This window comes from Nomascus leucogenys, chromosome 20 (genome assembly GCF_006542625.1).
Source record: "Nomascus leucogenys isolate Asia chromosome 20, Asia_NLE_v1, whole genome shotgun sequence".
Taxonomy (NCBI): Eukaryota; Metazoa; Chordata; class Mammalia; order Primates; family Hylobatidae; genus Nomascus; species Nomascus leucogenys.
The window spans coordinates 23,637,967-23,698,914 of NC_044400.1; the positions used below are offsets into that span (position 1 = coordinate 23,637,967).

The 60,948-nt window shown below is 41.0% G+C and overlaps 1 protein-coding gene across 1 annotated transcript; it reads left to right on the top strand.

The window, feature by feature from the left end:
* Positions 1–21,321: 21,321 nt before the first annotated feature.
* LOC100606372 (5-hydroxytryptamine receptor 5B-like) lies at positions 21,322–56,917 on the top strand. Its single transcript, XM_030801335.1, has 2 exons — positions 21,322–22,095; positions 56,648–56,917. The coding sequence occupies exons 1-2, from the start codon at positions 21,322–21,324 to the stop codon at positions 56,915–56,917; spliced, it is 1,044 nt and encodes a 347-aa protein (XP_030657195.1).
* The last annotated feature ends 4,031 nt before the right edge of the window (positions 56,918–60,948 follow it).

The following is a 60,948-nucleotide window of genomic DNA, read 5'->3' on the forward strand; positions in this document are numbered from 1 at the left end:
TATTTTTTCTGGGGTGTATGTGTGTGCACATGTGCATCTCTGTCTGTCTCACATGCAGTGAGACCTAATTCTAACTGATATGCTGGTAGGATGGGGGGACCTTGCCACAAGGTATAGTTGTGGTGGGATGGCTGTGTCTTGCTCCCGTTCAGGATCCAAAATGGAAAGCTCCTCCTTCCTGTTCCCCTGGATGCCAAGCAATGGGCCTGAGACCCTGGCTCTGCCATGTGGATGCTCCCCCTCAGGACTTTGGATGTGCAGTGATTGCTACAAAAAGGGCAGTGAAGATGCCTGGACCACAGCCACACAGTCTCCAGCACAGCAATGGTATTCTGTGGAATGAGTACTAATTTTCTGGCCACACTTTCTGTTAAAAACTGGTTGTCAAGCTGCCCACTTGTCTTGGTCAAGGGGTGCTGGAGTGGCCTGGGAAGGCAGTGTTGTTTGCTTTTCTTAGGATGGAACAGACTTAGGCATATTTTTCGTCAAAGCAAAAGAAGGATTCAAAGGTGAGAGAGGTTGAAGATAAAAAGGGGAAAATGAAGGTAGTTGATGAAGCAAAGTCACACAGAAAGCTGGCAGGCGAGTAGTAGAATCAGAGTACAGGCTGAGCATCCCAAGTCTGAAAATCCAAAATCGGAAGTGCTCCAAAACCTGAAACTTTTTGAGCACCAACACAATGATCAAAGTAAATGCTCAGTGAAGCATTTTGGATTTCATATTTTCAGATTTGGGTTTGCCGAACCAGTGTAATACAAATATTCCAAAATCAAAAAAAAAAAAGAAAAAGAAAAAATCTAAAGTCTGAAAAACTCCTGGCCCCAAGCATTTTGAATACAGGATACTCAACCTGTATGACACTTTCCTATTGGACCCTCTTTCCTACCCCAAATAATACTTAATAAGTTTTTGTTTCAAAAGAGCTACTCTGAGCATCTTTGGCTATAAGGAGCAGAGTCACGTTCTAGCTCCCCGGCACCTGCTTCACAGGAGCCCATGTGAGAAGACCAGGTTCTGGTCAGGACAGGCATAACTGAGAGATGTTGGGGTCTGTGATCTGCTGAATAATGACCTCTCAATGTTCTTCACATCCTAATCCTCAGAAACTGTGAATATATTACTTTATATGACAACAGGGATTTTAAAGATGTGATTAAGTAAATAGTTTGGAGATGGAGAGATTATCCTGGATTATCAGATGGGCCCAACGTAAACACAAGGGCCCACATGAGAGGGAGGCAAGAGGGTCAGAGAAGATGCTGTGACAGCAGAAGCAGAGGACAGAGAGTCACAGAGAGATCTGAAGATACTACACAGCTGGCTTTGAAGACGCAGGAAAGGGCCATAAGCCAAGGAATGTAATGGGCAGGAAAGAAACAGACTCTCCCCTAGAGCCTCCAAAAGGAACTTAGCTGTGTTAACACCTTGATTTTAGCTCAGGGAGACACAGTTGAGACTTCTAATTATTATAAGATTATACATTTCTGTTGCTTCACACCACAAAGTTTGTGATAATTTCTTACAGCAGCAGTGGGAAACTAATATAGCATCTTCCCTTTTTTTCTAGTTAAAGGACTCACTCATACATGTACACATTTCTCAGGAGTCCTGTCAACCACTGGGAAGAAAGAGGCTGGACTTCTGCATTGAATCCAGGAACAGGGTTTCACAGCAATGGAAACCTGGGGTTAAATATCAATGGAACCTTACACGACTTGAAGAATCTTTAATACAAGCTAGATTTTGACCCCAAATTAGACATTTGGCAGCCTCTCATTACAGTCTATCTTGCAAACCTCAATGTGGCAAGGAATCAAATTCACCCACACTCCCTACTTTAAAGGATTGTCCTCTGATCATTCCAGTTGGATTAAGCCCTTTCTCATCTGTCATGGACAAATCAATGTACCTGCCTTTGTTTTTTTTCCTTAATTCTTTCAAGTGCCTTTGGGTAATAAATGGTTGAGTACTCAGGTTTTTAGTCCAACTTTTTTTTCTTCAACTCTAGGTAATTGCTTTATTTGCCAGAGTAGGTTACCATAGCAATATTTTCTGAGCAATAGGTGAACTGAATTGTACTATTGAAGAAGCCCAGGAGAAAAATACTAATAACAACCTGAGAAAGTCTAATCACTTTATGGAGCCTCAGGGCTGTGAAGAGGGAGATAAGACGGACTCCCCGGGTGATTAGGAAGTGCTGCTGCCAGCTCACACAGGACGCAATGTGAGAAGCCGCCCATGGTCCCCAAATTCCCCCATCTCCTGATATCCAAGTCCCCCATCCAAGCTGCTCAAATGACAAAAGACAAATGTAAACTGGGGAAACATATTTGAAATGCATATCAAAAAGGGGTATTTCACAAAGCTCTCCAACAGGAGGCCTAGGAAGATGGTAACAGCGATACCAGAATAATGTTTGCATCTTCCAGAGTGCCCATGTGAAAACAGAGCAACCAAACTGAAAAGCCATGGACAACAAAAGTCGGTGACAAAGTGTCACCTTGAATCCCAAAATACAAGTGAGTGGGACAATGCACCAAACTGCCACAGGCCCTGCTTGTCATTCGCAATGTCTGGAGGAAGTCAAGGAGAGTCATGGCCTGGAACAGGAGAACCCAAAATAACCAACAGAGGCCAATGTGAGAATCTCAGTGGAAACTGGGAGGTCCTTCTCTCTTTGCAGTGAGCACAAGTCAGGCACCTGCCGGGTGATCTAAAGGTGCTGAAGGAGTCTAGCCCCTATGAATGTTTTCTTGTTTTACTTTTTTCCCTATTTACTTACTGATACAGAGTCTCACTCTGTTGCCCAGGCTGGAGTGACTTTTGGGGCAATCCTCTCACCTTAGCCTCCCAAGTAGCTGGGACCACAGACACGCACCACCAAGTCCAGCTAATTTCTTTTTATTTTTTGCGGACCCAGAGTCTTGCTTTGTTCCCTAGGCTGGGTTTGAACTCCTGGCTTCAAGCAGTCCTCCTGCTTTGGCCTCCCAAAGTGCTGGGATTATCTTTTCTTTTTTATAACTTTTTATGGGTAGCTTTCTGGGGGGATATAATTCACATACTATGTAATTTACCATTTAAACTGTGTAATTTAATGGTTTTACACATATTCAGAGTTGGGCAACCATCACTACAATTTTTCAACCTTGTCACTGCCTCAAAAAGAAAATCTATATGGTAGTCCCCCTTACCTGATGTTTCGGTTTTCATGGTGTCAGTTACCCAGAGTCAACTATGGTCTGAAAATAGGTGAGTACAGTACGATAAAATATTTTGAGAGAGAGAGACCACATTCATATAACTTTTATCATAGCATATTGTTATTATTGTCCTATTTTACTATTGCTGAGTCTCTTTCTGTGCCCAATTTATAAAATAAACTTGATCATATGTGCGTACATATAGGAAAAACATCATCCACATTGGGTTCAGTACTCTCCATGGTTTCAGTCATCTACTGAGGACCTTGGAATGCATCTTTCAATGATAAGGGGGCACTACTGTACCCATTTGTAGTCACTCCCCATTTTCCCCTGTGTCTAGCTACTGATAACCACTTATCTAATTTCTGTCTTTATAAATTTGCCTATTCTGGACATTTCATATAAATGGAATAATACAGTATGTAGTCTTTGGTGCCTGGCTCCTTTCACTTACCATAATGCCTTCAAGGTTCACTCATGATGTAGCATGTATCAGTAATTCATTCCTTTATATAGCTGAATAATATTCCATCGTATGGATATGCCACATTTAGTTTAACCATTCATCTGTTGATGGGCATTTGGGTTGCTTCCACATTTTGGTTATTATGAACATAGCTGTTATGAACATTCATGTATAAGTTTTTCAATTCTTTTGAGAATATAGCTAAGAGTGGAATTGCTGGGTCGTATGGTAATTCTATGATTAGCTTATTGAGAAAGTGCCAAATAATTTTTCACAGCAGCTGCACCATTATATATTACATTTTATGAGAGCTGCAGTTTTTTTGCATCCTTGCTAATACTTGTTATTTATATTTTTCATTTTTCTTATAGCCATCCTGGTGGGTATAAAATAATATCTCATTATGGTTTTGATTTGCATTTTCCTAATGACTAATATCACTTAGCATCTTTTTAGGTGTTTGTTGGCCATTTGTATATCTTCTTTAGAGAAAAATCTATTCAGATCCTTTGCCCTTTTAAAAATTGGGAAATTTAAATTGCTGAGTTGAAAAAATTATTCGCATATGTTGGATACTAGACTCTTATCAAATATATAATTTGCAAATATTTTCTCCCATTCTGTGGGTTGTCTTTTTACTTTCTTAGTAGTGCACAACTTGTCAACTTGTCCTTTGATGCACAAGTTTCAAATTTTGACAAGCCCAATTTATCCATTGTTTTCTTTTGTTGCTTGTGCCTTCGGTGTCATAGTTAACAAACCAGTGCACAAGCTACTGAAGATTTTCCTCTATGTTGTCTCCTAAGAGTTTTATATTTTTAGCTCTTAACTTTCAGTCTTTGATGGATTTTGAGTTAATGTTTGCATTAGGTATGAGATAAGGATTCAACATCTTTCTTTTACATGCGGATGTTCCAGAACCATTTGTTGAAGAGAGTGTTCCTTTTCCCATAGAATGGTCTTGGCACTGTTCAAAAACCAATTGACCATTGATATATGAATTTATTTATGAACTCTCAGTTCTGTTCCATTGGTGTATATGCGTATCCTGGTGCCAGAACCACACTTTTTTGATTACTGTAGCTTTGCAGTCAGTTTTGAACCAGTGAATTATGAGTCATTCAACTTTATTCTTTTCTCAAAATTGTTTTGGCTATTCCAGGTTCTTGAGATTCCATATAAATTTTAGGACTGGATTTTCTATTTCTGAAAAAAAAAGGCTGTTGTGATTTTGATATGGATTGCATTAAATCTATAGATTGCTTTGAGAAGTAATGATACCTTAATAATATAATGTTGTCTTTCAGTGTATGAATACGGCATGTCTTTTCATTTATTTAGATCTTTTAAAGTTTCTTTCAGTGATGTTTTTTAGTTTTCATTTATAAGCTTTGCATCTTTTTGGTTAAATTTATTCCTATGTATTTTATACTTTTTAATGGTATTGTAAGTAGAATTGTTTCTTAATTTGATTTTGAATTGTTCATTGTATGTGTACAGAAATACAACTCGTTTTTAAGTGTTGATCTTGTATCCTGCAACTTTGTTGAATTAATTAGCTCTAACAATTTTTTGTGGATTCTTTAGGGTTTTCTGTATATAATATCATGTCATCTGCAAATATAGTTTTACTTCTTTCTTCCCAATTTGGATGCCTTTTATTTCTATTTCTTGCTTAATTGCTGTGGCTAGAACTATGCTTAACCGAACTGGCAAAAGTGGGCATCCTGATCTTGTTCCTAGTCTTAGAGAGAAAGCTCTCAGTCTTTCACCATTGCATATTATGTCAGCTGTGGCTTTCCATATATGCTGATGGTCCTGTATCATGTTGAGGAAGGTCCCCCCGCAACGTTTTTTTTTCCTTTTTTCTTTTTTTTTTTTTTTTTTTTTGAGACAGTCTCACTCTGTCACCCAGGCTGGGGTGCAGTGGTGTGATCTTGGCTCACTGCAACCTCCACCTCCCAGGTTCAAGCGATTCTCGTGCCTCAGCCTCCCAAGTAGCTGGGATTACAGGCATGGGCCACCACACCCGGCTAATTTTTGTATTTTTAGTAGAGACAGGGTTTTGCCATGTTGGCCAGGCTGGTCTCAAACTCCTGGGCTCAAGCAATCCGCCCACCTCAGCCTCCCAAAGTGCTGAGATTATGAGCCATCACCATACCCAACTGGAAGTTCCTTTTTAATCCTAGTTTCTTGGATATTTTGTCTTAAACTGATGTTGAAATTGTCAAATGCTTTTTCTACATGCAAGTACAACTTTTTTTATTTTATTTATTTTATTTTTTTTGGAGACAAGAGTCTCGCTCTGTCGCCCAGGCTGGAGTACAGTGGTGTGATCTCAGCTCACTGCAACCTCTGCCTCCCGGGTTCAAGCAATTCTCCTGCTTCAGCCTCCCGAGTAGCTGGGACCACAGGCGCACACTGCCATTCCTGGCTAATTCTTTGTATTTTTAGTAGAGATGGGGTTTCACTGTGTTGCCCAGGCTAGTCTCGAACTCCTGAGCTCAGGCAATCCACCTGCCTTGGCCTCCCAAAGTGCTAGGATTACAGGCATGAGCCACCGCACCTGGCCGCAAGTACAACTTTTTAAAGAATTAGAAATAATACCCAGAGGTTGTCTTGTCCCTTCTCCTATTTCATGCTCAAGTCATGCAGGAAAGGGAATCAAGTTTTATTTTCTAATGTGATTAACCGTAATTAGCCCTTCTTGAAGTCATTAATGAAAATAATGGTTAATATTTGCCCAAGAAAATGTTTAAAGAACAACAGAGAATTTCCAGAATTTGTCTTGGAAATTTGTCATGACAGAGTGAGGGTTGGGGCTGGTTGTGTGACTTCCATCACCTGTATCATTTCACGTAGGATACACTAGGAGTTTCATATCTTGCCAACAGAATATAAATGTTACTCAAAAAAGACAATAAGGACTAGCATCTCTTTTGACTAGATGAGTTCAACTGTCAAATGGCTCAGGAAACAGCGAAATCTCCAATGGACCGTACAGGCAAACACAAGAAACTTGAAAGCGAAAAACAGAAAACAAGAAAATCCTCTATGACAAGATCATCTGGGAGCTGAAAAGCAATTTGGATGTAGTGCTTCATAACACAAAACGTAAGCTCCTTTAAAGCAGTGCAAGTCCTGTTAAGTCTTTGTGATATTTTTGCATTTCTTCACACATGATTTAAAATTCACCTATTTCCAAAAAGATGTACAATGAAAAAAGAAGACAATAAACAATAAAAATAGAGATAATTTATAAAATTATAACAAAGGAAGGGAAAGATATATGCAATTAATAATTAAATAGGAACCACAGTGAGATACAAGGAACACTGACTGAGATGGCTGTAATTTAAAAAGAAAAGAAAAAATGGAAAATAACAAATGTTGCAAGAATGTAAAGAAATTGTAACCCTTATGCATTGCTGGGGGAGTGTAACATGGCACAGCCACAGTGGAAAACAGTTCACCAGCTCATCAATAAGTTAAACATAGAATTATCCTATGACCCAACAATTCCACTCCAAAGGAAATGAAAACAGGGACTCCACCAGATACTTGTATGTCTATGTCTTTGCAGCCTTATTTACAATAACCAAAAGATGTAAACAGCCCAAGTGTCCATCAACAGATGAATCAAGAAATAAAATTAGGTTTATATATTTCAACGGAAGATGAAAAGGGATGAAATTCTGACACATGCTACAAGATGGATGAACCTTGAAAACACTTTGCTAAGTGAAAATAGCCAGACACAAAAAGACAAATACTATACAATTTTACTTAAACGAAGTATTTAGAATAGGCAAAACTCATAGAAAAATGAAGTTAATTAGAGGTTACCAGGGGTTGGGAGAATGGAAAATGAGGAGATGGCTTCATGGTTAGACAGTTTTTGTTTGAGGTGACAAAAAAAAAAGTTTGGGAATAGTGGTGGTGGTTGCATATGTTGTGAATGTAATTAATGCTACTGAATTGTACACTTTAAAATGTTTAAAATGATAAATTTTATGTTTATAAAACATAATATGTATATATATGTGTGTGTATATATATACACACATATATATGTAAAACCACAATAAAAAATTAAGTACAGCTCTAAGCATCCTGATGCCCAAGGCAAAGCCGGGAAATGAGGCTTCCATGCTAACAAGTTCAAGGCTGCTGGCTCTTGTCCATATGGGCTAGATACCCTCCAACTGAGGACAGTTCTGATACCAACCGCATCCTAGTCGCACACCAGATCTGCAACCCTATTCACACCCTTTGATCACAAGTTATAGCGACTGTGAATGGCTCAGGGCAAACCATTTGCCTTCATGACAAAGAAACTCAGAGTGAGGGTGTGTGGCCTCCTTGTTGAGGTCAGTTCATTTTCCCCCAAATATGTGAAGTGGGATAATTTGGGGAGCACGAGTGAAAGGGACAGATATGCTCTGGGCCTTACCGGGCGACATCACTTTGGGTACACTGGAGGGATGGGGTCTGGAAGACCCTGGAGCCTCAGATTCCAACTCCCCACTCCTACTCCCATCTTCCCTGTTTAAAAATTCCATCAGGCAGAATTGAGCTCTCTTTGGCAATTCCAATTAATCTGGCCAATTGCCTTGAAATGTTTGTTCTTGTCCTTCCCCATTGCCCTTGCCTGGGTCCTTGTTCCTTTCACTCCCGGCTTGGATCCGTGGAAATTGTCACCCAAAAGGTTTCCTCCCTTCAATGTAATCCCAGCACTAACTCATCATATAGACTGCTGGTAAAATAATACTCCTACACACACAAATGCAATAGGAAAAGTCTGGTGGTGCCATCGAGCAGCCTCTCTCAAACTCCCATCATAATGTGCCAACAGCCAGGAGGGGGAGGTGTCACTGCAATGGAGCTGTCGACAGTTGCTAAAACAGCCACACACCTTGTAGGACTTGAGTCACTGTTCTATTAGGTTGGTGCAAAATTAATTGCGGTTTTGCAAAACCACAATTAATTTGGCATCAACCTCGAGTGTTGTAATACTCTACAACAAAATGAAAATGTAGTAATTTTCTTAAAAATAAGTAAAATTAGGAGTGATTGTTTCAACTACTGGTATCAACTATGATCATGAAATCTCTGCCACCCAGCCTAAACTATTATTCAGCAGCACCTCCACCTAAATAACATTCAAGTCCCTCTTCTGCACCACTATGTCTCATTGCTCCTCACTGCTTGGGGGAGCTCAGGCATCTCAACCTGGCTGTCAAAGTTCTTCCAAATCTAACTAACCACCATCTAGCTTATCCAAACCACATGTCTGTTTTGCCCACATAAAACTCGCCATGTCACAAACTAAGGATGTTCATTCTCAAATTGCTTAAGCGATTCCCTTACCTAAAGTCCTCAGTGTTGTTCCTCCTCCTTTCCCATTCCTACTACCCATGAACAACAGCTCTCACTCCACCTCCTCCAGGAAGCCTCCCCTGACTACTCTCTCACATTGATTTATTTCCCCATAAATATGTTGTTTGAATGGAAAGCTAAATGAGGACCTTTCACTGGTCACCATCTTTTATCATGATGGACCTGTTGAGTGTAGATTTCTTTTGTCCATTGAATTGTGTCTTCTTTATCCTACCTCATCATGATTCTTGTAGGTCAGGTTCCCTAGGACACAGACACTGAGATGGGAATTGGTATGCAGGGAATGTAGGAAGATTTGGGCCAAGGGGGAAGCTGAGGCATGACAGTTTGGACAAAAGTCACAGCTAACCCCACTGGGAAGCTCTAAAGCTGATCAGACCCTTCTGAGCTTCAAGTTGGGGCTGGGGGCTGGGCCTTTATACGCTGTGTTGATCATGTCTGAGGGCTGCTCCTGGAACAGGCAGCAGCCTTGTGTGAGGTGATTCCAGAAGAGGCTGAGTGGTGTGGTGAAGGCTGTTTGCGGAAGCTTTCCCAGCAGCCGAGAAGAGGAGTGATACGGTTTGCCTGTGTCCCCACCCAAATCTCAACTTGAATTGTGTCTCCCAGAATTCCCAAATCTCAACCTGAATTGTATTTCCCAGAAAGAGACCCAGAGGGAGGTAATTGAATTATAGGGGCCAGTCTTTCCCGTGCTATTTTCATGATAGTGAATAAGTCTCATGAGATCTTATGGGTTTATCAGGGGTTTGCACTTTTGCTTCTTCATTTTCTCTTGCTGCCGCCATGTAAGAAGTGCTTTTCACCTCCTGCCATGACTCTGAGGCCTCCCCAGCCATGTGGAACTGTAACTCCAATTAAACCTCTTTTTCTTCCCAGTCTCAGGTATGTCTTTATCAGCAGCTTGAAAATGGACTAAAACAGGGAGGGAGGGACAACTCAGTCCTTCAGTCCTGAAAGGGGGATCTTGGTGTCAACTATGATGGCCTTAAAGAAAAGAGAATGAAAAGAAAGGAGGAGAATGGAGGAAGAAGAGGAAGGAAAGGAAAACGTCCATCACACTTGCTTGTCAGGTCTTATTTGGAACAGAGTGTGCCAGGCAGTCAGTCCCTATAGGAGAGAGGTGAGCTGCAAGAAGGCCATGGGGACAATGTGCAGAGCAATGATGCCTCCTGCCCATAGTGACTGCACCAGCGACCTGGTGGTGACCAGGCAGGCATTTGCACCTACTGGGCTCCAGAGCTCCCCTTCTTTCTTCACTCAGTGACAGCAAACAAAGACTTGGGTCACATCATTTCTGGGTAAGTATGTGGAGATGCTGAAAGGACAGTGGGAGCAAAAAGAACAAGAATCTTAAAAGTCTTCTGTTGTCTCTATGACCCTTAGAAACCAAAAGAAAATTTTACGGTAGGAAAATAATCCATTGCACAAACTGTATTTTTAAAGGTGAGAGCTGGACAGGCGCGGTGCCTCATGCCTATAATCCCACCACTTTGAGAGGCCGAGGTGAGTGGATCACCTGAGGTCAGGCATTCAAGACCACCCTAGCCAACATGGCAAAACCCCATCTCTACTAAAAACACAAAAATCAGCCGGGCATGGTGGCGCATGCCTGTAATCCCAGCTACTCAGGAGGCTGAGGCAGGAGAATCACTTGAACCCAGGAGGCGGAGGTTACAGTGAGCCGAGATCGCACCATTGCACTCCAGCCTGGGAGACAAGAGTGGAAACTCTGTCTCAAAAGAAAAAAAAAAAAAAGTGAAAGGTAAGTTTGCTCAGAGGAAGGAGATCCAGAGACTGGATTTCTGTAAAGTCCAGAAAAAAAGTTCAGATTTTGCAAGATAAAAAAGCATGTGCCTGGAATGTGCTGGAATCAGAAATTATAAACATCAAAGAAACTCTGAGGAGGAGGCGTGGTAATGACTCTCTCCTACCACCCATAGGAAATCAAATTCCAGCAAAGACAAAGATCAATACAGGAGAAGAAAGGCTGGGCGGAGAAAGCAAGGGAGCATTGACAGAACCTGGGCAACTGGAAAGTATTACTCCCTCCTTCCAAATTCTGAAGTTCATTTACAGCTGCCAGTCAGCACACCAGGGAAATAGGAACCACCAGAGCCTTTCTCTGCAGCTGGAGAATTTGAATTCATTTCAGAAACTTCCTGGAAAGGAATGAAAGGCAAGGGCTTCCAGAAATCAGAATACCTTCTGCCCCAGGGTCTTGGGCAGAATTGGCATTTTCATCACAGAACGTGAAGTAAGATAGTGAGTGAGGAGTTTTTCTTAGAATCTATACTTAAACTCATGCATTTTTCAAAATATTTCATGCTTTTCTCTAAAACCTTATAGCTATCATTCACTGACAAGCAACGCATGAGGTAAGATATTTCTTTATGGCCCTCTATAGTCATCCTATTAATCTAGACATTAAACTTATAAGTATCATCTTGTCTTGATTTATTTTTCTAATCTATACTTTTCTCAATGATGTGTTTCCTAATTGACATTTCGAAATTACAAGCCTTGGGGTTCTTTTTATCATTTTGGTTTTTAAGCACTTTCTTATTTTGCTTCTCCGAAGTTAGTTAGAAATTGCAACTACTGGTTATGCCAGGGCTGGTGGTTCAGTTACAGGATCTGGGGCTAAATCCCCTGGTCCTGGCTACCCTGAACTTCATGCAGCTCTGAGTAGGGGAGTAAATTAGCCTGCAGGGGGAACGTGGGTAATTCTCGACCTCATTACAGCCCTCCTTTCCAATTTCGCCTTCCTACAAGCAGCTTAAAATGCCAAAGAGATCAGCTGAGACACATACTCTCCTCCACGTGCTCACACTCCCTCCCCACCTGATCCTGCTTCTATCCCCTCACCCCTCCTGATGAGGGAGGGAGGAGAGCACAACAGGTGGAAAGATGAGCCAGTAAGAATTTCAAACCCAGCGGAGTCCCCGCCCATGGGATGTGACCTGTTTGTACAGGATTCTTGCAGTTATTGGGTGGTCTTATTATCATTGTTGACTCTGGGAAACTTTTCATTTTTGACCCAGAGTCTTCTTTAGAGGTCTTTTCATGAGAAAAAGGGCATTTTTAAGAGCTGAAGTTTGAATGCATGGAAATTTTTAAAAACTACCTTTGGTCATGTGAAAAGAAAGCAGCTGGCAGGGTGGTAGGGGAAGCAGCCCATCTGCTAATTAAAACTCCAAGAGTAGTAGGAGGAATGATTACTCTAAGGCACTATCTCTCCCCCACGTTCCTGCAAACAAATTAGCTTTAACACCCACACACAGTAGGAAAACAAATGCCAATTATGCCTAGATGTTTCCTTGAACCTGTTTTCTCTTCCTTATCTCCAACTGATCCTTAACACTGCTTTGATAGTGGGTTGGAGATAAGCCCATTGCTTATCTGGAGAAATGATTTCTACCCACTTTTATTCTAAAGCAAATCCGCAGCAGTGACGAGGCTGGGACAAACATCAAGCTCAGATCCGTTTCCGCACATAGAGCAAAACTCTTCATTTTGGTTGAGTACCAACAATAGTAGTTTATAACATAGGAAAGGAGTGTGCTTTTAATTATTAAGTTTCAGTGTAAAACATAATCAAAGGTTAGAACAGTTTTATGAAGGCAGATGACGTTATGGCATATATTAATATATAGAGGATGCACATCCATTTATTTCCAACTGCAGATATAATGGGGTACCTGACTGAGACTAGATCAAATGATTCTGGTTTTATTCTTAGTTGTTTCCAAGTTTTGGCAAGTATGCAATTATGATGTGCTATAAACAACCATCTGCAGGATTTTTTGTATATATAACTTTATTTTCTCCATATGATTTTCTAAAATCTTGATGGAGACAAGGAGTGCGTGAGGAAGAAAGATGGCTAAAGTTGCAGGGACTTTTTCAGTTTCTCTGGAGGCAGAGGTCTGAATTTCACCTGTGATGTCAAGCAATTTCTTTGTCTAAGCCTTTTGGTAACGCCAAAGTAAAGCAGCAATCCCTTCCGGAACAGAGAGGTTTAGGAGCAACAAGGAGGGAAACAGGGCTGCTTGGCCCCATAAAAGAGCATTTTTCCCTATATGTGGCATGCTTCTCTGTTCATCACGTTCCCTTTAGGGGAAAAAATTTCTCTAAATGTGGACTTAGACTATCCCTAAAAAAATTTTGCTTGTTTCCCAGAGGTGTGTGGGAGTGTGTGTAGGTGTGCATGCGTGTGTGTGCATGTGTACACAGACTTTATTGTTCAGGAACTCACCCATCTGTGTGGTTAGGAGCAGAATGAGGCTATGAAGGGAGCAGGAAGGATGCGGTGGCATGTCTTCTTCACGTGCTCTCTTTTTTTAAAGTTCACACCAGGTATCCTGGCAGATTTAATAACTCTGACCTCAGGAAAGTTCCCTCTTTTGGGGGTTTTGCATTGTTTAGGTAAGGAGAAGGACTAAGGCAAGGCCTTAGAAGGATCCTTTGTTTCTGATGGGAGTAGACGTTATGGGTGCCAGATACCCTGGAGATGGGCTGGAATGTGAGGTCTGAGGAGTTGAGTCTCAAACTTAAGGGTGGAGAGAAATCCTCAAGGACCTTTGTGTTGACATGTTTAACCCTTCCAATATGGTCATTTGGAGCAGCCATATCCAGTGTCTGGTGGTTTTCTCTGATTCCTTGTGAAAAACATTGATTATCACATAGGGCACTAAGGCAAGGGCTGTGCCAGTGCTGCAGACCTTTCTCTGGGAAACCACAGGAGGGAAACATGGCAGGACTAACACTCCCTGGTTGAACGGGACATTTAAGAGAGGAAATGTCAGCTAGAGACATCTGAATTATCTAGATCAATGGTTCTCAACAGGGTTGATTCTGCTCCCAGGAGATAACTGGTGGGGTCGGGGGTGGCTACTGGCATCCAGGGAGTAAAGAACAAAGATGCTGCTAAACATCCTACAACATACTGGATAGCACCCACCGCATCCCCAACAAAGAATTATTCAGCCCAAAATCTCAATAGTGCTTAGGTTGAGAATCCCTGACCCAGGAGGAGGTAGTAAAAACATTTAGATGTTCATATGTAAATACAATAAAAGCTGAATCTCAAAAGTGTTAATAATGTTGATCTGAAAAGTTTACCTGGCAAAAGACAACACAAGGGATATTTATTGAGAGTCTAATATGTGCCAAGTTTTGTTCCAGTTTCTAGCAACCAACAAGACAACTTCTCATTTCCATGGAATTGATGTTCTAGTTGGGAGGGAAGACCTCTAAGATATCATATATATTTCAGATCATAATTATAATAATAGCCCCCTTGTGAATTGATTCATTTAATCCTCCCAACGACCCTATGAGATTTGTGCTATTATAATCTCCATTTTGGAAGACACTGAGGCAGAGGTAAGCAGCTTGTCCAAGGTCCACAACAGATAGACCCCGTCTGGCTTCTTCAGAGCATTTAAAGTTCCTCTTATGGTCAACAGACTTTAGAGCTTAACTAGCTACATGATGTGGGGGGTGTGACTTAATTTCTCTGGATTCTTCCTTCATGTGTGGCATGGAGGTGATAAAAGTATCTCATAAGACTGTGTAAAAACTGAGTATTTTGATTTACAGAGAGTGCTTAGAACACTGTTTGGCATACAGTGAGAGCTAATAGGTTATATAGGGAAACGGAAAGTAGATAGAGAATGACTGAGAACCCAACTTTACACCCATGGTTCCCAAAGCATGGTCCCTGGATCAGCAGGACCAGCATCCCCTGGGTACTTGTTAGAAATGAAAATTCTTGGCCCCTAGCCTATATAACGGGAAAACCCCAGAATCATACAGAAAAGCCATCCCCCAAACTGGGAGGAAGCATAGAGACCAAAAAGTGACTCAAACAAATACAGCTTGGTGAGTAGATGAGTTTATTAAGACTTGCATACAAGGCATTCCGGGGCAGCAGCAGGGCAGCTCTAGAGATATGTGCTCTCTCCCATCTCTAAGCTGTTTTAAGCTAATTTTCTGGCTCTTTGCCTAGTGTGTGTGTGTGTGTGTGTGTGTGTGTGTGTGTGTGTGTGTGTGTGTGATGGGACTGTTTTCCTTAGTAGGGTCTCAGATATTCCCTGGGGTGTTTGAGTTATCAGGGACACCTGCTCCTCGGTGGGGCACCACGGCCTTGGCTTATCACCTCTAGCGTTCTGGCAGCAGACACATACCCATAAGTAATCTGATGGGGGACTCATCACATTACAGCCCAGACATGACTCTGGGTTGGCCTCAGCAATCTGCTTTAACAAGCTTCCCAGGTGACTTTGATGTCGGCTGAAGTTTGAGAACCCATGAATTAGGCCATTCTGAGGAAGTGATGTTTGGGCTGTGATACAGCAGTTTGTCTTGACCCTGCCCTAATGCCTTCCCTGACTACAAACCTTTAAAAAGAACCAAAATTCCTCCCTTCTCTTGTGCTGTTTATTTAATTCCACTTGGCTTTATGCTTAGATAGCTTCTTCTCAGCTTGTAAGACCAGATGTCTTCCTTGATATCCTTAAACACCCTCAACTGTTCTCCATCCTCAGTAAGCTGGTTCTTGGTTCTCTTCATATCTTTCCTCATTCATTCATTCATGTGAGTGTATTAAGCCTAAGCCAGGCCTTGGGTGAGGTGGAAGTGGGGTGCATGGCAGGGAAAGCTGAGAGACGCTTGGTGCCCAGCCATATCCTCAGGGAGCCTGCCATCTAGTAGAGAGGCAGAAGTGCATCCCTGTGTCAGCTCTGGCTTCTGGGGTCAGTTACAGCAGGGGCACCAGCTAGGACTGGGACTGGGGCAGATGTAGGGATCAAGACCACCTTCTCAAAAGGGGTAACACTTGGTCTGAGACTTAATGAGCAAATAGAAATAAAAAAAGCCCTGATAAAACAATATTAAAAATCATCTGGAAGAACACACAAGGGAAATAATATCGAAGAATGAATGTTTTTTAATAACAGCAAAAAAGGTAACCATGGGAGATACATGGAATTACTAAAGGCAAAGAATCAGCTGAGCGAAAATGATAGAAATGTTCTACGTATACTTTCTTTAAAATCAGAAATTGACAAGCCTGAAGTGAATGAACAGCCATCTAGTCAACATTGGGTACTTCCTGATTATTCTTGTGGTTTTGTTTTATTGTTGTTGTTCTTTTGCCTCCAGGCATTTGCTCACCCTCCTCTCACCAAGTATTCCTCCATCCTCTTCTCCCCACACTTGCTGGTGAAAATCTTCCTCATATTTAAGGTTCAGATCAAAAGCTGCCTCCTTCGGAGGGCTTCTCTGATCCTCCTCATTGGAGGTGATTTCTATCCCCAGCAAGGCCAGAAACCCTTGTTGGTGCTGCTAATCAACTGTTAGCACATTTTGCTGCATTGTGGTTATTTGGTAAATAGATTTTATTCTGTGATAGTTGAAAGAGCCTCTGAGATCAGGAAAGCATCACACCTATCTTTGTATGACCAAGGTGTCTTGCCCTCAGTAATCAGTCCCTTCCCTGGATAAGATTATACACAACATGCAGGTGAGGGCGCCGAGCCACCACCTCCTGCTACATTCAACAACCACCTCAGGGGGATCAAAGAATTACACTTTTAATCTAGTCATAAACTTTAATAACACAAATGGAGGACAGGAAAGCGATTTATGATTACTAAGTTGAAGATATTAATGGAGACAAGAATTAATGTGTTTTATTATGTAAAAAATTTATTCAACAAAATGTAATAAACACGAAGAGTAATAGAGAAAAATTATGACAAAAAACTGATCAAAATATGCTCTCTAAATGCATTACAGTTGATAAATATCATAAAATCAATACCCGTATTCCTTTATAGAGTAGTTTAAAGTGAATGAACAGCTTTTATGCAAGAATACATAGATAATAAACACCATATGGAAATACATAGCATTTTTAGCAATTAAAAATGCAAATCAAGCTGGACACAGTGGCTCATGCCTGCAGTCCTAGCACTTCAGGAGGCTGAGGTAGATGGATCACCTGAGGTCAGGAGTTTAAGAGACCAGCCTGGACAATGTGGCAAAACACCGTCTCTACTAAAAATAAAAAAATCGGCCAGACATGTTGGTGTGTGCCTGTAATCCCAGCTACTTGGGAGGCTGAGGCAGGAGAATCGCTTGAACCCAGGGGGCAAAGATTGCAGTGAGCCAAGATCTCGCCATTGCACTCCAGCTTGGGCAATAAGAGTGAAACTCTGTCTCAAAAAAAAAAAAAAAAAAGCAAATCAAAACAATTAAAATACATCATTATACACCCATTGAACATTGTTTTTAATGATAAAAAAAATTTGCTTAGCAAGGCTGTTCGTTTCTTTGTTTCTCCAAAGCCAGGGCTAAGAAAACTGACACCATTAAATTTTTCTGAAGTACAATTTGAAAATGCATAAAAAGAACAGTTACACCATTCCTATATTTTAACTCCATAATTAAATCTGGGAGACAATGTATCAAGAAAATAAACCCAGGCAGAGCACCTGTAATCCCAGCACTTTGGGAGGACTAGGTAAGCAGATCACTTGAGGTCAGGAGTTTGAGAGCAGCCTGGACAACATGGTAAAACCCCATCTCCACTAAAAATACAAATATTAGCCCAGCATGGTGGTGCATGGCTGTAATCCCAGCTATTTGGGTGACTGAGGCAGGAGAATCACTTGAACCCAGGAGGTGGAGGTTGCAGTGTGCCAAGAAGATGCCACTGCACTCCAGCCTGGGTGACAGAGGGAGATTCCATCTCAGAAAAAAAAAAAAAAGAAAGAAAAGAAAAAAAAAAAAAAAGAAAAGAAACCCAAAAGAGAAAAAAAGTGCTAATTGTAATTTTTAAAAATCAGTAAACGGAATGCCTGTCATGTACTGTGCAGGGTTGAGATTTTACCCTACTTGCAAGCTAACAAGCTACCCTGTTACAATTTCATAGATGCTGGCAGAAGACATTAGACTCCTGAGTCAGAGACAACAAACTTTAATACTCTAGGCAAAAGCCATAGCCGGAGCTTCATCTTTGTTTGTGATAGCTCTCCATGTTTCCCAGTTCTCGTGTGGGTGATAGAAAGGGCTCATGCTGAATTCCTGCCCAGTAGTGAGCAGAGTCACAGAGAGAAACGCTGAGCTTGGGATTCACCACTTTGATATTAAGTGGAAGCAAGCGTGCCCCTTGCCCAGAGGAGAGGTTGCTTCATCTTTTAAGGTTGCTTGCTACAAACACAACACTCAGGAATGGCCTAGGAAATGAGCAGTCAGGGCCTTGCATTCTTGGCACACACGAGGAGAAGGTTCAGGGGATGCTCAGGGCCTATGAACCACGTCTCCTAACAATGCCTCATTTATTTATTTAACTCACTCCAATGTATTGAGCCACCTACTATGTGCCCGGCACAGAATAAGATGCTAAGGATATTGCAGTGAACAAATTCTCTGCCCAAGAAGAGCTTATACTTTAGTGGGGGAAGGCATTTAGTTAATGGAAAGGGAATTAAATAATAACATGATGTCACTTCTGTGGAGAGCTATGAAAAGAGAGTGGCAGGATAGAGGGGTGGGAAATGGGGGTCAGAGAGCTGAGTCCCAGCTATCAGTCTCAAACCAAGTGTCTTGGTCTGCTCAGACTGCTGTAACAAACACCTTAGACTTGGTGCCTTAGACAACAGAAATTTATCTCTTACAGTTTAAGGGGCTGAGAAGTCCAAGATCAAGTTACCAGCAGATTCATTTCCTGAGTACCCTCTTCCTGGCTTGTGGGCAGAATCCTTTTCACTGTGTCTTCACATGATAAGGAGAGACAGAGTGAGGTCTCTGGTGCCTCTTATAAGGACACTAATTCTATCAAATCAGGGTATTCCCTCTTTGTAGGCCCTCTGTCCAAATACAGGCACATTGATGGTTAGGGCTTAAATATGTGAATCTGGGGCAACACAATTATGTCCATAGCAGAAAGTCAACAAATCTCTCTTCATTTCTTCTTCTGCAAATGAGAATGATGCCTAACATGACTGTGGGTAAGATCAACTGAAGTAAAGTGGGGAAAGTGTTTTGTTGTTACAAATATTTTAGAGAATAAACCTATCTAAAAACAATCTACCTCAAAGATCAGAAGATAACTGAATCTAAGGTTTAGACTGGAAGTTAGAGCAGGAACAGTCATCATTTATTGAACACTTACTCCTGTGCTACTGGCTCTAACTCTAGTTTTATAATGATCTCGTGACAAGTATAATTATCCCCACTTTTAAGATAAGGAAAGTGTGTCTCAGAAAGCTTAAGTTGCTCAGAGTCTCCCAACTGATAAATGGTAACCTATAAAAAGTGGAACTATGAAGACAATATATAATAACATGAAAAGTGCTAACAGAAATCCGCAAAATAAAAAATTGATTTTACCTATAAAAAATGTATGTGGAGGTGGGTGCGGTGGCTCACACCTGTAATTCCAGCACTTTGGGAGGCCAAGGTGGGCGGATCACGAGGTCAGGAGATCGAGACCATCCTGGTTAACACAGTGAAACCTCGTCTCTACTAAAAATAAAAAAAAATTAGCCGGGCATGGTGGCGGGTACCTGTAGTCCCAGCTACTCGCCAGGCTGAGGCAGGAGAATGGCGTGACCCCGGGAGGTGGAGTTTGCAGTGAGCTGAGATCGCGCCACTGCACTCCAGCCTGGGTGACAGAGCAAGGAGACTGTCTCAAAAAAAAAAAAAAAAAAAAAAAACCATGTATGTGGATAGGGACAAAAGATGAGAGTAAAAGCATGTGATGCATCTGGCTAATGCAATATGAATGTTTTTACATTTCTAATATTCTTTGCTCTTATTATAATGTTTGTTCAAAAGGCTAGTTTTCTTTTTCTTCTAACAAATTCTCTTCATCGATCAATTTTCTCAAAATCTTCTCAATTCCAGCTTTCTCCATGATCAAGTCCAAACCTGCTTCTTGGGGTTTGCACCTTGTGTGTTTCATAGCCCCTTCCTCCCCCATTCCCAGGTCATTCAGGAACCAGTCAGGTCAGCCTGCTTGAGGTCTAACCCTTCTCACCTTGACAAGAGACGGGGTGGTTTGGGCTCTGTGTTCTTTGTGTTTCTATTCTACTCCCAGGAACACAGATTTAGATTGAGTTAATTATGATTGAAGTATTTTTTAAGTGTGAGAGGCTGGGGGAATTTCACTTTTCTAATTGGTTCCTACTATTTGCCCAAGGCTCAACAAAAATAACTCCAGTTTGAACCTGGATATGAAGACATACAGTCAGGAATGTTAGAAACTGAAAGGACAGGGCTGGGTGGAGAGTGCGCGTATGTTGGGGGTGGGGACATGATGGGGGAGGTTAGAGCTGGCGAAGATGATGGTATAAAGGATTCCTCTTCCAGATCTCTGCCAGATTGCTCAGAAGCCGCGTTCTTTCCTCATAGAGCCAGGGAGTGAACTTCTCAAGGCGCCACCAAGCCCTCGCCGGGCAGACGTGCTGGAAACGAAGCGGCGACAGGATGCGGCTGGGCTTAGGAGCTTTCTGTTTTATATACCCCAATACCTGGGTTTCCTATTTCGGGTATAAGTAGAATCGAGATTACAGGAAACCAGAAGCCCCCTGGCCGGGGCAGGGCGGGACCCTTGTTTCCCAGTGTCAAACCGTGCCACCAGCAGGTCCGAGGGGTCCGCAGAGGTGGCGGCAAGGGACTTTCTCCCCATTGTAAACCTTTCCCGGAGACTACCTCAGTTAGGGTTCTCTCTGCTTGGCAGAGTCAGGGAGACCAGCGGGGACAGTGTTGAAGGCCCGGCTCCTATTGGTAGATTCTCCAGCTACCCCCTGCTTCCGCCCACCCCCGCCCACTCCAGGTGCAGCTCGTCTCCCGACGCCGCTGGGTGGGGGAGGGGGCAACTCTCCAAGCACAACCCGCGCTTGGTCACTCGGCCGCGCTGATTCCCAGCCCTCTGACGGCCAGTGGCACCCGGGATCGCTAAGAGAGGTGGTAGGAGGGACTGGCGAGCCGAGCGGGGCTAGACTGAGAGGTCCTGCTCTCTTTTACTCTTTCTACTGGGAAACAGGGTCTACGGGGGCTGCAGGCATACGTGCCAAAGGTGGGCTGCTGCCCGCAGAAGGGATCAGGGTAGGACGACCTGGACCCCTCTTCTACCCTCCCCCGGCAGGCAGTACCCCCTCCACGCCCCCCACCTGCCTAGTCCACGCCGAGCTCACTGAAGACTCGTGGGCCCCCTGCCCTGGAGCTGCGATCCCGAGCGCCATGGAAGCCGCTAACCTTTCAGTGGCCACCGCCAGCGTTGCCCTTGCCCTGGGACCCGAGACCAGCAGCAGTAGCCCAAGCCCGAGAGGGATACTCAGTTGGACCCCGAGTGGTGCCGTCCTGTCGGGTCGGGGGCCGCCCTTCTCTGTCTTCACTGTCCTGGTGGCGACGCTGCTAGTGCTGCTGGTCGCCGCCACTTTCCTGTGGAACCTGCTGGTTCTGGTCACCATCCTGCGGGTCCGTGCCTTCCATCGCGTGCCGCATAACTTGGTGGCCTCGACGGCCGTCTCGGACGTACTAGTGGCAGCGCTGGTGATGCCACTGAGCCTGGTGAGTGAGCTGTCGACCGGGCGACGTTGGCTGCTGGGCCGCAGACTGTGCCACGTGTGGATCTCCGACGTTCTGTGCTGCACCGCCAGCATCTGGAACGTGGCGGCCATCGCCCTGGACGGCTACTGGACCATCACGCACCACCTGCAGTACACGCTGCGCACCCGCCGCCGCGCCTCGTTGCTCATGATCGCGCTCACCTGGGTGCTGTCGGCGCTCATCGCCCTCGCGCCGCTGCTCTTTGGCTGGGGCGAGGTGTACGACGCTCGGCTCCAGCGCTGCCAGGTGAGCCAGGAACCCTCCTATGCAGTCTTCTCCACCTGCGGCGCCTTCTGCCTGCCGCTTGGCGTGGTGCTATTTGTCTACTGGAAGATCTACAAGGCGGCCGAGTTTCGTTTCGGCCGCCGCCGGAGAGCTGTGCTGCCGTTGCTGGCCACCATGCAGGTGAGGGGTGGGCTGAGGAATGTTGCTTTGGGGAAGGGGTTGCTAGAGAAGGAGGCAACTTCGCGAATGGGAGAGTGGGCGGAAGCTTGTAAGATTGGAGCGCGCGCCCAAAGATCACCTGGGGCGCACGAGGAAAAGTTTGCCATCGGTTCTTCTGAAGTGTGCACAGAGGGGCTTGTCACCGGCGCATCTGGCACGCAAGCTAGGGGTTCGCTTGGGGGAAAGGGTTTCACCATCTGCACATTAGGGAGGCCGATCTGACACCGACCCACGACGCACGATATGGCCGGAGGGGCTTGTAGGTTCAGCCTGTCTCAGCAGCGATGAGGGCACATCTTGTTACCTGCACTATCTGTTGTTTTCCCCCTCAAGTGCCCCTGTCCATGTGAGTCCTGGAGCCGCCGACTTCTTTGTCCCAACTAGACCTAGAAGGGATGCAGTGGACTGGGAATTCGTCTTTCAGAAATTCCTGTGGCCAATCACGCCTTATTTTCTGTCTCCACCGTACCCCAGTCTATCCTCTGCAGTTCAGAGACTATTCCCCAACTCCATTAGCCAGCACCCTGCCAAGGAGAAAAGTGAGGATTTTAAAATATAATAATTGGTGTCACTTTGCTTTCCTTATCTCAACCCCAGAGCTATCCTCTAGTGATTTAGGAAAGAGAACCATGGATTCAAATCCCAGCTTGGGACATTAGGACAGTTGCTTAATATCTGTGGGTCTCATTTCTTCATCTTTAAACACGTTCATTCGTAATTGATAGGGCTCTTGGTGAGGATTACGTGAGATGAAGAATGTAAAGCCCGTGGCATAGTGGCTGGCACACACTGGGTGGAAGACTGGCTGGAGAAAGAAGGGGTTCAACAGGATATTGCCTGGCAGTCCATAACAAGCAGGAAGATAATGCTGGAAATGTTATGAGATGAGCAAAATTGCAGTCGACAGATCTTCTCTTACTGTATTTATTATTCTGTCTGAAGCTTTCTGCCTTTTGGCCAGGATCTAATAGGTGCTAGCATTCTTCTCACTCTGGAAGCCTCAACTTTCTCTTTTGAGGGTATCAGGTATTTCAGGTAACATGCTCCCCGTCCTATAGATTAACAGGATTTATTCCCCTTTGCAAATACAATACATAGGTGAGGGAAGAGGTGCATATGAGAGGAAAAAGAGACAAGGAAAGTTTTTTGTTACTAGTTTTGTTTTAATTTTGGAAAATTAACTCAGATACTTAGGCTACAGGACAAATACATGTGATTTTTAAAGTAGGCCTTTTTTCTTCTTCATTAAATGGCAGAGGAATTTTGCAGCATAAAATAGGAATGTCAAGACTATAATTGGAAAGTGTTGGTGAGGGAGAGCTTTATTCAGAATTAATGATGTTCTTTGAAAGGTCCCTTGGAAATGCCTGGGGTGATTATAGCTTTTCTGTCTGATTGCCGAGGTAGGGCTGACTTTTAATAGCTACATCAATCCAATGTGCACTTAGAGAAATCACGGTGAAATGGATGCTGGAAAATCTTGCCAAGCCTGATTTTAGTGTTCATTTTTGACAGCTCCCATTCAGGCAGGTGACATAGGGAAGAGGTGCCTGGATGAGAGGCTGGCCAATCTGGAGTGTCCATTGGTGGATGGAGCTCTGAGAGGAAGAGGAACTGTTAAAAATTTAGCCACTCTCGGCAGGAGGACCTGGGGCAAGCCCTTCCCCACTTTGGGCCTCAACTTCTCTAACATACAGTATTCTTGAAAGTCATGTCTAAGGGCCTTGAATCACAGGATGCTGAGATTCTAGATGGGGTAGTGTGCAGGAGCATGCTGCTTCTATGGGTCGCGCAAGCCCTCACTCAAACTTCTGGATAATGTTCCTTAGTCCACGTTTGCAAGCCTTCTGGCAACAAGACACCTAAACAAAAGTGTAAAACACTGCACCAGGAATACTTTCTCTCTACTTTCCCCCACCTGCATCATTCTACACTCCAGGGGAAATGAGCTGGATTGAGTTTAGGCTCTGCAAAGTGTCTGTACTGTTTTCTGTAGGGAACAGGAGCCTATATGAAGCCTGAAGGCCTCTGTTGATGAGGCTGTGTAAGACCTTCATCTTTTTCAGAATTCTGTGTCTAGGTCCCAATACTAACATATTATAAGAAAGGGGTCTTATCAGAATGTAGTTTTTGGGCAATGATTAATCCTTTGGGGCAAAGTGCAGTTTTTGAAAGTTGAGAGGGGAAAAAAAATGTTTATTGAGTGAATTGTCTCTTCCAGACACATTTCTGATGCTTTACATTCAACCTTTCATTTCATTCTCACAATTCAGTAAAGTTGGCATTAAGTCTCTATTAGTCAGGATAAGCTAAGGCATGCTGTGGTAACATGTAACCCCAAACCAGAAGTTATTTCACTCTGACTTAAAGTTCAACATGGGTCTGGTGGCCCACCTGCATAGCTCTCTTACAGGCAGTCTCTCATGAATTTGGGCCATTTATCATTTTTAGCTATGCTGTCTTGCACATGTGCCTTCCAGATTTACTGTGGGAGAAGAGCTACATATGGAGATATGCCAGCTTTTTACTGCCTTACCCTGAACTGGAAACATGTCATCACTATTTGCAGCCCATTGGCCAGCCATTGGCAGTGAATTGGAGGGGAGCATGTGGCTATCTGGTGAGCACTATCTTTGCCATAAGGCCCTCATTTTACAGATGAGAAAACTGCAAGAGAAAACTGTGGTAAGGCACCACAAACCTAGTTCATCCAAAAACACACAGTTACTGGGTAGAAAGGCTAAAAGTTGTACCAGATCTAAGAATCACTATTTTCGGCCAGGTGTGGTGGCTCATGCCTGTAATCCCAGCACTTTGAGAGGCCAAGGCAGGCGGATCACGAGGTCAAGAGATCGAGACCATCCTGGCCAACATGGTGAAACCCCATCTCTACTAAAAATACAAAAATTAACTGGGCGTGGTGGCACACACCTGTAGTCCCAGCTACTCTGGAGGCTGAGGCAGGAGAATTGCTTGAACCTGGGAGGTGGAGGTTACAGTGATGCGAGATTGTGCCACTGCATTCCAGCCTGACGACAGAGCGAGACTCCGACTCAAAAAAGAAAAAAAGAAATCACTGTTTTCATTACTAAAATATATCACTGTTTTCATTACTCCATGCTGTCTCCAGGGACTTGACTTCTGAGGCCTGCCCCTCTGCTCATGGGCGTCTCAGCTTGAGAGGAATGAGGCAGTCATAGCCCAGTCAAGGTGGGTCCCACAAAGCAGGATCTCAAAACTGCTCACGTGAACTCTCCTTTTCAGGAGAGCTGAACACAATTGAGCACAAAAGCCTTGCCTACTTCCCTCGGGGGACAGGTTTAATTCCTGCCCTGGTGTCTTTTCTTTCAACATCTTAAACTGAGACTCTGAGCATCCCATGTACAGTATAATCTGCTCCCTACCCCAAACCAACCCCCATGGGTTATGATTACTTCCTACTGCCCTGTGCCCTTCACTGTTTAGAAAAGAAGAAATACTATTTCTTTGGCTTTTAAAATGTGACATTAAACGGGTTTTTTTTTTCTGTCTGTCTCTCTTTTCTTTGCTATTGCTTGTTTGATTTCTGTGTGCAATTTGATGCTGGGAACTAGTTATCCATCAGGCGTAGTAGTCATACTACTTAGAACCAGAATTCTTTTAGGGACCCATAGAAATGTTTTAATTTTAATTTCTTTTAAAATTAGAGGTAAAATGAATATAACACTAATGAATATATTATAATGAATCCAGTCTTGCTTATACTTGCTTATACTGGTCTTTAAATCAACATAATTTTAAGTATTTCTAAATGAAGGAAGGGATACATCAAGGCAAAGATGTCTGGGGACCACACAAATTATAATGAAGCCTTGGTTAATATCTTGCCCTCATTCTTTTTTTAAATCGTACTATTGCTTTCTTTTTAAAATTTTTAAATATATTTTTTAATAGCTTTGGGGCTACAAGTGGTTTTTGTTTACGTGGATGAATTATATAGTGGTTAATTCTGAGATTTTAGTGCAATTGTCACCAGACTAGTGTCCCCTTCTAAGTCTCCAAAGTCCATTATATCACTCTGTGTGCCTTTGCATATATTCATAGCTTAGCTCCCACTTATAAGTGAGAACGTATGGTATTTGGTTTTCCATTCGTGAGTTACTTCTCTCAGAATAATGGCCTCTAGCTTCATCCAAGTTGCTGCCAAAGACATTATTTTATTCCTTCTTATGGCCAAATAGTATTCCATTATGTATATATACCACATTTTCTTTGTCTACTCATTTGTCGATGGGCACTTAGGTTGGTTCCATATCTTGGCAGTTGTGAATTGGGTTCTTGCTCTCATTCTTAATAAATATATATTGGGAGATAATGTACACAGTGGTTAAGAGCATGGGACTTGGAAACAAACGTGGGTTTCAATTTTTTGACTGCCACTTATTAGCACTTCAGCCAAGTGACTTAATCTACATCTGCAATTCTGCATATGTAAAATGGAAATATTACCACGTGTCTTTTAATATTCTTGTGAAGAGCAAATGAAATTCTATCATATGTGGAGTCCCTTAAGTAGTAAACCATAAATAATAGCTACTGCATTACTTTTGTTATTTTTCTATTTCTCTTTAATAAGAAAAGCATTATTTTATTTCTCTTATTGCTATTCCTTATAATCATAGGTAGATTATTTATTGCTTGTGTAGAAAATTATCCCACAGTTTAGTGGCTTAAAAGAACAAACATGTATTAACTCACAGTTTCTGTGGTTTGAGCATTGGGAATGGCTTAGCTGGGTGGTTCTGACTTGACATCTCTTTTGGCTGTAGGCAAGATGTTGCATGGGGCTGCAGTCATTCAAAAGCTTGACTGAGGCTGGAAACTTTGCTTCCAAGATGGAGCACTCACATGCCTGTTGACAAGAGGCTTCAGATCCTTGAGAAAAGGACATCTCCAAAGGGCTGCTTGGGTGGTACCACATGATAGCTGACTTTCCTCAGAGCAAGCCATCCAAGAGAGCGAAGCAAGGAGGAAATTGCAGTGCTTTTTATGACTTAGTCTCAGAAGTCACATATGATTATTTTCTATTCATTAGCAGTGAGTCACTAAGTCCAGCTCACACTCAAGAAAAGAGGAATTAGGCTTCATCTTTGGGAGAAGTGTTTCCCAAAACATATTGAATGTAGTGTTCAAAATTACTCGATTGACTTACTGATCTTATGTATCAGGCAATGTCCTCTGAGGTTTCAAAGAATGAATAAGCAGTTTCCTGCTCCCAGTGGATTTTTAGTAGATTATAATTATAGAATTATAAATGCAATAAAGTCTTATAAGTGCTCTGCTAGAAATCTGTCCAAAGTACAATGGTATCTGAAAGATTTAATAGTGTATGGTTTCACTACGTAAACTGTGAAGGGCAAAGTAAATGTGAGGTATTGAGCTTTAGGGTTCATGTCAACTTGGAGCCTAGGTTTTAGATAATGCTGTATTACAAAAATTTGACTTTCTAAGCCAGTCCTCTTTGTTGACATTTTGTTTGAACAGTGACACACTGCCATAAAGGTTATGTGCGGTAGGCCCCAAGTGACCCAAAATCTGTACAGAGCCATTTATGTTTATGTATTTATTTTAAATTGACAAATAGTAATTGTATATACTTATGGGATACAATGTAATTTTTAAAAATTTTGTATTTTTAACTTTTTGTAGGTATACAGTAGATTTATATTTTTATAGGGCACGTGAGATATTTTGATACAGGCATGCAATGTGTAATAACCACATCAAAGTATATGGGTTATCCATCACCTCAAATATTTATCCTTTTTTATGTTACAAACAATCCAGGCCAGGCGTGGTGGCTCACGCCTGTAATCCCAGCACTTTGGGAGGCCAAGGCGGCCGGATCACAAGGTCAAGAGATTGAGACCATCCTGGACAACATGGTAAAACCCCATCTCTACTAAAAATACAAAAATTAGCTGGGTGTGATGGCACGTGCCTGTAGTTCCAGCTACTTGGGAGGCTGAGGCAGGAGAATTGCTTGAACCCGGGAAGGCGGAGGTTGCAGTGAGCTAAGATTGTGCCACTACACTCCAGCCTGGCAACAGAGCGAGATCCCATCTCAAAAAAAAAAAAAAATCCAATTATACTATTTTAGTTCTTTTTAAATGTACAATATATTATTTTTGACTATATTCACCCTGTTGTACTATCAAATACTAGATCGTATTCATTCTATCTAACTGTATTTTTGACCCATGAACCCTTCTCTCTTACCGCCTCCCACTACCCTTCCTAGCCTCTGGTAACTATCATTCAACTCTCTATCTCCATGAGTTCAACTGTTTACATTTTTAGCTCCCACAAATAAGTGAGAACATGTGAAACGTGTCTTTCTGTGCCTAGTTTATTTCACTTAACATAATGACTTCCTGTCCCATCCATGCTGTTATGATGGGATATCATTGTTTATATGTATGTACCACATTTTCTTTATCATTCATCTATGAATGGCCACTTAGGTTGTTTCCAAATCTTGGCTATTGTGACTAGCACTGCAATAAACATGGGAGTGCAGATATCTCTTCTATATACTGATTTCCTCTCTTTTAGATATATAGCTGGCAGTGAGATTGCTGAATGATATGGTAGCTCTATTTTTAGAGTTTTGAAGACCCTTCAAACAGTTCACCATAGTGTCTGTACTAAGTTATATTCTCACCAACAGTGTACAAGGGTGCCCTTTTCTCCACTTCTTCACCAGCATTTGTTATTGCCTATCTTTTGGATACAAGCCGTCTTAACTAGGGTGAAATGATATCTTATTGTAGTTTTGATTTGCATTTCTCTGATGAGCAATGATGTTGAGCACCTTTTAGTACACCTGTTTGCTATTTGTCTTTTTTTGAGAAATGTCTATTCAAATCTTTTACTCACTTTTTAATCAAATTATATGATTTTTTCATATAGAATTATTTGAATCCCTTATATTTTCTGGTTATTGAATCCCTTATGTATTCTGGTTATTAATCCCTTGACAGATGGATGGTTCACAAATATTTTCTACCATTCTATGGGTTGTCTCTTTGTTGATTGTTTTCTTTGCTGTGCAAAATCTTTTTAACTTGATGTGATCCTACTTGTCCATTTTTGCTTTGGTTGCCTGTACATGTGGGGTATTACTCAAGAAACCTTTGCCAAATGCAGTGTTCTAAAGAGCTTCCCCAATGTTTTCTTGTAGGAGTTTCATAGTTTGAGGTCTTAGATTTAAGTCTTTAATCCATGTTTAATTGATTTTTACATATGACAAGAAGCAGGTGTCTAGTTTCATTCTTCTGCATATAGATAGTCAGTTTTCCTAGCACCATTTATTGAAGAGACTGTCCTTTCCCCAGTGTATGTTCTTTGAACCTTTGTCAAAAATGAGTTTGCTGTAGATGTATGGATTTTTTTCTGGGTTCTCTATTTTGTTCTATTGGTCTTTGTGTCTGTTTTATGCCAGTACCATGCTGTTTGGGTTACTATAGCTTTGTAGCACAGTTTGAAGTCCAGTAATATAATTCCTCCAGTTTTGTTGTTTTTGCTCAGGACAGCTTAGGCTACTCTGGGTCTTTTGTGTTTTTATATAAATTTTAGGATTGTTTTTTCTATTTCTGTGAAGAATGTTATTGGTATTTTCATAGGGCTTGCATTGAATCTGTAGATTGCTTTAGGTAGTATGAACATTTTAATAATATTTATTCTTCCAATCAATGAACATGGAATACCTTTCCATTATATTGTATCATCTTCAATTTCTTTTTTTTTTCTGTTTTTTGAGACAGTCTCATCCTGTTGCCCAGGCTGGAGTGCAGTGGTGTGATCTCAGCTAACTGCAACCTCTGCCTCCTGGGTTCAGGTGATTCTCCTCCCTCAGCCTCTCGGGTAGCTGGGATTACTTGTTATCTTCAATTTCTTTCATCAGCCTTTTATAGTTTTCTTTCTAGAGATCTTTTACTTCCTTAATTCCTAGGTATTTAATTTATATGTAACTATTGTAAGTGGAATTACTTTTTAAATTTGTTTTTTCAGATTATTTGCTATTGTGTACATGTACCCTAAAACCTAAAGTATAATAATAATAAAAATAAAATAAAATAAAAAAAGAAATACAGAAATGCTACTGATTTTTGTATGTTGATTTTTTATCTTGCAACTTTACTGAATTTGCGTTTGAGTTCCAATGGTTTTTCAGTGGAATCTTCAATTTTTTTCCAAATCTGCAAATAATGACAATGTAATTGGACTTCTTCCTTTCCAATTTGTATGCTCTTTATTTCTTTCTCTTGTCTGATTGTACTAGCTAGGACTTCCCATACTATGTTGAATAACAGCGGTGACAGTGTCCTTGTCATGGACACTGTCCTTGTCATGATCCAGTGTCCTTGTCATGGACAATGTCTTTGTCATGTTCCAGATCTTGGAGGAAAGACTTTCAGTTTTTTCCCATTCAATATGATATCAGCAGTGTTTCTGTCTTTTATGGCTTTTATTGTGTTGAGATATGTTTTTTCTATACCTAATTTTTAAAGGGTTTTTATCATGAAGAGATGTTGAATTTTATCAAACGGATTTTCAATATCAATTGAAATGATCATATGGTTTTTGTCCTTCATTCTGTTGATATGATGTGTCACACTGACTGATTTGCACATGTTGAGCCATTCTCGCATCCTGGGATAAATCCCGCTTGGTCATGATGAATGATATGTTTAATGTGTTATTGAATTTGATTTGCTAGTATTTTATTGCGGATTTTTGCATCAACATTTATCAGGGATATTGGCCTATAGTTTTTTGTTTGTTTGTTTTAATGTGTGTTTGTCTGGTTTGGGTATCAAGATAATACTGCCCACCATATAATGAGTTTGGAAGTATTCCTTCCTCCTCTATTTTTCAGAATAGTTAAAGTAGGTTTGGTATTAGTTCTTCTTTTAATGTGTGGTAAAATCCAGCAATGAAACCATTGGGTCCTGGGCTTTTCTTTGCTGGGAGACTTTTATTATGGCTTTGGTCTTGTTACTTGTTATTGATCTGTTCAAGTTTTGGATTCTTCATGGTTCAACCATGGTAGAAGGCTATCCATTTCTTCTAGGCTTTCCAATTTACTGGCATATAGTTGCTCATAGTAGCCTCTAATAATCCTTTGAATTTCTGTGCTCTCAGTTGTAATGCCTCCTTTTTCATCTCTGATCTTATTTATTTGGGTCTCCTCTCTTTTTTCCTGAATCTGGTAAAGGTTTTTTGGCTTTGTTTATATTTTCAAAAGATTAACTCTTAATTTTCTTGATGTTTTCATTGTTTTCTTCATTTCAATTTCATTTATTTCTGGGTAGGTCTTTATTGTTCATTATCTTCTAATTTTAAGTTGGGTTTGCACTTGCTTTTCTGGTTCTTTAAAATGCATCATTAGGGCTTTTTGTGAAGTTTTTTTTATTTTTTTGATGTTGGCAGTTATAGCTATAAATTTTCCTGTTAATACTGCTTTCATTGTGTTCCATAGGTTTTGGTATGTTGTGTTTCCATTATCATTTGTTAAATAATTTTTTTTTTTCAGACAGAGTCTCACTCTTTCACTAGGCTGGAGTGCAGTGGCGCAATCTTGGCTCACTGCAACCTCCACCTCCCAGGTTCAAGCAATTCCCCCTGCTTCAGCCTCCCAAGTAGCTGGGATTACATACACATGCCACCATGCCCAGCTAATTTTTGTACTTTTAGTAGAGACGGGGTTTCACCATGTTGGCCTGGATGGTCTCGATCTCTTGACCTCGTGATCCACCTGCCTCAGCCTCCCAAAGTGCTGGGATTACAGGCGTGAGCCACCACACCCAGCCTATAAATTTTTAAATTCCTTCTTAATTTCTTCATTGACCCACTGGTCATTCGGGAGCATATTGTTTAATTTCCATGTGTTTGCATAGTTTCCAAAATTCCTGTTGGTATTGATTTCTAGCTTTATTCCATTATGGTCAGAGAAGATACGTAACATAATTTCATTTTCTAAAAATTAATTGACACTTGTTTTGTGGCCTAACATATTGTTTATCCATGAGAATGATCCATGTACTGAGGAGAAAAATGTATATTCTGAAACTGTTGGGTGCAATGTTCTGTAAATATCTATTAGGTCCATTTGGTCTATAGCACAGATTAAGTCCAAAGTTGGTTTGTTGATTTTCTGTCTGGATAATTTGTCCAATAATGAAAGTAGAATGTTGAAATCTTCAGCTAATATTGTATTGTAGTCTGTCTGTCTTTTTAGCGCTAAAAATATCTGCTTTATATATCTGAGTGGTCCAATGTTGGGAGCATATATATTTATAATTGTTATATCTTCTTGCTGAATTGACCCCTTTATTTATATAATGACATTTTTTGTCTCTTTTATAGTTTTTGTCTTGAAATCTATGTAGTTACATTTAAGTATAGCTCTCCTTTTTCCTTTTTTTGCTTTTTTTTTTTTTGAGGTGGAGTCTCACCGTGTCACCCAGGCTGGAGTGCAATGGTGCAATCTCAGCTCACTGCAACCTCCACCTCCTGGATTCAATCGGTTCTCCTACCTCAGCCTCCTGAGTAGCTGGGATTACAGGCATGTGCCACCTCGCCCGGCTAATTTTCTGTATCTTTAGTAGAGACATGGTTTCACCATATTGACCAGACTGGTCTAGAACTCCTGACCTCGTGATCCTCCCACGTCGGTTTCCCAAAGTGCTGGGATTACAGGCATGAGCCACTATGCCCAGCCTCCGATGCCTCCGCCTCCGCCGCCTCCGCCTCCTCTTCCTCCTCGGCCTCCGCCCCCTCCTCCACCTCCTCCTCCGCCTCCTCTGCCTCCTCTTGGTTTCCATTTGCATGGAATATCTTTTTCCATCTCTTTATGTCTATGCGCGTCTTTATAGGTGAAGTGTATTTCTTGTGGGAAATAGATTGTTGGGTCTTGTGGCTTTTTAAAAATCATTCAGCCACTCAATCTCTTTTGATTGTAAAGTTTAGTTTATTTACATTCAGTGTTATTACTGATAAGTGAAGATTTACTTCTGTCATTTTGTTACTTGTTGTTTTGTGGTCTTTTTTCCTTTCTTCTGGTCTTCCTTTTAGTGAAGGTGATTTTCTTTGGTGATATGTTTTAATTTCTTGCTTTTTATTTTTTCTGTATGTGTTGTGTGTTTTTTACTTGAGGTTACCATGAGGCTTGCAAATAATATCTTATAACCCAATATTTTAAACTGATGACAACTTAACACTGATTGCATAAGCAAACAAATAAGCAAAAAGAAAATCAATAAAAACTCTTTGTTCCCCTGCTTTTTAACTTTTTGTTGTTTCTATTTATATTGTATGGTACTATGTCTTGTAAAGTTGTCATAGTCATTTTTTTTATTGGCTTATCTTTTAGTCTTTCTGCTCAAGATTGAGTAGTTTATACACCACAATTACAGTGTTATAATATTCAGTGCTTTTCTACGTACTTAAAATTACCAGTGAATTTTGTACCTTCGGGTGATTTCTTAATGTTTTTTAACCTGCCTACCTTCCTTCCTGCCTTTCTTTTCTTTTCTTTCTTTCTTTTCTCTCTCTCTTCATCTTTTTTTTTTTTTTTTTTTTTTTTGTGATGGAGTATTGTTCTATCACCCAGGCTGGAGTGCAGTATCTTGGCTCTCTGCAACCTCCCCTTCCTGGGTTTAAGCAATCCTCCCACCTCAGTCTTCCAAGTAGCTAGTGTGGAAGGGTATCTTGGGGCCTCCAAATCACCAAGCTCAAGGGAAAAGTCAAGCTGGGAACTGCTTAGGGCGAACCTGCCTCCCATTCTATTCAAAGTCACCCCTCTGCTCACTGAGATAAATTCATATCTGATTGCCTCCTTTGGAGAGGCTAATCAGAAACTCAAAAGAATGCAACCATTTTTCTCTTATCTACTTATAACCTGGAAGCCTTCTCTCCACTTCAAGCTGTTCCCCCTTTCCAGACCCACCCAATATTCATCTTACATATGTTGATTGATGTCTCATGTCTCCCTGAAATGTATAAAACCAAACTGTGCTCTGACCACCTTGGGCACATGTTGTCAGGACCTTCTGAGGCTGTCATGGGTGCACATTCTCATCCTTGGCAAAATAAACTTTCTAAATTAACTGAGATCTGTCTCAGATTTTCTGGGTTCACACTAGGATTACAGGCATGCGCTACCACTCTAGGCTATTTTTTTTTTTTTTTTTTTTTTTTAGAGATGGGGTTTTGCTATGTTGGCCAAGCTGGTCTCAAATTCTTGGCCTCAAGTGATCTGCTCAACTTGACCTCCCAAAGTGCTGGGATTACAGGCTTGTGCCTCCATTCCCAGCCTATCCTTTTCTTTCTGATTGAAGAACTCCTTTTAGCATTTCTTATAGTTCAGGGCTGGTGTTGAAATCTCTCAACTTCTGTGTGGTAAAGTTTTTATTTCTTCTTCATGTTTGAAGGATATTTTGCTGGATATGCTATTCTAGGATAAAAGTTATTTTCCTTCAGCACGATAAATATGTCATGCCACTGTCTCCTCTACTGTAAGTTTTACACTGAAAAGTCTGCTGCCAAATGTGTTGGAGCTCCCTTGTAGGTTATTTCTTTTCTCTTAATGCTTTTAAGATCTTTTCTTTATCCTTGACTTTTGGTAGTTTATTAAATGTCTTGAGGTAGTCTTATTTGGGCTAAATTTGCTTGGTACTCTATAACCTTCTTGTACTGGGTATTGATATCTTTCTCTAGGTTTGGGAAGTTCTCTGTTATCTCTTTGAATAAACTTTATACCTCTCTCTCTCTCTCTGCCTCCTCTTGAAGGGGAATAACTCTTAGATTTGCCCTTTTGAGGCTATTTTCTAGATCTTGTAGACATGCTTCATTCTTTTCTATTCGTTTGTCTCTTTTGACTGTGTATTTTCAAATAGCCTGTCTTCAAGCTTACTTATCTTTCAACTGCTTGATCTATTCTGCTGGTAAGAGACCCTTACATACTTTAGTATGTCAATTGCATTTTTCAACTCCAGAATTCTTCTAGATTCTTTTTAATTATTTCAATCTCTTTGTTAAATTTATCTGATGAGATTCTGAATTCTTTCTTTGTGTTATCTTGATTTCATTGAGTTTCCTCAAAAGAGCTATTTTGAATGATCTATCTGAAAGACCACATATCTGTCTCTCCAGAGTTGGTCCCTGGGGCCTTATTTAATGGATTTGGTAAAATCATATTTTCCTGCATGGTCTTAATGCTAGTCAATGTTTCTTAGTATCTGGGCATTGAAGAATTATGCATTTATTGTATTCTTCACAGTCTGGGCTTGTTTGTACCCATCCTTCTTGGGAAGGTTTTCAAGGTATCCAAAGGGAATTCAGTGTTGTAATGTAAGTTTTCAGTCACTACAGCCATATCTGAATTAGGGGGCAACACAATCCCAGTAACACTGTGGCGCTTGTAGTCTTGTAGAGGTATCACCTTGGTGGTCTTGGTGAAGATCTGGAAGAATTCTCTGAATTACCAGGAAGAGCCTCTTATTCTCTTCTCTTTCTTTCAAACAAACAAGATCGCTCTGTGCTGAACTACCTGGAGCTAGGGATGTGGTAACACAAGTACCCCTGTGGCCACCAGCACTGGGACTGTGCTGGGTCAGACTTGAAGCCAGCACAGCACCAGGTCTTGCCCAAAGCCCACAGTAACTACTACCTGGCTACTGCCTAGGTTCAGTCAAGGCCGTAGGGCTCTGCAATCAGCAGATGGTGAGGCTAGCTAGGCTTGTGTCCTTCCCTTCAGGGCGACAAGTTCTCCTAGGCCATGGGCAGGTCCAGAGATTCTGTCCAGGAGCCACGGCCTGGAATCGGAAACCTTAGAAATCTACCTGGTGCTTTATTCTACTGCAGCCAAGCCACAAGACCATGTTCTTCCCACTCTTCCCTCCCCTTTCCACAAGAAGAGGAGTCTCTCTCCATGGCTACCACCACTTTAGGCCTGTGGCGAGTACTGCCTAGCTACCATTAATATTCACTAAGGCCCAAGGGCTCTTCAGCTTGTGGTCAATGCTGCCATGCCTGTGACTCTCCCTTCAGGGCAGCGGGCTCTCCTCTGACCCAGGACAGGCCTAGAAATGCTGTCCAGGAGCCACGGTCGGGAATTGGGGACTTTAAGAGTCTGCTTGGTGCTCTACCCTACTTCGGCCAAGCTGGTATCTCAGCTACAATACAAAAGCTCCTTTATTCTTTCCTCTGCTTTTCTCAAGCAGAAGGAGTCTCTCCTCATAGCTGCCACAGCTGGGAATGTGCTGGGTCATACCTGAAGCCAACACATCCCTAAGTCTCATCCAAGTCCTATGGCTTGTACTGCCTGGGTATTACTCCTGATGATTCATGTCCCAAGGACTCTTTAGTCAGCAGGTGATGAATCCTGCCAGGATTGGGTTATTCCCTTCAAGGCAGAAGTCCCCTTCTGGCCCAGATGTGTCAAGAAATGTCATCCAGGAGCTAGGATCTGGAATGGGGGCCTCAGGACTCTGCCTGATGCCATATCCTACTGTGGCTGAGCTGGTATCAAAGCTACAAGACAATGTCATCTTTACTCTTCTCTCTCCTATCCTCAAGCAAAGGGAAGCAGTTTCTCCTGAAACTGTAAGCTGTGCTGCCTAGGGTTTGCTGAGGAGTGACACAAGCAGTCCCTTGGCTGCCCTGGTTGGTGTCTCACTAGATTACTTGCCCCCAAAGTCCACTGACTCCAAGTCCAGAGAAGCACCAGGACTTGCCCAGGAATTATAGTCCTTGTGGCCTAGATTGCCTTTTAAGTTTATTTAGAGCCCCAGAACACTTTAGGCCTGCGGTGGTGGGACTCACCGGAAGTCAGGTTCTGACTACTGGTATGGGCAATTCTCCTATGGTTAGGCTAGGTTTGGACTAAATGCTTCCTCTGTAGGCATCAGCTGAGTTCTGCCTGGCATTGCTTTCTGCTGTGACAAGGCAGCACTGAGTTTTAATGCAAAGTCCCACAATCACTGCACTTTCTCTCCAACAAGCACACGGATTCTCTCTCCACACCACATAGCCACTGCCAGGGGATGCTGGAGGGGTGGCATCAGCAATTCAAGACTGTCTTTCCTATTGTCTTCAGTGCCTCTTTCAGGGATATGAAGTTAAAATCAGAAACTGTATCACTCACTGTGATGGCTAATATTGAGTGTCCACTTGATTGGACTGAAGAATGCAAAATATTGTCCCTGGGTGTGTCTGTGAGGGTGTTGCCAAAGGAGATTAACATCTGAGTCCATGGACTGGGAGAGGCAGACCCACCCTCAATCTGGGTGGGCACCATCTAATCAGCTGCCAACGTGGCTAGAATAAAAGCAAGCAGAAGAACATGGAAGGACTTGACTCACTGAATCTTCCGGCCTTCATCTTTCTTTCTGTGCTGGATGCTTCCAGCCCTCAAACATCTGACTCCAAGTTCTTCAGTTTTCAGACTCTTAAACTTATACCAGTGGTTTGCCAGGGGTTCTTGGGCCTTCGGACACATCCTGAAGGCTGCACTATCAGCTTCCCTACTTTTGAGGTTTGGGGATGTGGACTGGCTTCCTTGCTCCTCACCTTGCAGATGGCCTGTTGTAGGACGTCACCTTGTGATCATGTGAGTCAATACTCATTAATAAACTCCCCTTCATATATACATCTATCCTATTAGCTCTGTCCCTGTAGAGAACCCTGACTAATACACTCACCAAATTTTTGGTTCTTATGAAGGTGCTTCTTTGTGTGGATAGTTGTTCAATTTGTTGTTCCTGCAGGGAGGACAATAAATGAAGACTTCTATTTGGCCATCTTTGCTCTGCCTCTGAATGAGCAATTAATGTTTTGGGATATATATATATATATATATAGACACACACACACACACGCACAAACACATATTATGGATATCAAGAAAATTAACCTATTTATCACTTCACATGTTTTGTTTTTTGTAGTGACAAAATTTAAAATATATTGTTTTAGCAATTTTTAAATATTCAACACATTATTATTAACTATAGTCACCTTGCTGTGCAATAGATTTTGAAAGCTTTTTCCCTTTGTCTAACTGGAAGTTTGTACCATATAGTCAAAAGTCTCTCCATTCTCCAGTCCACCTACCCCCTACTCTCCAGCCTCTGTAGCCACCACCCGATTCTCTACCTCCATAAGTTTGATTTTTTTAGATTCCACATAAAAGTGAGATCATGGAGTATTTGTCTTGCTGTGCCTGGTTTATTTCAATTGGCATCATGTTCTCCAGCTTCAACTGTGTTGCAAAAAATAACATTATCTCCTCCCTTTTTAAGCTAAATAGTATTGTGTGTGTGTGTGTGTGTGTATACACACACACACACACACACACACTATATTTTTCTTATTCATCTATTGATGGACACTTAGGTTGATTTAATATCTTGGCTATTGTGAATAATTCTGCAGTGAACATAGGGGTGAAAATATCTCTTCAATATACTAATTTCAATTCCTTTGGAATTTCAATTCCTTTGGAATTCCTTTGGAATTGAAATACCCAGAAGTGGGATTGCTGGATAATATGTTAATTCTCTTTTTAGTTTTTTGAGGAACTTCCATACTGTTTTCCATAATGGACGTGCTAATGTAAATTCTCACCAACAATGTGCAAGCGTTTTGTTAGTTCCATATCCTTACCAACATTTCTCTTTCATCTTTTTGATAATTGCCATTCTAACAGATATGATATCTCATTGTGATTTTAATTTGCATTCTCTGATTAGTGATGTTGATTTTTTTCCATAAACCTCTTGGCCATTTGTATATCTTCTTTTGAGAAATATCTATTGAAGCCTTTTGTCCATTTTTAATCAGGTTATTTGTTTTCTTGCTGTTGAGTTTTTCAAGTTCCTTATACATTTTTTAAATATTAGCCCCATATTAGATATATGGTTTGCAAATATTTTCTCTCATTCTGTGAGTTGTCTCTTCACACTGTTAATTGTTTCTTTCACTGTGTAGAAGCTTTTTGGTTTGATGTAATCTCATTTGTCTACTTTTGCTTTTGTTGCCTGTGCTTTAAGGATCATATCCCAAAAATCATTATCTAACCCAATGTCAAGGAGCTTTTCCCCTCTGTTTTCTTCTAGTAGTCTTATAGTTTCAGGTCTTTATTTAAGTCATTAATATATTTTGAGTTGATTTTTGTATAAGAGGTAAGATAAGGGCCCAGTTTTATTCTTTTGTATGTGGATATCTAGTTTTTATTGAAAAATACCTAGTTTTAATTTCATTTTATATCTACTACTTATTGAAGAGACTGTTTTTTCCTATTGTGTGTTCTTGGCACATTTATAGAAAATCAACTGACCACAGATACATGGATTTATTTCTGGGTTCTCTATCCTGTTTCATTGGCCAAAGTGTCTGTTTTTATGCCAGTGCCACGCTGATATGGTTTGGCTGTGTCCCCACCCAAATCTCATCTTGAATTGTAATCCCCATGTGTCATGGGAGGGACCCAGTGGAAGGTAATTAAATCATGGGGGCAGTTTCCCTCATGTTCTAATGATAGTGAGTGAGTTCTCATAAGATCTGATGGCTTTATAAGTGTCTGGCATTTTCCCTGCTGGCACTTCTCTCTCCTGCTGCCATGTGAAGAAGGAGGTGTTTACTTCACCTTCTGCCATGATTGTACGTTTCCTGCGGCCTCCCTAGCCATGCAGAACTGTGAGTCAACTAAACCTCCTTCCTTTATAAATTACCCAGTCTTGGGTATTTCTTCATAACAGTGTAAAAATGAACTAATAAAGTAAGTTGGTACTGAGGTAGTGGGGTTCTGCTATTAAAGATATCTGAAAATGTGGAAGCAACTTTGGAACTGGGCAATAGGCAGAGGCTGGAAGAGTTTGGAGGGCTCAGAATGAGACAGGAAAATGTGGGAAAGTTTGAAACTTCCTAGAGACTTGGAGGGCTTAGAAGACAGGAAGAAGTGCAGAAGTTTGGAACTTCCTAGAGACTTGTTGAATGGTTTTGACCAAAATGCTGATAGTGATATGGGCAATGAAGTCCAGGTGATCTCAGATGGAGATAAGGAACTTCTCGGGAAAGCATCTCTTGCTATGCTTTAGCAAAGAGACTGGTGGCATTTTGCCCCTGCCCTAGAGATCTGTGGAACTTTGAACTTGAGATGATTTATGGTATCTGGCAGGAGAAATTTCTAAGTGCCAAAGCACTCAAGAGGTTGCAAGGCATAAAAATTTGGAAGATGTGCAGCCCGATGATGTGATAGAAAACAAAAACCATTTTCAGGGGAGAAATTCAAGCCTGTTGCAGAAATTTGCATAAGTAAACAGGAGCTGACTCTTAATCACCAACACAATGGGGATAATGTCTCCAGGGCATGTCAGAGACCTTTATGGCAGCCCCTGTCATCACAGACCTGGAAGCCTAGAAGGAAAAAATGGTTTCATGGGCTGGACCCAGGTCCCCACTGCTCTTTGCAACCTCGAGACATGGTGCCTTGCATCCCAGCTGCTTCAGCTTCAGCCATGGCTAAAAAGGGCAAAGTACAGCTCAGGCCATTGCTTGGAGGGTGCAAGCCCCAACCCTTGGCAGCTTCCACATGGTTTTAAGCCTGCAGGTGAACAGAAGTCAAGAATTGAGGCTTGGGAACCTCTGCCTAGATTTCAGAGGATGTGTGGAAACACCTGGATGTCGAGGTAGAAGTTTGCTGCAGGGGCAAAGCCCTCATGGAGAACCTCAGTAGGGCAGTACAAAAAGGAAATGTGGGGCCGGAACCCCTACACAGAGTCCCCACTGGGGCACCACCTAGTGGAGCTCTGAGAAGAGCGCTGCTGTCCTTCAGACCCCAGAATGGTAGATCCACCAATAGCTTGCACTGTGAACCAAGAAAAGCCACAGACACTCAATGCCAACCTGTGAAAGCAGCTGAGAAGGGGCTGTACCCTGAAAAGCCACAGTGACAGAGTTGCCCAAAGCCATGGGAGCCTACCTCTTGCATCAGTGTGACCCGGATATGAGACATGGAGTCAAAGGAGATCATTTTGGAACTTTAAAGTTTAATGACTTCCCTATTGGATTTTGGACTTGCATGGGGCCTATAGCCCCTTTGTTTTAGCCAATTTCTCCCATTTGGAATGGGTGTATTTACCCAATACCTGTATTTCCATTGTATCTGGGAAGTAACTAACTTGCTTTTGATTTTACAGGTCCATAGGCAGAAGGGACTTGCCTTGTCTCAGATGAGAATTTGAACTTGGACTTTTGGGTTAATGCTTAAATTAGTTAAGATTTTGGAGGACTGTTGGGAAGGCATGATTGTGTTTTAAAATGTGAGGACATGAGACTTGGGAGGGGCCAGTTATGGAAAGATATAATTTGGCTGTGTCCCCACCCAAATCTCATCTTGAATTATAATCCCCATGTGTTGTGGGAGAGATTCAATGGGAGGTAATTGAATCATGGGGGCAGTTTCCACTATGCTGTTCTCAGGATAATGAGTTCTCATGAGATCTGATGGTTTTATAAGTGTCTGGCATTTCCCCTGCTGCCACTTCTCTCTCCTGCTGCCATGTGAAGAAGGATATGTTTTCTTCCCCTTCCACCATGATTATAAGTTTCCTGAGGTCTCTCCAGCCATGTAGAACTGTGAGTCAATTATAAATTATCCAGTTCTAGGTATTTCTTCATAGCAGCATGCAAATGAATTAATACACATGCTATTTTGGTTACTATAGCTTTGTAGTATAATTTGAAATCAGGTAGTGTGATGCCCCCAGCTTTGTTCATTTTGCTTAATTACTTTGGCTTAGGGTCTTTTGTGGTTCCATACAAATTTTAGAATTTTCTTTTCTATTTATGTGAATAATGCCATTGAAATTTTGATAGGGATTGCATTGCATCTCTAGACCACTTAGTTAATATGAACATTTTAACAATATTAATTCTTCCAGTCCATAAACTTGGCATATCTTTTTATTTATATCTTCTTTATTTTCTTTCATTAATGTTTTATAGTTTTCAGTGTACAGATATTTCACCTCCTTGGATAAATTTATTTCTAAGTATTTTGTAAGCTATTGTAAATGAAACTGTTTTCTTAAATTTTTTTAGGTAGTTTGTTGTTAGTGTATGGAAACACTACTGACTTGTGTATATTAATTTTGTATCCTGCAACTTTACTGAATTTGTTTACTAGTTCCAGGTTTTTTGGTGGAGTATTTAGGGTTTTCTATATATAAGATTATGTTGTCATCTGGGCACTGTGGCTCACACCTGTAATCCCAGCACTTTTGGAGGCTGAGGCAGGCAGATCATGAGTTCAGGAGATCTAGACCATCCTGGCCAACATGGTGAAATCCCGTCTCTACTAAAAATACAAAAATTAGCTGGGCATGGTGGTGCACGCCTGTAGTCCCAGCTACTCAGGAAGATGAGGCAGGAGAATTGCATGAACCCGGGAGGTGGAGGTTGCAATGAGCCAAGATCACACCACTGCACTCTAGCCTGGGCAACAGAGCAAGACTCTGTCTGAAAAAAGAAAAAATATGTTGTCAACAAACACGATTTTCACTTCTTCCTTTTATATTTCGATGCCTTTTACTCCTTTCTCTTTCTTTTCTTTTTTTTTTTTTTTTTTTTTTTTTTTTTTTTTTTTTTTTTTTGCCTAATTGCTCTGGCCAGGACTTCATCAGTATTACATGTTGAAAAGAAATGAGACTGGGCATCCATGTCTTGTTCCTGATGTTAGAGAAAAAGCTTTCAACTTTTCACCACTGATTATGATGTTAGCTGTGGGCTTGTCATATGTAGCCTTTATTGTGTTGAGTTGAGGTACATTACTTCTATGCCTAATTTGTTGAGAATTTTTATCATGAAAATATGTTGAATTTTGTCCAGGATACATCTATTGACATGATCATATCATTTTTGTCCTTCATTCTGTTAATGTGGTATAGCACATTTTTTGACTTGTGTATGATGAACCATTCTTGCACCCCAGGGATAAATCTGGCTTGATCACGGTAAATGCTCCTTTTAATGTGCTATTGAATTCAGTTTGCTGGTGTTTTATTGAGGATTTTTGCATCTATGTTCATCAGAGATATTGGCCTTGTAGTGTCCTTGTCTAAACCTTTTATGTTTTTACTGCTTTTCCAGTGCTTACTTGTAATCTGGATCACCTGAAAGACTGAGCAGCCGGTGGGCTTGCAGATAGAACCACAAATGAGAGCTGGGTTCAGCCTGAGCTCAGATATGAAAAGAGGGTCGTAGAAAATCATCACTCTTCTTCTGATTCTATTTTAAAAACTGTGGGCTCAAACACATTCTCATGCCAGACTGCAAGGTTATTTTAACTTTAGAAAATTAAATGTTATGAATCAAATTGTATCAGTGATAACAAAACATCTTGCTTGTGGTTCAGTTCCTTTAAGACTGGCACCTAATTGTCTGAAAATGTTCAAAAATACTTGGATGCATCAAGTATTTTCCCTACACCTTCAGAAATATCCCTGGTTCTCTAAGTCTCTGTAAAGTTCTTCCTTGTTCCCCCTTCATCATTATGTTCACCCTGCCTCTTTACCTCTGTTTCCCTGTCTATTTTCTCCCTTATTGGATTGTTAGAGAATAATGGAGGAGGAGGGAGAGAAACAAAAGAGATATAATAAGTATGGTATAGGGATCGTGTCTCCACATATGGCCTTGCAAAAAGCTATTTCTTATATCTGTGTAGTTTTTGGAGAACATTGGACTTCTCAGTGGAAAAATGAGACCTAAACTCCATGCTTCTTAACTTTTTGGGGTAGGTCACAGAATTCCCTTGAAAAATTAAAGCTTTGAACTTGTTACTCAGAAAGCTATCTAGCTGCTAGCTTGTCCAATCTGCATACAATTCCTGAAGCCCTTCCCTGGAGGATGAAGCTCAGCCTTCTGTAGTGCTGTCTCACCTGCGAGGAGGAACCCACAGTGGGTATTAACTAGCACTCTTGGAGGCAGGGGTAGTCTTCTGTCCTGGAGCCCTGGCCCTGTAAGGCACGTATCAGCACACTGAAGCTAAATAATGCATGTGAAAAAGACACAACTTCTGCTCTCCCCATTGCATCCACCCCCTGTACAAGGAATCAGCTTCCACTAGTAAAGGGGGATGATTTTAGATCAGATGATAGCAGAGCTGAAAACACAAATATATTTAACCTTAATTAACACACTTGATTACACCTTCCCCTTCTCAGTATTAACTCCATTAGGTCTTTAGCCATGCCAGGGTGACTAAACCCCCAACCGAAACCAAAACCAAAACAAAAACAAAAAAAACAAAACACAAAAAACCATGTTTTCCAAATAGCAATAGCAATTGTGTCTTATGTTATGATCGTACCCAAGAGCTTAGGAAGACTACATTCTGTAGTGGCTATAATTATACTAAAGGGAAAGTTTATTTTCTTCAAGCCTAGCAGTGTTCTCCTTTTGTTTTTACAAGAAAATCTCCTTAAGAAACATCTGAGAAAATTTTCTGTTTTAGGTTCTAAAATAAGCCAGCCACATTTGTTTACTTTGGAGGCTATTTTGATTAGTTATCTCATTAAAGTGCCTTGAAGAGAAATAAGACTTGGGCTTGGTTATCTCACTAAACCTTGGACAGAGAGAGTAAAGCCCCAGGTGTTCTGAGCCCTGATCTGCAAGCTCTGGTGAGAAATTGTACTTTCCAGTTATAATCCAGATGACCTTCAAGCTTAATTGGAAAGTTCTCAATGTCTTCTCCTCAGATGTGGGAGGACTTGAGTCGCTGTTAAGATTAATGTGGTCCCCTGACACCAAATTTGTTAAGCATCTTGCTATAGTCAGTGTGTGACCCTTGTCACAATGCAAAGTGGTAAGTTCCACAAATGATTAAGGAACTATCCTCCTTCTTTCCGATATTTTTCTATTTCTTCTTCCTAAGACATTTATCTGACAACATTAGAGGATTGAAGGTTTGTAGGTTTTTTCTGTGGCAGCTGGCATTTTTTAGAGGTGTGGGAAGAGATGGGTGCCATGAAGTTGACATTTACTGAGGGCCTACTCTGTACCACTGTCTCCTTCAGTCCTCACAATGAGCCTGTGATAGAGGTAAGGTTCTTCCTGGTGGGAGATTAGAGATGGGGACTCAGCTTGGAGGTGGAGCTAATCTTTAATGTGCTCTGAGCCTTGGTTTCCTCCTTCCTTCCTTCCTTACGTGGTTGCTGCTATAACTGAGTAGGACCGTGTGTGGAGCCACCTAGCCAAGTGCTAGACATATGTCAAGAACTATGAAGGGTCTGAGATTTTACCCTGCCTGCAGGCTAACAGGTCAGCCTGCCATTGCTGGATGCTGGCAGAAAACATGGGGCTCTTGTGTTGGAATTGAAAGACTTTACTACACAGTGTGAACCTCAGCTATGGATCGGTTCCCCTTTCACTCAAAGTCCCACAGGAGTGATTTGGATGGTTCCGATGGATTTGCATCACAGAAGAGAACTCCTAGATTAGGGAATCCGAATCCCTTTTGCCTAGTGTTGGACAGCAAACAAGCCTTCCTTCTATTCTTATTTTTTGTATTATTATATTACATATTTCTTATAAAAGAAGCCTGCATCTTTTATAATGGGTTGCAAGGAAGTTTACCCTCTCTTCCACTGGGAGATAGTGTCTCTATCTTCCAGAGCTGTTTGCTATACAAACATCCTTGAAAAACTGGTTTATAACAAAGGCTGCCAGAATCTTTGCTAGCAAAATGTGCAAGAATGCAAGAAACTCAAGAGAATTCTCTCTCCTAAACATTTCTTTATTCAATAGATGTTTATTGAGTATTTACTGTATACCATATATCACACCAGGTGCTAGGGACTTCAGTGGACAGAATACTCAAGGTCCCCACCCTCGTAGAGTGTTGGTCATAACACAGTATTCTGAATGACATCTCCAAATTCATGCCCCAATATCAGAGTACTTATGGGAATAGTGGGACAGAATATTTAAAATGGAGACCTCATGAGAAATTTCAGTATGTTGTCCTTATGCACACAGTAGGTGATCAATCAAGGTCTGAGCATTTGTTATCTGGCATATTTGATCCTTAGTTAATTTTGAATGGAAAAGCCCTAGACTCTGTAAAGGCATTTAGGTAAATTCATCTTTTAGGTCATGTTTTAGCATGGCAGAAAGAAACCCTGTGGTCCTGGAACCACAGCGACTGGGCAGGCACCTTGGTTCTGCCTTTCCCTGCATGTGTGGCCTTGTTAATAGTGTTCCCTCTCTCCAGCCTCTGTATTCAGAGCACTTCTCCTCACACAACAGGACTAGAAAGTGCCAGGTAGTACTGGTTGTGTGGATGCAACAATTCATATTCTCACCTTCCTGATGAGCAGATTCTAAATCCAGGGTCAGAGGCCTCTTGACCATGAGTGATTATCAGACACGTGTGCAGAGGGGGCATTGAGGGCCAAAGGCTGAGAAGAGACAAGAGGAAAGAGGGAGACTGTGGGTGCCCCCAGAGCTGGTTGCTAGAGGCCCTAGGAATTGCCTGAGGAGCCATAGATGCCCATTCTGCAAAGCTCCCCAACATAAATATGACCCTTAAAATAGATTCTGTAGGAACTCATTCAGATCTATCACTTTTACTCAAAGATGTAGAGTAACATGTAGGGGTTAAGAGTGTGGACTCTCCTTCAAATTACCCAAGTTTCACTTTCAGCTCTAACAATAAGCAACTGTGTGACTTTGGACAAAGGTATCTAACCTTTCATAGTGGTTTCTCAACTGTGAAGTGGGGATACTATAATTCCTTAAGGGTCTGGTGTGAGGAAGAATGAAAGTCATCCATTGCAGGCATGTAGCACAGTATCTGTTTCATAGCAGCTTCTCAGGAGTTGTACTGCTTCTTGTTTCTGTTGGTTTCCTAATAGACATTACCCATTGAACTGAAAAAACCAAGCTAGTTGTTGCCTAGCAAAAAAAAAAAAAAAACTAATAATAATCACCCACAGTTGGCTCATTTTCTTTGGGGCTGTTTCTGGAAAGATTCCATTGCCTTACAGCATCACTCTGCACAGGCTGTACCAGGCTCAGGCTGAAAAGCTGTGAACACAGGGCTTCTAGCAAACAGACATCTTGACGGACCACAGGTGGACCTTGCTCAATACTGCAGTGGTAGAGCTGGGTGTGTTTTAAATGAACTGATTCAATCAGACTTGCCTTTTCGGTTTCTTTTCCTCCAAGATCTCTTTTAACTGAACTTACCCCATCAATTTCCTTACTTCAATAGCTTAATGAGGATTTGGAATTTCATTACACAGTGGAAGAACTCAAGTGCCTGGAAGGTCACTTAGGTCAGCAGAGAAATGGCTGGAAAAGTGCTCATTATTGAGCTTAGTGGGAGAAAAATAACAAAATCACTTTCCACTTTCCTTCATGCTCTGATGATGTTTTTTCTCTCCCAACAAGGGACTGCTAAATATTCATGGGGTGATTTCAGGATGCCACTTTTTGTCATTCAGACTTCCTCTGGTGACTTGATGAGAGTCTACAAGGTTGTGGATAGGTCAGTATTATCTCTTGTAAATGGAAAAGGTGATGTGCAGCTCCCACTGCCTGGGGACTGGGAAACCTTGGAATGGCTCATTAAAGAGGGGCTCTGGCTTGCAGGCCAGTTCTCAGCTGCCTCTTCAGAGAGTACGTGTTTGCCATCCCAGATGAGGGGGATACTGTTTTTTCTCTTTCCCTCCAAGTGGCAGGTGGGGAGGATGCTGGATGTATACTGGCAAAGGAAAGGACTGTCTGTCCTCATCTCCATGATCTGTTTTCGGGCTGGCCAAATGATTTTCCAAATTGTAGGATAAACGCACCTGACACAGTAACTTAAGCATGCCCATAGAATGACCCTATATGGCAGGTGCACCTGAATGTGTTTTGAACTAGATAATCCAGAAATGGCCAACCTGCAGATTCGTTCCTTGTCTCTGAGGAACAACTGAGTCCCCGTCCCATCCCAGCCTGTGGGACATGGGCCATACAGGGGATTCAGGCCCTGAGTTTTGGGTTACATGAAGGTTTCCAGGTGGAGGTTGTTACGAGGAGGGTGTTCAGTGAAAATGCAATATAAACTACATGCTGTTTGCAAGCGGTTGTGGTTTTCTTGTCCAGCCCACCACTGAAGGCAAGACAGTTCTCCTGCCCAGCCCCCCACCACTGGACTCTCTCCCCTGTATGTAAGCTCCTGATAAAACCCCATGTCTCGTTTGCTGGCTCTTGGTCTCTTTTTCAGTCTCTTGAACCTGGTGCGTCCCCAACTGAAGTTCATAAGGGTTCAGCACAACACAAATAGTTAGATCCAGAGAGTGCTGGGGGGAGCAGCAGAAGATGCAGGATCTGAAGGTAGTATCGAGAATGAGGAGTCTTGAGTTTGTGAGAGCCAGGCCACCAGAGCCCCTTGCACTCACTCAGCTTTGGCCACCCTGATGCAGGTGACAGGAGGCAAGTGCGTCAGCCATGAACAGCATCAAGTGCCCACAGTTGAGTGGTCATCCTGATAGTTGCTTCTAGTTGTGCCTGGGAGAAAAGCTAGACACAGTCATTGCTGGGAGGCTCTGTGTCTGTACATGCAGCAGTACCTGAGGCCATCCCTGGCAGCATTCGAGGAAGAGAAATAGGTCACTCTGCTGTAACAATACACCATTAGTGATAGATATTTACTGGGCACCCACTAGGTGCCTGTGCTGTTGCCAGGTAGGTAGGAAGACACTGCCTTTGTTCAGCTTGACCTGGGATGGGAGAGCCAGACATCAGGCAAATAGTCACACAAATCACTGCAAAGGAGGCAAACATGGCACCAAACAGGGAGCTGTGGTTGAGTCTGAAGGATCAGGGAAGATGGCTCTGGGAGGACTGGTGGTCTTTAAGCTGAGACCCAAAAGGTAAACAGGAGTTAACCAACAAATGGAGGTGAAAGGTATAGACAGTAATGCCGGAGGCTCCTTAATTTGAAGGTAGTTATGATCACAAAGGCATTTACAGTCAGTTTTCTTTTTATAAAGCTGGACAGTACAGAATTATCACCTAATTTAAACGGAATCTGTTTACCACAGTAATTATGCAATCTCTTGCAATATTCATGTTTACAGGCTGTCTCTCTAGCTGTAGCCTTTTTGAGGGGCAAGATTGGGTCTGTTCTATTAGTGGTCTTAGTCCCAGCCTCAAGCCCACTCCATGTGTATGGAATAGGTGAATGCATATGCCAGGCAGTAGTGCTGGGCCCAATCAGGCATTCCCAATTCATTGGCAGGACATCCTTAGCTGGGGAGAGGACTTTCATCACCCAGCATCATAGCTGGAGAAACGGGCTTAGAGAGGCAGAGGAGCTTTCCCCGTGGTCCTGGGACTCCAGCCTGGGTCTGACACCAAGGTTCCCGCTCTTAATCACCCCCCTTCCTGTTTATATCATATTATTTGAGGTCGTGGGGGACCATCATTCTCTCTCCTTGATGAATCTTCAGATATTATTTTAACCTAGAATTTCAGTGACCTTTTCACCTAACATTGTTTGATGGGTTATGGTATAAATGCATTTTGAATGAAGTTGGAGGAGAGGTTCTGGACAAGACTGGAATAACCTCCCATTGCTTTAATCATACAGTATTATAGTTTATCTATGGCCATACCACCCTGAATGCATCTGATCTCATAAGTATTATATTTTACTTATCTACTTAAATTAATAAAGTTAATTTTTTAGAGCAGTTTTAGGTTCCCAGCTAAATTGAATGGAAAGTATAGAGAGTTGCCATATACTCTCCACCCCCACACACATACAACCTCCCCCACCATCAACATCCCACACCACAGCAGCACATTTGTTAAAATTGACAAACCCACATTGACAGTGACAATAATTATCATGAAAAGTCAATCGTTTACATGAGGGTTCACTCTGTGTTCACATTCTATAAGTTTGGACAAATGTATAACAATATGTATCCACCACTGTAGTATCATACAGAGTAGTTTTTTTGCCCTAAAAGTCCTTTGTGCTTTGCTTATTCGTCCCAACCTCTAGCAACCACTGACTCTTTATTGTCTCAGTTGTTTTGCCCTTTCCAGAATGTCATATAATTGGAATCATACAGTATGTACCCTTTTCAGATTTGCTTTTCTTTTTACTGAGTAATAGATAGTTTTCTCCTTGCCTTTCCGTGGCTCGATAGCTCTTTTCTGTTTGTCACTGAATAATATTTCACTGTCTGGATGTACCACAGTTTATCCATCCACTTACTGAAGGGCATCTTGGTTGTTTCCAGGTTTTGGCAATTACAAATAAAGCTGCACTGCCATAAACATCTGTGTGCAGGTTTTTGTGTGGACATTAAGTTTTTAACTCTTTTGGGTAAATACCAGGGATCATGATTGCTGCATTGTATGGTAAGAGTATGCTTAGTTTTGTAAGAAGTCACAAAACAGTCTTCCAAAGTGGCTGTACCATTTTCCATTCCCACCAGCAATAAATGAGGGTTCCTGTTGGTCCACATCCTCATCAGCATTTGGTGCTGTCAGCATTCTGGATTTTGACTATTCTAGTAGGCGTGTAGTGTTATCTCACTGTTTTAGTTTCCCATTTCCCTGATGACATATGCTGTGGAATATCTTTTCAAATGTTTATATGCCATCTGTGTGTCTTCTTTGAGGTGTCTATTAAGGCTTCTGGCCCATTTTTTAAATAGGTTGTTCATGCTCTCATTGAATTTTAAGAGTTCTTTGTGCATTTTGGATAACGGTATTTTATCTGATAAGTCTTTTGCAAATATTTTCTCCCAGAATGCGGCTTATCTTTCGATCATCTTGTCAATGTCTTTTACAGAGCAGATTTTTGTTGTTGTTTTTGATGAAGTCTAGCATGTCAATTCTTTCTTTACTGGATTGTGCCTTTAGTATTGCATGTGAGAAGTCATCACCAAACCCAAGGTCATCTAATTTTTTTTCCTATGCTATCTTTTAGGAGTTTCATAGTTTCACATTTTACATTTAGCCTATGATCCATTTGCAGTTAAATTTTTGTGAAGGGTGTAAGGTCTAGTTCTAGATTAATTTTTCTTTTCCTATGAATATCTAGTTGTTAAAGCACTGTTTGTTGAGTAGACTATCTTTTCTCTGTTTATTGCCTTTCCTCCTTCGTCAAAGGTCAGTTGACTGTATTTATGTGGGTCTATTTCTGGGCTCTCGTTTCTGTTCCATTGATCTATTGTCACTATTTTTTCACCAATGCCACTGTCTTATTTACTGAAGCTTTATAGTGTGTCCTCAAGTCAAGTAGTTATAATCCTCCCAAATTCTTTTCCTTCAATATCGTGTTGGCTATTCTAGGTCTTTTGCTTCTCCATATAAGCTTTAGAATTACTTTGTCAATATCCACAAAATAACTTCCTGGAGTTTTGATCAGAACTGCATTGAATCAAGTTGGAAAGAACTCACATCTTGACATGATTGAGTCTTCCCATCCATGAACAAGAATATCTCTCAATTTATGTGGTTCTTTGATTTATTTCATTACAGTCTTGCAGTTTTCTTCAAACAGATCTTCTACATATTTTGTTAAATTTATGCCTATTTCATTTTTCAGATACTAGTGTAAATGGCATCATTTTTACTTGTGCATTGTTAATGTACAAGAAAATGTTCAATTTTTTTGCATTAACTCTGTATCCTGCAACCCTGCTATAATCACTTATTATAATAGTTCCAAGGGTTTTTTTTTTTTTTTGGTTGATTCTTTCAGATTTTCCACATAGATAATCATGTGATCCGTGAGAAAAAGGCAGTTTTGTTTCTTCCTTCCCCATCTGTACACTTTTTATTTCCTTTTTTTGTCTTATTGCATTAGTTAGGACTTTTGAATATGATCCTGAAAAGCAGTGGTGAGGAGGGACATCCCTGCCTTGTTCCTGACCTCAGTGAGAAGCTCATTAAGTGTGATGGCAGCTGTACGTTTTTTGGTAGACATTCTGTATCAAGTTGATGAAGTCCCCCTCCCTCTATTCCTACTTAAGAGTTTTTTTTTTAAAAATCATGAGTAGGTGTTAGATTTTGTAAAAATGTTGTTTTTGTATCTATTATTATTATATGTTTTTTCTTTTTTAGCCTATTGATGTGTTAGATTATATTAATTGATTTTTGAATGTTGAACAAGAATTGCATACCTGGGATAAATTCCACTTGATTGTGGTGTATAATTCTTTTTTTTTTTTGTACATTGTTGGATTAATTTGCTACTATTTGTTGAGAACTTTTGTATCCATGTTCATGAGATATTGATCTGTAGCTTTCTTGTCTTTGTCTGATTTGGGTATTAGGATAATGCTGCCTCATAGAATGTGTTAGAAAGTATTCCTGTCTGTTTCTATTTCCTGAAAGAGATTGTTGAGAATTGGTATAATTTCTTCCTTAAAATGTTTAATAGAGTTTTCCAGTGAATCAATCTGGGCTTGGTGTTCTCTGTTTTGAAAGGTTATTAATTATTAATTCACTGTATTTAGTAGCTATGGGCCTATTCAGATTTTCCATTTCTTCTTGTGTGAGTTTTGGCAGCTTATGTCTCTCAAGCTTGTGTCTTTGAAGAGATTGGTCTGTTTCATTTAAGTTATCAAATTTGTGAGCATAGAGTTGTTCATAGTATTCTTTTGTCCTTTTTTTTTTTATCCCGAGATGGGGTCTTGCTCTGTTGCCCAGGCTGGAGTGCAGTGGCAGGATCTCAGCTCACTGCAACCTCTACCTCCTGGGTTTAAGTGATTCTCCTGTCTCAGCCTCCCGAGTAGCTGGGATTACTGGCACACGCCACCATGCCCAGCTAATTTTTGTATTTTTAGTAGAGACGTGGTTTCACCATGTTGGCCAGGCTGGTCTCGAACTCCTGACCTCGTGATCCACCTGCCTTGGCCTCCCAAAGTGTTGGGATTACAGGTGTGAGCCACTGTGCCCAGCCTCCTTTGTCCGTTTAATGTCCATGGGATCTATACTGTTATCTCCTCTTTCATTTCTGGTATTATAATTTGTTAGATTTTTTCTTAGCCTGGCTAGAGTTTATTAATTTTATTTATTTATTTAAAGACCCTGCTTTTGGTTTCATTGGTCTTCTCTATGGATTTCCTGTTTTCACACATTGATTTCTACTCTAATTTTTATTTTTCTTCTGCTTATTTTGGATTTAATTTGCCCTTGTTTTTCATCAGTTTCCTCAGGTGAAAGTTTGGATTAATGATTTCAGATATTTGTTCTAACATATATAAATATATAAAGTGTTATAAATTTTCATCTAAGTACTGTTTTGCAGCATCACACAAATTTTGATGTTTGTTTTCATTTTCATTTAGTCGAAACTATTTTAAAATTTTCCTCAATTTTTTTCTTTGACCCATATGTCACTTCAAAGTGTTTTTTAAGTCTCCAAGTATTTGAGAATTTTCTATTCTTTTTGTGGAAAAAAAAAACAGACCTTGTATGCTTTCTCTTCTTTTAAATTTGTTAAAGTGTGTTTTATGGCCAAATGTGGTCTGTCTTGGTGAATGTTCTAGGTGAGCTTGAGAGGAATGTGTAATCTACTGTTGTAGGTTGTGTAGTCTATAGATGTCAATTATATCACGTGATTGATGGTGTTGTTGAGTTCAACTATGTCTTGTTGAGTTCCACTGTGTCTTTACTGATTTTCTACCTGCTCTATTTGTCCATTTATCATAGAGAAGTGTTGAAGTCTTCAACTATAATAATTAAGTCATCTGTTCCTTCTTGCAGTTCTATCAGTTTTTGCCTCACATATTTTGGTTTTGTTTTTAAGCACATACACATTAAAAATTGTTATGTCTTCTTAGAATACTGACTTTATCATTGTGTAATGTTCCCCTCTGTCTCTGATAACTTTCCTTGCTTTGAAGTTTGCTCTGCCTGAAATGAAATTAGCTACTCCCTCTTTCTTTTGATTAGTGTTAGCATGGTATATCTTTTTCCATCCCTTTACATTTAATCTATATGTGTCTTTATGTTTAAAGTGGCTTTCTTGTAGACAACATATAGTTGTCTTGTTTTTTGATCCACTCTGACAATCTCTTTTAGTTGGCGCCTTTAGACCATTGATGTTTGGAGTGATTACTGACATAAATAAATATTTACCATATTTGTTACTGTTTCCTATTTGTTGTCCTTTTTCTTTGTTCCTATTTTTCTCTTGCACTCTTTTTCTGCCCCTTGTAGGTTTCTTGTTTGTTTGTTTATTTTGCTATGTTGCTCAGGCTGTTCTCAAACTCCTGAGCCTGAACCAATCCTCCTGCCTCAGCCTCCTGAGTAGCTGGGATTATAGGTCTATGCCACTGTGTCCAGCTCTGCCCTTTATAGTTTTAATTGAGAATATTATTTCATTTTCTCTCCTTTCTTAGCATATTAGTTATACTTCCTCACTTTTTTTTAAGTGGTTGCCCTTGAGTTTGCAATACACGTTTACAACTAATCCAGCTCCACTTTCAAATAACACTATTATTTCATGGGTAGTACACATATATCATAATAAGAAAATAATTCTAATCCCTCACTCCTATTTCTTGTATCGTGCTGTCATTCATTTCATTTACATATAGCTTACATAAGTGTGTGTATGTGTGTGTATATGTATATATATATATCTTCAAATACATTATTATTTTTTGAACAACTTGTTAGATCAAATAAGAAAAGTAAAAGTTTTTATTCTATCTTTACTTATTAATTATCTGATGCTCTTCCTTTCTTTACATAAATCTGAGTTTCTGATATATAATTTTCCTTTTCTGAAGAACTTCCTTTAACGCTTCTTTCAAGGCAGGTCTACTGGCAACAAATTCCCTCAATTTTTGTCTGATAAACGTTTTTTTTTTTTTTCTCCTTCATTTTTAAAGGATAATTTTGCAGTATATAGAATTCTAGGTTGGTGGATTTTTTTTCACTCAACACTTTAAATATTTTACTTCACACTCTTCTTGCTTGTATTGTTTCTGAAGAGAAGCTGGATGTAATGCTTATCTTTGCTATCTATAGGTTTTCCCTTTGGCTTCTTCCAAGATTTTTGTCTTTATTTTTGCTTTTCTCAAGTTTAAATATGATATGCCTAGCTGTCTATATTTTATATTTTGGTATTTATTCTTCTTTAACCTCCCTGGATCTGTGGTTTGGTGTCCGATATTAACTAGGGGAAATTCTCAGTCATTATTGCTTCAAAAACTGCTTATGTTCCTTTCTTTGTTCTCCTTCTGGTATTCTCATTAAGTGTATTTACAACTTTTGTAGTTGTCTCACCATTCTGGACTATTCTATTTTTATACATCTTTTTTCTATTTGTGTTTTGGTTTCAAAAGTTTCTAATGTCATATCATCAAGCTCAGAGGTTCCTTCCTCATCTGTGCCCAGTCTAATAATGAACCTATGGAAGGGAAACTTCATTTCTTTTGGTGTTTTGATATCTAACATTTAAAAAATTCTCTTTTTAGAATTTCAATTTCTTTGCTTTACATTATTCATCTGTCCTTACATGTTGTCTCCTTTTTATTTTAAAGCTGTTATTGATCACAGTTTTAAAAAAATTCCTTGTCTGATAATTCTCACATCATGGCCATCTATGACTCTGGTTTCATGCTTTTTCAGTCTTTTCAAACTGTGTTCTTTGCCTTTTAGTATGCTTTGTAATTTTTTTGTTGAAAGGTAGGCATGATGCAGTGGGTAAAAGGAACTGTGGTAGATGGGCCTTTAGTTAATATGGTGGTGAGATATGGGAGAAGAGGAAGTGTTCTGTAGCCCTGTGATTAGGTCTCAGCTGTTTTTTAGCCTGTGTGCCTGGACTGTAAACTTCACTAGTGCTTCTCAGTCCTACTTCCCCCTTAGGTGGGGCAGGATGGCTACAGGGGACTGGAGGTGGATATTTCCCTTCCTCCAGATAAAAGCCCTCAGGTTAGGCTCTGGTAAGTTAATTATCATGATGGTAGGCCATATTAAGAACAGAATGGTTTGGCATATTTCAAAATGTATTCTTTTCCCTTCCCGTTGCCAAAAGCACAAGGTGATTTTTCTCCAGTATTCACTGTGAGGACCTGATAGAGACCCTGGAGATAATAAAACATAAAAATGTACACCTCTACCCTCTACCCCCTTCCATGACTAAGTCTTCCTGGATTTTTTAACTGTCAGATTTTTCCACACTGAGCCTCCAGCAATTTGTCAATTAGAACTTACGTTTTCTTACCCCAGCACTGGTTCCTGCAGAAGTTTCTGGTTGTGGGTTTTTGCTCTGGTAAGCTGTGATGCTCTATATTCACCTGACCATTTTTGGAGCAGCATTTAGCCCTGTGATCTCACTTCTCTGACAAATCTAAGAGGAGTTGTTGTCTTTCTGGTTTGTTCAGCTTCTTCCTTGTTTTTCTGTTTTATTTTTTAATTCCATTATTTTCTTTGTTCCAAGGTAAAGGAAGCACCTGATGAGGCTGAAATTGTGTTCACGGGACATTGCAGAGCAACGGTGTCCTTCCAGGTGAGCGGGGACTCCTGGCGGGAGCAGAAGGAGAAGCGAGCAGCCATGATGGTGGGAATTCTGATTGGCATGTTTGTACTGTGCTGGATCCCCTCCTTCCTGACGGAGCTCATCAGCCCACTCTGTGCCTGCAGCCTGCCCCCCATCTGGAAAAGCATATTTCTATGGCTTGGCTACTCCAATTTTTCTTCAACCCCCTGATTTACATAGCTTTTAACAAGAACTACAACAATGCCTTCAAGAGCCTCTTTACTAAGCAGAGATGAACACGGGGTAGAGAGACATGGGTAGATTGTGAGGAAGGAAACTTGGACTTTTTCATCAGTGATCTGAGATTCTTCCCTCCAAAGCTGAGTGCTAATGCTGTCTTGAGAGTTATACCATTGGGCCTGGACTGTAGAAGCAGCAGAGCCAAGGCTCTCAAGAAAGACAGCAAAGGTCTGGCAGATGTTGTAACTATGCCTTCTTCCCATGTGCATGGCAGACACTGCCAATTGGTCATGGCTTGGCTCCCCACTGAGCAGAAACTTGGTCTCAGAATCCTTTCCAGGACAGCACTCTAGGCAGCTACTGTTGATTATTTAAAATTGATGCAAGACTTGAAGCTGATTTGCTTTTCCTTTGTCAATAGTATATTCCTCAGAAGGGGGGTTCTCAGCACAGGGCCCCAGTGATCTGTTTGGTGGCCCACTCAGGAGACGTTCTCCTTTTTGAAAGAGCCCTCTCTACATCTTTTATTCACCTTACTTAGCTTATCTTCCTCAGCCTCTTACGCTTCCCCAACAGGATAGTGTATCCCCATTTGTGAGAAGATGAGGATGCCTGAAGTTTTGTTTTAAAAAAAAGGTGTTCAGTGCAAACCATACCTACTGAATCAGGCTCTCAAAGAAGAGGTCTGGTAATCCATCTCTTCAATTGTCTAGATGACTTTCTTTTCATCAGTGAGAGATACTTCTGGATATTCAGGTTGCTCTTTAGGCCAACTAAATTGGTATTTCTGGGAGGTGAAACCCCAGGCAACAGTGTTTTTTAGCTTGCCAGAAAATTCATTTCTAGGCTCAGAATCATTCTTATGGTATACACACACCTGCATATGACACTGAGATGGGAAAAAATGATGCCTATTGTAGGATTCAAAATGAACAACCCCTCACCCCCACCCAAAACTGCCATAGTGACTCATGGCATTCCAGAAAATGTTAAATGTGGCCCAGACGTATAGGAATTCAAGGCATGGACTACATCATCTTGGCCACAGTAGACCTGATTTTGGAGGCAGAATAGCTGTCTATTGATTAGGCTTTTTAATTTGCAAAAAAGGGTCTGCTCCACCATTGGTTCATTTGATATCTGAGTTATATAGACATTCTTCACCCTTACACTAAAGAGTACCAGTATTTTAAGGTTTATTAGAGAATACAGGCCCACACTTCCTTTTCCAAAGCCTTTGGGACCAGATGTGTTTCAGAATCCAGAATTATTTTTTGGGTTTTAGAAAGGCATATATAGTATATAGACATGTATGGTATAGTCCATAAGTTAGAAAACACCCCTGACTGGATCTAGGACAGCAGCATGTAATCAGTAATTTGAGTATTTTTGCAGTAAGATGTATGAATATATACACTGTGACAAAAGGACTAGAAATAGCCTCATGTTAGTGCAGGTCATTTGAGCCAGATCAATTGTGTTGTAAAATAAGTTACAAACACTCGTTTTCTCAACTCTTTGTATTTTTTGCAGTTGTGGATCGTGGACCAGTATAACTGCGCCATATACAGTTCCAGCCCTGACAGATGCCAACCCTGTTAAATGGAGGAATTCTGAAGACAGTCTGGGAAGAATACATGGTCCAACCATTTCATTGTTGCTAGAGATTGGACATCATGAAGGTAATTAGTATGGTACCCTGGACAGCCTTCTTGGAGTTGTGTTTTGGAATTCTGTTCTTTTTCATTGGAAGATACAGGAAACATTCTTTTTTTTTTTAATACTTTAAGTTCTAGGGTACATGTGCACAACATGCAGGTTTGTTACATATGTATACACGCACCATGTTGGTGTGCTGCACCCATTAACTCGTCATTTACATTGGGTATATCTCCTAATGCTTTCCCTCCCCCCTTTCCCCCACCCCACAACAGGCCCCGGTGTGTGATGTTCCCCTTCCTGTGTCCAAGTGTTCTCATTATTCAATTCCCACCTATGAGTGAGAACATGTGGTGTTTGGTTTTTTATTTTTGGGATAGTTTGCTGAGAATGATGGTTTCCAGCTTCATCCATGTCCCTACAAAGGACATGAACTCATCTTTTTTTATGGCTGCACAGTATCCCATGCTGTATATGTGCCACATTTTCTTAATCCAGCCTATCATTGATGGACATTTGGGTTGGTTCCAAGTCTTTGCTATTGTGAATAGTGCCGCAATAAACATATGTGTGCATGTGTCTTTATAGTAGTATGATTTATAATCCTTTGGGTATGTACCCAGTAATGGGATGGCTGGGTCAAATGGTATTTCTAGTTCTAGATCCTTGAGGAATTGCCACACTGTCTTCCACAATGGTTGAACTAGTTTAGTCCCACCAACAGTGTAAAAGTGTTCCTGTTTGTCCACATCCTCTCCAGCACCTGTTGTTTCCTGACTTTTTAATGATTGCCATTCTAACTGGTGTGAGATGGTATCTCACTGTGGTTTTGATTTGCATTTCTCTGATGGCCAGTGATGATGAGCATTTTTTCATGTGTCTGTTGGCTGCATAAATGTCTTGAGAAGTGTCTGTTCATATCCTTTGCCCACTTTTAATGGGTTTGTTTTTTTCTTGTAAATTCGTTTGAGTTCATTGTAGATTCTGGATATTAGCCCTTTGTCAGATGAGTAGATTGCAAAATTTTTCTCCCATTCTCTAAGTTGCCTGTTCACTCTGATGGTAGTTTCTTTTGCTGTGCAGAAGCTCTTTAGTTTAATGATATCCCTTTTGTCAATTTTGGCTTTTGTTTCCATTGCTTTTGGTGTTTTAGACATGAAGTCCTTGTCCATGCCTATGTCCTGAATGGTATTGCCTAGGTTTTCTTCTATGGATTTATGGTTTTAGGTCTAACATTTAAGTCTTCAGTCCATCTTGAGTTAATTTTTTTTTTTTTTTTTTTTTTTGAGATGGAGTCTCGCTCTGTTGCCCTGGCCGGAGTGCAGTGGTGCGATCTCGGCTCACTGCAAGCTCCACCTTTCAGGTTCACGCCATTCTCCTGCCTCAGCCTTCTGAGCAGCTGGACTACAGGCGCCTGCCACCATGCCTGGCTAATTTTTTGTATTTTTAATAGAGACAGGGTTTCACCGTGTTAGCCAGGATGGTCTCGATCTCCTGACTTTGTGATCCGCCTGCCTTGGCCTCCCAAAGTGCTGGGATTACAGGCTTGAGCCACTGTGCCCAGCCCCGAATTAATGGTTTTCCCAGCACCATTTATTAAATAGGGACTCCTTTCCCCATTTCTTGTTTTTGTCAGGTTTGTCAAAGATCAGATGGTTGTAGATGTGTGGTATTATTTCTGAGGGCTCTCTTCTGTTCCATTGGTCTATATCTCTGTTTTGGTACCAGTACCATGCTGTTTTGTTTATTGTAGACTTGCAGTATAGTTTGAAGTCAGGTAGCATGATGCCTCCAGCTTTGTTCTTTTGGCTTAGGATTGACTTGGCGATGCGGGCTCTTTTTTGGTTCCATATGAACTTTAAAGTAGTTTTTTCCAATTCTGTGAAGAAAGTCATTGGTAGCTTGATGGGGATGGCATTGAATCTATAAATTACCTTGGGCAGTATGGCCATTTTCATGATATTGATTCTTCCTATCCATGAGCATGGAATGTTCTTCCATTTGTTTGTATCCTCTTTTATTTCATTGAGCAGTGGTTTGTAGTTCTCCTTGAAGAGGTCCTTCACATCCCTTGTAAGTTGGATTCCTATGTATTTTATTCTCTTTGAAGCAATTGTGAATGTGAGTTCACTCATGATTTGGCTCTGTGTTTGTCTGTTATTGGTGTATAAGAATGCTTGTGATTTTTGCACATTGATTTTGTATCCTGAGACTTTGCTGAAGTTGCTTATCAGCTTAAGGAGATTTTGGGTAGAGACGATGGGGTTTTCTAAATATACAATCATGTCATCTGCAAACGGGACAATTCAACTTCCTCTTTTCCTAATTGAATACCCTTTATTTCTTTCTCCTGCCTGATTGCC

Excerpts from the sequence above, each read along its gene's own strand:
- LOC100606372 (XM_030801335.1), top strand. The coding sequence starts at position 21,322 with ATGGAAGCCGCTAACCTTTCAGTGGCCACCGCCAGCGTTGCCCTTGCC. Across the intron at positions 22,096-56,647 it reads CGTTGCTGGCCACCATGCAG|GTAAAGGAAGCACCTGATGA; the intron begins GTGAGGGGTGGG and ends CTTTGTTCCAAG.